The sequence below is a fragment of the Oryza glaberrima genome, chromosome 1 (assembly GCF_000147395.1).
Source record: "Oryza glaberrima chromosome 1, OglaRS2, whole genome shotgun sequence".
NCBI lineage: Eukaryota > Viridiplantae > Streptophyta > Magnoliopsida > Poales > Poaceae > Oryza > Oryza glaberrima.
The window spans coordinates 13,233,955-13,294,902 of record NC_068326.1 but is presented as its reverse complement, the minus strand read 5'-3'; the positions used below and the strand labels follow the sequence as shown (position 1 = coordinate 13,294,902).

The window sequence follows — 60,948 nt, the reverse complement described above, 5'->3', positions numbered from 1 at the left end:
GTTCGGTCTTTCTTTTCAACCTAATAGGGAAGACCTATACTTCCTCCGTCCCAAAATGTATGTATTTTTGAGGTTGGCACGGGTATTAAAAAAGTAGGTGAGAATAATTGAAGAATGTGTGTGATTGGTTGAAAAGAGAAAGTAGGTGAAAAAGAATGGTTGTGATTGGTTGAGAGGAGAAGGTAGGTAGAAAAATAGCTTCATTTTGGGACAAAGTACTGTGCTAGAAATAGCTACATTTTAGGATGGAGGTAGTAGTTTCGATTTTTTTGGGTTGAACCGTATGTCTAGTCCGGTTTTTTCCACTGTGCCCCCACCCCAGATCGCTCCCACTCTCCCGCACCCGTCAACGCCACCGCCCCCCTCCCCAAAAACCCAAAATCGCGCGCCCCTCCCTGCTCTTTCAATCTTTTGCATCAGTCTGCGCCGCCCCCTCTCCTTCGCAGCCACCGCCGCCCGCATAGCCGCCTCCGCTCCGAGCAAAGCAGGGGAGGGGCGTCGTCGATCTGCTGCATCCCGGTGAGCATCCACATCCTCTTTCTCATTCATCTCTCTAGATCCTACCCATTTTTTTTCTTGCAGTAACTATAGCTTCTGTTCTAGATCTGGATGATGCTCTTCTCATAGTTAGTTAGTTTATTTGTTTGCGTTAACCAATTTGGATCCGCCCCTGCTGCTAAGATTCAATTCGACACGGAAAATTAATCTGAAGCACACGCCCCTTCAATCCCGTCTCGTTTGTAATCCTAAGCAAATTAATAAGCTACGTAGATTTGGAGTAATCAGTTTTAATTTCAGTCGGTAACTGCCTCTGCAGAGTCCTCAAAATTATTCTCACAGTATACAAAACTTCCAATGCAGTCAAGTTATGCTATGCACGACTTGATCCTTTCTCTGCATGTAGCAAGTACTGAATCCAGAAAAATGGGCCCATGTATTCCCCGTCTATGATCTGATGGATTTCCCTTGCCTCAACCTTGCATTTCAACATGTGTAGTTTCAAGCTCCATACTGTTTGACTGAAATGTAGACATCATTGTGATTAGTTCACTGCCAACTGCCTTTTGTGATCATGGAGTTTGGTAGCTTTTGTAGAGAGTTTTATTAAGCTCGTCTCTGAACCATGTATATCAGTTTCATCACATTTAAAGGCTACATGTATTTTTCTTTTTTACGGAACGATCAATCATAATCAGGGGATACACTGCAAATTATGGAGTGATCCATCAAGGAGACAGAACCTGATTGAGAAGTGTACAAGCAGTTCTTGGTGGCACAATTTTATGGTAAGGGCATGTGCAATTGTGCATCCCTTTTGTGTTGTAAGAATTTTCGACGCTCTGTCCCCATCAGATTTTTCGTTGCTATGTACATCAAAATAATTATCGTTGTATCAGTCTGATTTGCATAATGTGTTTACCACTTTGGCCGTTTTCAGTATAAATAATTTTCGAAGCGTATTTTGGTTTACTCTAGCCATAGATATGCCCGTAAAGAGATCATTTAATTACTTGTAAGATATTTTTGAACATATTCAGTAGAAACGATACAGATAATGTTGCTATATATTTCATTTTAAGATTTCCATATCCCTATGAATGTATTTATGATTGGGCATGCCTTTTAAAACATTTTAATCTGAACACATGTACAAAATGGATGAGTCTCAGGTCATGTTCATTTCCTAAGTGTTAATCCACATGTTCACTTGAACAGAAACATCAACAGGGCATCAGGTGGGCCAACCTCACCGCGGACGACAACCTCATTGCCCCCCTCACCAATCTCTTGGCAATAGGTGAGCCATTCTAGATTATGTTGGCTTACTCATAGATTTATAGAAACCTATGTGAATGCTTCAGATTTATACAATCCTGTATGAATGCTGCTTTAATCTGCAGTAATTCGAGCATACATTTCTCTGTGCCTCACTATAATCTCTTTGTAACGATGCTACCTTCCTGTTCATGGGCTAAACCTGCAATTATTACATTTGTTTTGTAGTGATAGTGTGATACTCTGGTCATTGTTTTATTCACCAATCACCATGTCATAGTATCCAAATTTCTTCTATCCTTGAGGCACATAATATCTTTGGCAGGAAAGTATGCATGTTTGGGGAGAATAATTATTTATATCTGAAAAATGGTCAGATTTAAGTTTGCTTACTATCTATGGTTAGGAATTATGTACACGTATTATTCTAAGAAAAAAAATGCTTCTTATTAATAAGGTATGGTCTTACGATGGTAGCTTTGTGTTTTAAAATGGTCAGGTGTACACTTATTATTCTAAGAAAAAAATGCTTCTATTTATGTATTATAATATTAATCTGTTGTTTTCTGTTTGGTGATATATTACATTCTAAGAAAATAAAAGCAGATTGGTTGTTCAGCTCATCCAATTTGCAGATCTTAAGGATTTATTGTCGCAGCGTAGAAGCAATGTATGTTTTTGAGATAAGCTCGATGAGATTTAGTGAAATTTTATCTGGGGGCGATATGTTAGGATTATGAGTCCTCCGTCTCAGATTCTCTTGCTGCAGTTGTCTGATTTCAATTCTTTTATGAATGGTGAAAAACTATTAGCTAAATTCTTCCTCTAGACATGAATTTCCTTTTTCTCCTCTTTCGCAGATGCTAATAGTCATTTTATTTTTACCCACAAAACGTTCATTGCGGGCTACTAGAAAAAACTAAGATGTTCTGCCCTGAAGCTGTTGTTTTCCTGCAATCCTTTTTTGGTAATATCTCTTAGAGAGGAAACCTGGGAGCTCACCTACGAAAACTGGTAAATTTCAAGGATTAGCTAGCACAGGCATGCCTGAAGTGCTGATGCATTTTTTTCTTAAATGATTATATCTAGAAAATTTATGTAACTTTTATTTGGACATAATTTTCTTCAATGATTTGATATGGCTAAAGTAGAAATTTTGTAAGGCCCCTATTTGGTTTGTCTGGAATGTAGGAGTGGAACCATCCCAAAGATGCCTTAAGAAATTTCAGTTTCTCTGGTTGGTCCGTTATTCCCAATGATTTAGATTGTGTCGTCTATGCCTTTTTTATGCTTATTAGACATTTTATTTTCCTCAATATTTAATGTACATTAAGTTGTTCAAGCTGAACTGATTGAAATCTTGATTCCTCGTACAAATGTCTTCCTTAGCTTTCAGATTTTAATGCCCTTGCTGTACTGATCAACACAATTTTCTATAGCTTACATGCATATTTAGCAAAATTATCCCATTCAGGCTAGTATCAGATAGCAGCTTTCCATATTAGACACCTACAATTGCTGATAAGAGAACAACAAAGTTTTTGGACTGTATGTTTTTACTAATTCTATATAGGCAAGGAAACAATTTTGGACATGCTCACTAAATCTGCACCATCATTAGTATGTTACTGGTGTTTCCAGAATGTTCACACTAGCTATCTCCTTTTTTAAGTTCAATTAAGGCAACCATGTTGAACACTGTTCTAATGAAAATTCTCTGGGATACTGGTGTGACATCCACTTTTCTGGAAGTGAAAGAGATATAAACTTCAGTGTTTTGCAGACCATATAAATTTCTGCTGGTTGCATGGCAGGAGATATAAACTCATTGGAGGCCATTGAACGTTATTTTAATTGTAGATCAAGAGGGGTACATTTGAATTAAGGCAAAATTTGCTACAGGGCATCAAAAAAATGTGTAATTAGCGGGTGATCACCGTAAGATCGCGAATTTGCTGTAGGACACCACCAAAAAGTGGTAATTAGCTGGTAGACACTTTGGCCATTATTTTATTATTTCCGGAGGAAAAGAGGTGAGAGAATTTTTGAATTGCCAAGAATGCCCCCGGTGGCGCACCACGTTATCCCGACCGGGTCTGGTCGAGCCGACCCGGCCGCACCACTGCTGCGTCCTCGCCCTCCTTGCCGCCGCGCTGTTCCGCAAAGCGGCACAGTACATGGCGGCGCTGCCATCGCTTGAGAACGCCGACGCCACCTCCGTGCTGTAGTCCGCGTCGAGGACCAACGGCGGCTTCTCCCTGCAGTTGGGGCCTGACTTCTCCCTATGTGATGGATGTGTATTCCTCGGTGCGCGCCTCGCATGGACCAACCGGGATGAGGTGCTAGTGCTGCGAGTGCGCCGCCATGACCGGACGCACGTGTTGCAGCCCTACCTGCAGCACGTCGAGTCCGTCGCCGATGAGATGGAGCTTCAGCGACGCGAGCTGCACCTGTTCGCCAACACCGGCGTGGATGGGAGCACTAGGACGCCGAGGTGGGCGTCGGCGCGGTTCTTGGGCCACGACATTGATCTCTCCCGCGCCGGCATCGACGACCTCCGCGCGCTGCTCCTGCACACCACCCCGCGGTCTCTCATCCTTGTGGAGGATCTCGACCGGTTCCTGCAGGGCGGTGGGGACGCGGACCGCGGTCTCTCATCCTCGTGGAGGATCTCGATCTCGGTTCCTGCAGGGCGACGGGGACGCGGAGGCGAGGGTGCTGAGCTTCATGGACGGCGTCGCGTCGTGCTGCGGCGAGGAGCGGGTGATGGTGTTCACGATGCGCGGCGGCAAGGAGGGCGTGGACGTGGCGGTGGTGCGGCCGGGTCGGCTCGACTGGAGCCAGTTGGGATAACGTGGTGCGCCACCGGGGGCATTCTCGGCAATTCGAACATTCTCTCACCTCTTTTCCTCCGGAAATAATAAAATAATGCCCCGAGTGTCTACCAGCTAATTACCACTTTTTGGTGGTGCCCTACAGCAAATTCGCGATCTTACGGTGCCCACCGGCTAATTACACGTTTTTTGGATGCCCCGTAGCAAATTTTGCCTTGAATTAATTATGGGTGAAGAGAAGCTGGTAATGTACACGATGTAGACAATGCATGTTTGTGTGATATATATGCGGGAAAATGCAATGAATTATGAGTGCCTTTATATAATTACTATGATATATAAGGTGTGAAACGTGCATTGCACGTCAGTTCAGTGGTTCTATGCTCAATTTCTAAAACATATATTGTACCAATATCTTTTAGGTGTTTTATTTGCAATATCAAATTTTACTGTAGCGTTAGCACGGGCACATTACTAGTAGAATAGAATAAATCCAAATCACGCTGTTAGGCCGGTGGGCCTTAAACTCTTTGGCTCTGCTCGCGCAGAGTGAACTAGGGAGCGCCATTGAGATCCCTTTGCCTTCGCCGCTGGAGATGGACGCCACCGCACTCGCCGCTTCACTGGTGCCCTCGTGGAGTGCGGTGCGTACTCCTTCCTCATCTGGCACCCGTACATCCATCGACAGCTCCTGGATTGGAATTTTTTGCTCCATTCTCTGCAGGTGGTGGTGCTATTCTCCTACCTAGGCTACCTCGCCACCGCTGGCGCTGTCCTCCCTGGCAAGCTTGTCCCCGGAGCCGTCCTCCCGGACTCGTCCCGCCTCCACTACCGCTGCAATGGTACCGCCGCCGCCGCACTAGCCCTGCTTCTACGCTTTTCCATGCCTTCCTTTCTGTGCTTTTTAGCCATCTCATGCGTGTGTTCGTGCGTGACCCGTGCAGGTTTGGTCTCGCTCCTCCTCTTGCTGGTGCTCTCTGCGCTCGGTGTCTACATGGGATGGATGTCCCCTACGGTGAGCTTGCTTACTCCCTCAGCCTCCTATACCATGCTTTGAGTTGCTTCCTTCAACTGCTATTTGTAGGTTGAAATAAGCATTTGGTGACGTGCATCGAGCCCCTTTATCAATTGATCAACATCTCGTTTGCTTATGATTGCAGGTCATAGCTGACCGTGGAATAGAGCTGTTGTCTGCAACCTTCATTTTTAGTGTTATCGTAGGTGGCATCACCCATCTGACCTCCCTACTTCTTTCATATGTACTATATTTGTTAATGAAGTTACAGACTTAAAATTTGGTGCAAATCAGAATAATCTAAATTTAACCACCAAATAAACATAACTAATTTAGAAGAAAAATAAATTGACCTTAAACGGCCATCCACATGTTTGATGTTTCAGCCCTAATTACTACCTCTATGATTTGGTACAGCTAAAATTTAGCAAAGGAATTAGTCACACTGGACATGTCTAGAATTTGTAAGAAATAACAAAAAAGGATGATATACACAATGAAATCTTCCTACTAGTTTTGCTGTCAACCAAAATTTGTCAGCGCCATTACACTGTTGGCGTTTAGTGTTCACTAACATATGGTCAAAAATCATTTTAGTTCTTTTCATTAACTCATTTCATGCTTTTGTCTTTCAGGTTACTTTCTTACTGTATTATTCAGGATTAAGGTCCCATCATAAAAGTTCTTCCTTGAAACCGCATGTCAGTGGGAATTTCATACAAGATTGGTACTTCTAAGAAACTCTATATTTTATTGTTAAAACATCATAATGAGTGAAAATTAACGTCTAGCATCTCTTTTGCACTCGAGATATTTCATTAGTTCTTGCCGTTCCAACTTCGAAAATTTACCAATTCGAAGCTTATGTGTCTCATTTTCAATTAGTCATCTTCAGAAGACCAGGAAACTATCCTCCGCATTAATCATATTAGTTAATACTGTTGTTATGTTGATCACTTTGTCTACTAGGTGGTTGGGAGTGCAGCTGAATCCTCATTTCATGGGAGTTGACCTCAAGTATGTCAGCAATGTCTCTGTCTTGTTGCTCCATTTTGGATATGACGTTCAATATTTAAATAGCAGCATGATTATTGTGAGAATTGTGCTATTGGCTTATCGCTTCCAGTGCAAGTATTTATTCATTTCCTATTATTTGTATGCCATAGCAAATTGATTAGTTCTATAATATTCCCATTGAATTATTTCATGCATATAATCTATGCACAATGCCAAGTTGGTTTGAATGCAACACTTGTTTATTGTGCAGTTGACTGGTTCTAAAAGAGGAAGTAGTGTTGTTGAGCATAAGCTCTTCAAGAATGTTAGGCTCGGCTGAAATTTGAGTTTACCCTGTCACAGCTATTTGTTTCGTCCCACCTGATTGAGAATAGTAAGACATGTAGGCCTTTATTTCTGGGTGGGCAAAAGCACATTAGAATTGCACATGATTTTAGATGTGCTACATAACATTTTCTTTTCTTTTTTTTATTCATCATCCACTAAAGTTCACCTTGTTTGCAGGTTCTTTTTTGTGAGAGCTGGGATGATGGCATGGTTATTTATCAACCTATCTTTGTTTGCAAAGAGCTACCTAGCTGGTTCAGCCAATCTTTCAGTCATTCTCTACCAATTCTTTTGTGCGGTATTGGACATGGCCATTTCTTCTTTTGATCATCATATCCATTGTTCATGATACTAGTTATGCTTCTTTATGCAGTGGTATATTGTAGATTACTTTGTTCATGAAGAACTCATGACTTCAACGTAAGTATATCATTTAGTCCTCTAATATAAAGATATGCGAATATCAGTCCAGTGTGCCTGAATGATCATCTTAAATGCACGCGACGATCAGCAAGGACGAAGTTCATACCTCATTGTTTTTCTGTACAGTTGATTTTTTTTCGTAATTTCCAGATGGGACATTATTGCGGAAAGGCTGGGCTTCATGCTGGTTTTTGGTGATCTAGTGTTCATTCCGTTTACCTTCACCATTCAGGTGTGCATCCATACATTTTTAGTTCTGCAATTGCTAAGTTTGACCCATGTCGCTGTTTTAGTCGGATTACCATTCATGGATCAGAATTATGTTCATATATTTAATTAATTCCAAGCTTTATCACGTTTACAAGTCAACTAAAAGCATGCATGCCTCTTTTGTTAGTAAGTCAGGTGGTTGACATTCAAGATATTAATTAATTTTTTTAACGGTGATGACCAGGGATGGTGGCTTTTGAGAAACAATGTGGAGCTGTCCCTTTTGGCTGCTACAGTTAACTGCTTCATTTTTGTTATTGGGTACTCTTCCTATGTTACCAGAACCTGTTGTTTGATTATATGATATATGGCCTGTTTATTGCATTCTAATTTCTTTAAAAAATGTTTTTTTTCCCATCCACAGCTATCTTGTGTTCAGAGGAGCCAATAAACAAAAACATGTCTTCAAGAAGAGCCCTAAAGCTCTTATTTGGGGTAAAACTCCCAAACTTGTCGGGGGAAAGCTACTTGTATCTGGCTACTGGTAAGATGGATGCATCTTATGGAGCTCATGCATGTTTTCTCCTTTATTAACTGCTTGGTCCATAAATACTGAGTTCTGAAGTGTGTGCTGTTGAATGTTCCAATAGCCTAACATACTAATCTTCTGCTCTAGTCTGTATACTCGTTGCCTAAAGATTTAGCTGGTGCTGGTGAGTTGCGAAAGAAAAGGAAAAAAAAATATACTAGTAGAGAAAATGTAGGTGAGTAGGTAGGCAGCTAACGCACAAGTCAGGATTTAGTGTAAAATGATGTTTATCACAGCTGCGACAAGTTTGGGTAGTGTACGGTGTACCTATATCGGTATTAATCAACAATTTTGTAGTTCTAAAAAAAGCTTGAATAGTTATGTTTGGCTATTTGAGCTTTGCATGTCCCTTTCTTCCTTTATAATAGTCATGCTTCTTAAATACTCTTTACAATGTGAAATAATGAAATCCCCTTTTCACGCAATACAGGGGAATTGCAAGGCACTGTAATTATCTTGGGGATATACTGCTAGCTCTTTCATTTAGCTTACCCTGTGGAACCAGGTGATGATGATCTTTGGAAACAACTCTCTTATTCAATTTGATTCTCATAAACCCTAAATCTTAAACCCTTTTGGTGCAGTTCGGTGATCCCATACTTCTACCCAACATACCTGTTCATTTTGCTGATATGGAGGGAACGAAGGGACGAAGCAAGGTGCTCAGAGAAGTACAAGGAGATCTGGGTAGAATATTGCAAGCATGTGCCTTGGAGGATCTTTCCTTACGTGTATTAGATCAAAAGATTTTGCCCAGCAGTTGTATCGTTGTAGAACCTCAGCATGACAGTAGCCGAGCTATTCAAATGAAAATGCCATAAAATAAACTAAATATTTAGAGACTACAATATCAACTTTAGTGTATCTCTGAGGTCGGCATGATAGTTGGAATCTGCACGACAATCCCTATTGTGTGGAGGGAGGCGACTGTTGTTGCTGGCTGGCGAGTGAACCGACTGGTCTTGTCGTCTCCTGTCCCCGTGAGGTGCACGGGAGTTTGTCCTGCTGCGCCCGGGCTGTCGATATTCTCTTGGTTGGAGATGTGGTAGGCGGTTGCCGGCAGGCGTTTGAGCTGTAGATTCAGTAGCCCGTCGACTGCCTCCTTCACCGTCGGGGATGTTGGCCGCGCCCATGGTTTTCACCTTGTTAAGGATAGGCGTCACATGGGCCGGGGCTCCTGCAGTCCTGCGTTGAGTAAAGTGTGCGTTGAGTAGAGTGTTGACGGGGGTTACCGCCCTGACAGCATTCTGCTGATGCGTAAGAAAAAAATTGGTGTTGTCTACATCAGTTTCACCTATGAGATCTCGAACCATGCGTCCAGCATCGGCCAACTCGATTTTTGTCCTCCTTTCGTTTGCGTTCTTCTTCTTCTCGGTGTAAGAGCTCCTTTTGTTCTCTCCGGGTTCGTTGTTCTTGCTCCACTTTGACTGTTTCTTCATCCACGAGACATGCTGCTATCTGGGTGTCAGTTTCGGCATTAGCTATGAAGACCCCAATGAGAAGTGGAGTATAGTCGTCGTCGAAGTCAGATCCATCTCCGATCTCAGTGTCGTCGTAGAAGCTGTCTTATGAGGAGCTAAGGTAGTTGGCAAGCATAACCCGAGTGGCTGAAGTAGGACACTAACCTCTCTAGAGCTGGATCCAATCTTAGTCGAGGCTAGATTAGATCGGGACCTACGGGGGAAGGCGATCTTGATCCAAATATTGCGGCGAGGGAGGGCGAAAGTCACATGGTTACCGGAGGATATTCAGGCATTTTTTGATAAAAACTTGATGGAGAAAAAGATGCTGTGGATGCGATCCCTCCCGAGTGGTTTGAAGCCACCTCGAGGGAGAAAGCCTTGGAGTAGATCTCAGCGGCGTTCGGGAGGACAAACGGAGCCGAGAGATTGTCTCATCCCGACTGGTTTGAATCCGAGTCGAGAAGAGAGATCTTGCCAAATTCATTTTTGATGAAGTTGATACTGCGGAAGCGATACGCCTACCCTGGATGGAAGGCGAAGTCGTTGATGCATGACATAGATCCCATTACACTAGTTAGCGAAAAACTTTACACTCCCTCTACCTGGCGCGCCAACTGTCGAAACTAGAATTCGGCAATATGAAAAGGGGTAGCGCACAACAAAGAAAGTGGATGGGTTATGAGATAAGGATTTAGACAGGTTCAGACCTCCGCGATGAGAAGTAATAGCCTAATTGTGGTATCTACTTTAGTGAAAAGTTAATATTGAGATGTCACCTAAGATGAGCCACGTCATACATTAATTCATCACCATTGGATTGAGAAGTACAACAAATTCTAACCGTCCCATCCAATCAAACCATAGGCGTTCCAGATGATTGCATAGCCTTCCCTTGGGTAAGGGGAGAGCAGACAAAAACAAAACTAAAAACTGCTACATCATCGCTCACAAACAGAGTTAGGATGTGATTATTTTTTTATTTTAGTCCTAAAGTAAATTGTAGTTTACAAACTAATCTTGCAAGTACTCAAATTTTGTATTGGTACAAAATATATGTCTATAAGATTAATTTATCTTTTAACAAATAATACTTCCTCCGTCCCAGAAAAGGTGTCGTTTTAAGGAATCACACACAAATTAGTGTTCAGCACAAATGACTAAATTACCCTCAATTATTAGATTCAGCTCCCATTTGAATACAGCCCAGAATGTTCCACACAATTACAACTATTGCAGTAAAAAAATGAATCAACCACATACTGAATGCCACGTGGGATTTACAGAGGTAAAATGGCGCCAAGGCCACAATGACAATACAGGAGAAAGCAATCATTAGCCTAATTCAAACATTTGAATCAACCAATTAAGGATGCTTTCGCGCCTAGTTCTGCCCTTCCATATTCCATAAGCCCTGAAGAGACCATCCATTCTTCATCTCAATCCATTCCATCTCCCTACACTCCAACCCACAGTCCTGAAGACCATCTTTTACTTCATCTCAATTCACTCATCTCCCTGTAATCCAATCCAACACCACACATATGAAAATGGTTACAGATCTCAATTTACCACCAGAAGAGGAAGGAGATAGAGGAGCTTTACCTAACCTCAATGGAGGAGAAGCTGATATGGAAGAAGATGGAAGACTTGCTGCTGGCCAAGGAGATAACCTTGATCAAGTTGAGTGGCAGGCACATGTACATGCTCTACATGTTTTTGATCTCAACCTACATCCTTTTGATCTCAACTTTGAGGTTACAGAAGAAGAAGAACAAATACATCTAGGTAAGTTGATTTACAACCTTTGATTCAAGGCTTTAGTTTCCAAGGCAAGCATAATATTGTGTAGACTGCTTCATTTCAGTTTTGCATTCAATAAAGAGTTCTTACCTAAAATGAAGACTAAGGGGCTGTTTGGTTGGTTGCCACACTTAGCCACGCCACACTTTAGCCATGCCACAGTTTTTTAGGCATGTGTTTGGTTCGCTGCCGCAATTGTGTTACGCTACACTTTCTTAACTTTGGGACCCACATGTCATGCTTTCAAATTTAGAGCTAAGCATACCACACTTGTGGCCAACTATTTCTAAGCCACATTTATGCCACCATGCCACAACTAGCCTAAACTTAGTTATGGCAAGGTTAGGCATCAACCAAACATCCCCTAAAATGATAGGATTAGGTTATACTCATCATTTAATTTCTGGTAAACACAAAAGTGTAAATATACATGTGAATAGATAATGTTTTTCTTAGTGGAACAACTGCTGATGCCATGAAAACTTTTCCTCACACTTTCCTCCATCTGAAGATATCCCATGAACTGATCAGTCAACATAGCTAATAAAAAGATGCATGGGCCTGGGTTCCAATGTTATACAGACACATTAAACTAAACTACTGAAACTAGATTGTGACTTGGTGAGCTATTTCCTACAGCATCAAATACAAATTTATACTTGCATAGGTGAATGAACAGTACAGATTTGAAAGCGTGAACATTACCTTAGGAAGCAATTGTGGAGAAGTCTTGCAAATAAATTTCCTGCAAAAAAAAAAGAAAAGTAGCAACTTAATGCCCATATGAAAAGAGTTAGGGTTGAACCATATCACTGTTATATGAAAATTATGTGGAGAAAACATAACTTTAGACCCAAAATTGTTTTTTTTATAAAAACAATTACTGCCCATACAAACTGGTGAGCCTATCAACCACCCCAAATATCATTTTTGCAGAGTTTCTGCCTCACAACAGAGAGAAACAATAGTACAATAGACAAGTATGTTTGCAATAACTATTGTTAAATATTGGAAAGGAATTGAATGGCAAAGCACGTGCGTAGCTATATCAAAATACTTTTTTTGGGAGATACATCACAATATTCAGACTAAAACCAGCAACGAAAATTATTTATGGGAAATAAATATAAGACTGCAATGGTAATAAATATAACATTTGATATCTTCTATCATTCAGCATAGGAAAGATTTCAGATTTTTCAGTAACTAGCATGTAATTTTGACACATATAACATATAACTTTCTTTTTTTTTTTGTAAACATAGAGTTACACAATTACAAAAGCAGAAAGCACATTGCCATGAAAACTGACTCAAGTAGGCAAGATCAAGAGCACTAACCAGCATGTGATTTTGACAGCTTATGATCACCAACACATGGAGCACGACCTACATGTCAATGCACATGTATATGAGGAACAACAACAAGTTGAAGGTAAAGTTCATGACTTATTTAGCAGTTAAAGGTTGTATAAAGTCTTGATTTCATAAAATTAAATAAATGTGCACAATCTGATTAGCGCACATGAACTTACCATTTGAAATAATTTGTAGATGGTGATGATGCTTTGCAACTTGAGCTGGAAGCCTTGGAGAACTACCTTCAAGACTATGGAGTGTACGCTGATGCTGTAAATGTTGTCTTTGATGTAGAGGAGTTACCCAACTCACATGAGGTTCAACATGCAAATGGAAATGAGCGAAGTCAGTCAAGAGATTTGACAAACATAGAAAGGCGAGCTATTTATGCAAGGTTGCTTGAGAAGAGTATGAATGGAAAATTAGAAAAAGACACCACAAGTATAGTTCCTACAGCGCCTACATCCACCTCGCCTTCCTCCACTTGCATAAATAGCTCGCCTACATCGACTTCGCCTTCCTCCACTTGCCTGTTGTGCTTCGACGTCCAGTTCCGCCACCCTCCGCTTGGGTGCGGCCCTTCTGACCAGGCGAGCTGTGACCTCCAAAGCTGCAAGGGGCAGTGAATCGTCGTGCGCCGGCCGCACCATTGTCATGCGCCCACGCCGACTGTGGAGGGGAGAGGCGAGGTGAGGAGGCTAGGGATTGGGGATTGAAGTTCAGTGCAACATAGGAACCGAATCGAGGTGGGAAAGAGTGGGGATTAGGGTTGGGGATGACGGAGAAACCGAATCAGGACGGGAAAGATTGGGGATCGTGTGGGCGGCGATGGAGAGCGATGGAGATTGGGGATCGGCGTGGAAGCGTGGTGGGGAGGGGGGGCGAGCGGCGAACGAGTCGAGATTGGGGGTGGATGGGGGCAAGAGCGAGAGGATAAGATCGATTACTGTATTAGCGCAAAAAATAAAAAAAAACTCCTTTTTTCCTGTTCCACTTCCACGTATACGGAGGGGCCCACCACTTCTCTCTACAGCAGTACAACGACATGTTTTCTGGGACAATCCGGGGGCGGTGAAATGGCAACTTTTCTGGGACGGAGGAAGTAAGGCATATGCTCTGCGAGTTAGGATGTGATTGTCTTTTTTTATTTTAGTCCTAAAATAAATTGTAACTTACAAACTAATCCTGCAACAAAAGAGGATAGTTATGGTAGCACAGATAGAGAAAGCAAAACCGTAGTCAAGATGAATAGAAAATGACATTTCACATTACAAGCGTATTAAAATACTATAAATGACACATTTAGAAATGTTTAGTAAAATATATATTTTTATAATAATAATTAATCACAAATTAAGATAAATATATTATGATATAGCTACAGTTACTGTAAAAATGCATGTTTCACAAATACTTATTTAAGCTAATTAAACGACACATAAACACATCTAAATCTAACAGAGAGGAAGGTTATAGTCGCGCGAATGGGTGACTTAATAAGCTAGTTGATATGACAATCTCAAGTGTGGTTATGCCCCTCAAGAGACACCCTACTCTCCTTATATAGTCGGAGGAGACATGTTTACTGGAGATTGTACTCCTTATGGTTTTAAATCTCTGTAACTACTTTACAATAGTAATAAACTAGGATTATGGGATATTTCCTTGTTACACAAGTAAACATAATATCCTATAGTCTCATCCTATACAATTTCCACTCATATGAACTATCACCTGTAATCAGTCGGATAACCTTGCCATGTAGGTATATGGTACCTATAATCTCCACTCAATATTTTTTTTTGCCATTTTGTTTCTATTGTTTGAGCCCGGGACTTACTATTTCGTTTTGACTTAGTTCTTAGGGATTTTTGCCATCCCCTTGCACTGTATAATAAAAAATGGACAAGTAATGTACACTCTTCTATCTGCTGATGGACCGTTTTGATCACTGAAAGTAAGAGAATAAGCTACATCCTTATGCAGGGATGTTGAATCCAATCAGAGCATCAGAGTTATTTCTTGTAACTAAAAGGAAGGTTTTCTCCAGTCCCCAGAGCCCTTGACAATAATATATCTTAATTAGGGTTGTAGGAAACCTCTAAAATACTTTATATATGGCCTATTATACAAGATTTAATTTGTAACATGTATAACTTGAGCATCGGGAGGCTAATCATAAACTCAGCAAACTACCCGACCTGCTAGTTTATAATTGCCTGAGCTACCGTATCTATTACAATTTACAAATAGCTTGTCTTTGTATGGACACCAAGTAAACAAAACTGACACACTAGCTTTTTTTTTCTTTTTTCTGATATCAGCTAGCTAGCTACCATCAGTTGAGCACATAGCTTCATTAAGTTGACTTAATTATATTTGTTGAGAAGGAGCCCATAGAATCGAACACGAGCAGTATACCATTTCTTTGGTTCCGTGTGTATACCATACATTCAGACGACAGAAAATGCATGCTTTCACATATACGACCTGCGAGACTTACAACAGAACAGTTCAAGACTTTAAGCGAGAAAATTAAGGAGGTTTCAGATGTCAACCATTCATGTCCAATTAATCCAGTGCAGTTTAATATGATGGTTCAGTTATAGTTGTCTATTATAGCCAATTGATATGATGATTGGTGTATCAGATTTAAAATTAATGGGAGCTATGCTTTCACACAAATATGGTAAATAATTGTAGCAGAAAAATGTAAAAATAATTGCAGCACTCTTTCTGTGGACGGCAAACGTTTACTTAGCGAAGACTTCAATACCATTTGAGTAATTAACCTTTCTTTTGGCAATATTTTACGAGTTCGAGTTTTGAAAAAGAAAAGATTATTGAAGGCGGAGTCTCGAAGAAAACTAATGTTTTAGTTTTTTTTTTCCCTTCGTCGTGAGCTCAAGTGCCGTCTGGTTGAAGTTCATGCATCAAACTGAAACATTTTCCCCACTTGAGAGGTGAAAAAAAAATCGACATGCCACTAGCCCACTAGCTAGGACCTGCAAGAATTCAAATTGACAAACAGTCCAATTCAATTTTTATTTTTTGAATGGATATGCTTGATCATATAGTTGAAAATGTCATGCACTAGTGTTGCCCTATATATACGCGTGCAGGAATGCTCATGAACCGCACTTTTGCAGTTCATTTATACTAATACGCATACCAAATACAGTCAACGGTACTTTTCTTTCCAAATTGAAATGGTATGTTAATTGTAAACTTTCAGTCTTGTACTTTCAGTTATTTCTTTCTGCTGAATTGGAAACATCTTATTGGTGTTCCTCTGATCTAATTTTCATATGAACTTCAAATGTTGTAATCCTACTTGATGCCTTGACAGTTTATTTGATTGTTTGGGAGTAGTTTTTAAGAAAACTCCAGAGTTTAATAACAACAGTTAGTTGGTGACCGTTCATTGTATATGCAATGATTTTTATGTAAAAGCATAAGTAGTGCGAAGCACCAGTCAATTTTATATTCCATAGAAATAGCCTTTTTGTCATATTAAATAAGACATATAATTCGTAAATGTTGTCAGTTAATTTCAATGTTCTTTTCTGTATTTATTTGCATCTCAAAAAAAATTAACAGCACTTCATATTTATAAAAGAAACATGTCTATTGTTTCTTCATGAAGATGTTAAATTCCACCCCTCTATCAGTACAAGATCTTTTGGTCCCTTAATCAAATCTACTTATGATGTTGGCTTGGAAGGTTCAAGTGCTCGCGGGGATATGGAGAGTGGCTCTACTTAGCTACACCTTATATCTCTGCTTCAAATGCATTGGTGGAGTCGTGACTGTGAGTTTACTACTAAATATGGTTCAGTTATTACTTTTTTTTTCTTCTATTGATTACAAGTGTAAGCAGTGTAATAGCATATCGGTTATGGACTGCATACTACACTACATCTAATTGATAATTTATTACATAACTAGCAAGGTAGCCCGAGCATATGCGCGGGCATGCTTTTTTTTTTCATTTCGAATTTTTTCATTTCGAAAACATGTCTAACAAAATAAGTATAAATTAAAATAATTGAATGTTCATTGTTTATTTGTTTTTCTTTAAAAATCTTGAGAATCTTTAATTGCTCATAAATATATAGTTTTTTTTACCATCATGCTATTTTTTTAATTGATCAAATATGCATATCTTAGATAGTGCTTCTTGTACGTAAATTACGTAGTCAATACGAGTCTTAAAATAAAAATTTAGTAGGAAATTTCTAATCATACTGTTATAAGAAATGCTATTGATTTTTCATCGACGCCTTAGAAGCATTTACATGCAAGTCGTGTGTTTGCCAACAATCAATAGAACTTGATAGTTACTTTTGGTGTTCCTTTTGGTATAAAGCAAATTGGCTATATATTTTACAACTTATTATATCCTTTGCTGAGATACGCCTGCTTTTATTTCTCTATATGCTGGATAGTCTCATTGTTTATTAATGGATGTCTTGGGTGCATGTGACACTATATGTATTTCAAATGAAAAAAACCTTCTCAGGTCTAAATTGATTTCGCAATGCGGGAGATAGCTTATTGTTTCGTGCAGAGTATGTGAGACTCCGCGTAGCTTAGCAGGAATATAACTTCATGGCCAAAAATAACTCCGCATGTGTGATTATTATGTAGTGTGGTATGATTGTTGTCATGATTTAAATATTAGGATTTTACATTATGCAAACGATACTTTGTGATTTTATTTTAGCTAACATGCATTGGGCTTTTATTGATTATATTTATATTGCATAATCCTATATATGAAGCCTACAATGCTTACCTATTTTATCTTTTTTGTTTGAAAGAATTAGCCATTTATACAATCATGGTACTTTAAATACTAAATAGTTTTTAACTTTTAAGTTTCTAAAATAATTGGTAGATAAAGTTTTTAAGCTCGTCCATCTGTCATATGCACTGTACTCCCAAGCTAATTTGCCCTATCACGTTGATGTTCTCCCGATTAATGTCGATGGGGGCAAAATTGTGACTGATCAGGAGTTTTAATTTTTTTCAGTTCTAGAAAGAAAAATGAATCTCGATTTTTCAGATTACGATCCATTGTCTTCTACTCTATGTCTTCTACTCTATGTGTACGAAGGAAGCAATAACTGATCTCATTTCCTTTATGTTGTATGGCCTACACCATTAATTTATATATATTTAATGGATAAAATTAATAGGTCCACCGATTTGAATAGAACTGATGATAAGAAATTTTTTAGATATATAGGGTTTTTTCTATTTTTTTAGATATCACGTGACGATTTAGAAGCGTTTGTAAAATGTCAACGTGACAACTTGATACCGTTTCCATGAAATTTAATTGAATTATAGTATTTCTTTTTTAGTTTCAGAAAGAAAAAAGAATCTTAATTTTTTTAGACTACTATCCAATGTTTTCTTCCATACGTGTATGAACGTAGCTATAAAACCGATCTCTTTTCGATTCGATGTACATGGCCCACACCATTACTTCTATAGATCTAATGGTTAAAATTAATTTATCCACCGATTTAAATAAAAATTAGTAATAAAATATTTTTCTTAGAATCTCTAGGATTTTCTCTAAGTTATTAGAGCGCCACGTGACGATTTATGAGCGTTTGTACGATGTTCACGTGACGGCTTGAGAATATGCTCATCTCTTGTGCTTTCTAACTAATATTGCATAAAAATATGAATAAGAAATAAGAGAGAGAACAGAGAAAAGAGAAAGAGAAAGAGAGGAGGCGTAGGGGCTGTCCACACAGAGAAGTACGTACGTACCAACGATTCGACGTACAGTCCTGATGGAGGATTGTTTTTTTATATATATTGATCTAGGCCGTGTTTAGTTCGTGTGTCAAAATTTTTTCTTAAGTATACGGACTATTAAACATAGACTAACAACATAATAAATTACAGAATCTGCCTGTAAACTACGAGACGAATTTATTAAGCCTAATTAATCCGTCATTAGCAAATGTTTACTATAGCATCACATTGTCAAATCATGGCATAATTAGGCTCAAAAGATTCGTCTCGCAATTTACATACAAATTGCGCAATTGGTTTTTTTTCCACATTTAATACTCCATGCATGTATTCAAACATTCGATGTGATAGAATTTTTAAAAGTTTAAAGGGAACTAAACACTGCCCTAATGGATAAAAATATTGGGTCCACCAGATTGAATGAAAATCAATGGTTAGATGTTTTTTTCTCAGAATTTTTAATAATTTCTTTAATTTATCATAGTGCCACGTGGCATCTTCGGAGCGTTTACAAGGTACACGTGGCATTATCATGGTGGTATGTTTGTTTAGCTATATTTTTTTAAAATAATATTGAATGATTAACCTCACTCATTTTCAAAAGAGAGTATTATATCTATATCATAAAAATTTAAGTAGTAATGATCAACACCATAAACAAACTATGTCTAAAAAACTATTTTGATCACTTCTATTTTCTCTTTATCCTTCCCTAAAAGGCATCAAACATGGAGCATATGGGTAAGTTAAGTTGACCCCAGTGGAGGCCATCATCGCTAATAGTTATATCATCATATGAATTAAGATGTAGGATCTGATCTATTCTATTCGGACCATACGGGGATTATTTAGACCAAATAGGGCTAACATAATTAAAGTATCACTCCTATTTACCACCGTATATAAGTTCTACGTTAAGAATAGTGGAAGTACGCTTATTGTTCTTCCTCTTTGAGATTATAAATATTTTAAAATACCGCTTCTACCAATTAATATGATAAAACAATTAAACTTGTATATGAATGCTCCTCTGACGATCGGATAAAGCCGACTATAGCCGCTAAGGAGTTTTCTCTAATGTCTTATTTATAGGTCCCGTGATATAGTCGTGCTCCTTAAGATGAGCGTGGACCATAGTTTTATCGGTAAGTAGGCCAGTTAAACTTTATTGTCAAGGGCGTATTAAAAATTTGTGGTACTTTTCTAACTAATAAAGTATGATAATAGGAGAATAAGTGTGTGCAAACATATGAAAAAATTGAGGGAAGAAGGGGTGGAAGTACGTACTTACTATCCTCAAAAGAAAACGTACAGGCCCATGCGGACCCGGTTTGGGGTTTAGACAATTCTTTTATATAAATCTAATGGTGGTAAATGATGGGTCCACCTAATTTAATGAAAATCAATGGCTAAAGATTTTTTCTAAATTTCTCTAAATTGTAGTGCCACTTGGCGACTTAGGAGCGTTTGTAGGATGCCACGTGGCGGCTTAGATACATTTGTAGGAAGTTTAATGGACTTTTAGTATATAATAGATAGATTCTTCTACTGTGACATAGGAGTAATATCATTGAGAAAGATCGTAAACTATTCTTAAAAAAGTACATACCAGTTTTAAATGTGATGATTCTTGAAAAAAAAAGGAACTTGTGTGCTGTATTATGTTGAGAACCATCACATATGGGCATCATATATGTGTCAATTTTTAAAAAACCGGCACATATGAATGCAACATCATATATATCAGTTTTAAATAAGAACTAGTACATATGTATCCTTATATGTGCTGGTTCTGAACGAAAATCGGCACTAATGATGCTGCTAATCCTATGTGTCCCTTTTTATGTGCACTTTCTTTTGATAATGTACTAAACCGGCCTCTACATCTAAACGGATGTAGACAACCAATTTTTATATGCACTTGGGTGAAAACAAAATTTATACTAAAATTGCAGGCCTCTACAAGCTCTATAACTTTGTAATTGGCAGGATTTAGATCATTTATATGTCTAACATATTTTAGAGGTTATCAGATTAACTTGAATAAATAGATTTTTTTTCACTTTTTTATGACTTTAGATGGAGACGAACTCTATATGAAAGTTGCAACTTTGCAGTTGATAACATTTTCATCTGAACTCATATAATGTGCCGACATATGCATTATATGTTTAGAAAGGAGTATGGAGGTTATGCCATTAGGGAGAGGCTATGGGTTTGGATCGTATATACTGTACGTGCGTGGAAACCATGCGACTTGTGACGCGTGACCACTATAATAACCATCCCTCAGTGATATTGATAATGGTTTTTTTCCTACTATGCATAGGGGAGAAAAACAGGTAGTTATTAAACTTTTGTGTTAAATTATTAGAGTGTCCGTTCTTTTTAGCTTCACCCATGAATGGATTATATAGAGTGAGATGTGGGTCAAAGGGAAAAGCCACATTCCGCTTTTGATTATACAACACTATTCATGGTTATTTTATATGCTAGGACATACTCTATGGGTATATTCTATAGCATATTGCTTATGAATTATAACTTACATCGGACACTCTATGCCCATCCTCTAATTAATCATATTGTGTCCATATATCAAATTAGGGGTGGGCAAAATAACTCGAGACCAAACAGGAAGAAACCGACTTTTTGGGCATTCGTCACCTGTTCGGTCGTTGCTCGGAGAAGGCCGAATTTTATTGTCTGTCTGGTAACCCGAACTAAAAGTCCAACGGCCTGTAAGGCTATGGATTTGTATGGATTTATTAAATCAGGCATTACCCACGCATCAAATCTTCGACCAACGTCAATAAACATATAGTTATATTTAACCTGTAGTCCTAATGACAGTTCTGGATGATCTAATTCCAAAGGAAAATATGTAGTGTAAATCATATATGTTATGAAACCTAGAATCTACCGTTGGATCCAAAACTGGACGCTTGAGATTTATCCACATCCCTGTAAATTACATATATATCTAATATCGCGTAGTAGGAGCCTCTCCTGCTGTTTTAATCATTAAAAAAAGATTTGTCCACAACACAAAAATTTTACTCTTGGTGATGTGGACAAATCGTAGGTGGCCATTTTTATATCCAATGGAAGTACGTGTCCAGGTTTCCACCATATATATATATATATATATATATATATATATATATATATATATTGCACGGCATATTTTCCCAATTCCAAAGTCCCAATTAATAAATACCAAGTTGCACAAAGTATGGAGTCAGAAATATATTTTAATAATTTAATATTTGTATATTCGAAATTAATGAACATCAAGTTGTACATGTTCAAGGATATTAATTACTCAAATAAATAATCAAACAACAAATATGGAGTAGTAGTTTGCATGGACTATAAAGCTGTGTTCTTCCCCCTCTTTTCCCAAATCACCTCTCTCTTTTTCACGCGTGAGCTTCCCAAACTATATATTAAACGCTGTATTTTTTACAAATAATATTCTATAGAAAAGCTGCTTTAGAAAAATACTCTTCCATCTTCTGTGCAGGGAGGTGAAGTTCCACCTCCCGAACAAAACATAGATGACTGACCGCTAATTGGTGTTCAACCGATATAGATAGCTACCTTCCCACATCAGTAGCCAATGTATTGATCTGTAGCGCAGTTGATATAACTGAAAGAGCAAATTTTGCTTGGAGCCAGTAGTTTTATTAACTATATTTCGGACTGCACTATAGTTAACTTTGAATTTTGTAGTTGATATAACTGAAAGAGCAAACTATCACTTTGGACTATGTTTTTTTTTTCTTACTAGATTATTGCAGTTTGGAATTTGGACCCATGGCCTTGACATTAACATACTCTTCCATCTTCCACTCTGGATCCTATTCCAGCAATTTTTTGCATTAACGGGAACATGATGACAAGAATGTAAACATGGTGTGATATAATTATATTTGAATAGTGCATTAGGGTTTGCACTCTTCGTTGTCGTTAGTTAACGCGAGGGACGAACATATCTTCTCTCTCAGCCTCACCTCCTCGACCACTCTATGTGAGAATGATTGGGAACTCGTGTACGGTTATCTGTATAGAGTCGGTGTTCGGCGGGGAATTTGCAACCCCCTTATAGGTTTAGCAGCAATTGGTCACTTAGCGGAGACTGGTTTGGTCCTATTCACCTGGGTCGTGTGAGGAGCTATGCTAGCACACTGCGGTGGTGGATTGTTTTGATTGTTTTTTCCTGTTTATAATCTTTCAGTGTAGTAATCTTGTAAATTTCTTCTGCTATATCAAATAAAACTTCGTTGTTATCTAGTGCGTGTCCTAAAAATAGTGGACGATGGAACTAGTTTGGTAATAACACTATGTACTATCTTGATTATGTGGAGAATTAAGGACGGGGTTGTTAAGATCGGGATGTTTGGTGCAACAACCAATGGAACCATGCGTGATATTGATGTGGCACCTGTGTCCCTCAAGTCCGTGACGGTTGGGAGCATAGACACCGTCGACTGCATCAGTTTCAACTTTGAGGACAAGGATGGGAATGAGCTTGCTGTCGGCCCATGGGGTGGCACACTTGGAAGGGATCACACGGTATATATGTACTACATATTACATATACATATTTAGTTATAAGCTTGTCTTGCATTATATATTTACTTAGCAGCTTGTCTTGCATTATTTTGATTGTCCATCACTACTTATGTACCTTGGGATGATCTGTGCATGGCATATGCAGTTTGTGTTGAAGTCCAACGAGTACGTGAGGGAGGTTTCGGGGACGTTTGGGCCGTTCGCCACACAACACCTTGATCGCACCGTGAATTCGCTCACCTTTGTTACCAGCCAAGGTACGATATACGGGCCATTCGGAACTCCTAATGGCACTTCTTTCAGGATCCCGGTGGAGAAAGCCAGCATTGTTGGCTTTTACGCTCTTGCAGATGGATTTGTCTCTGCTATTGGTTTCTATGTTCGCCAGTAACCGGAGACATGCTTAATTGAAAGGCATCCATGGATATTTATAAACCAACGATCGATTACCTGTATTGACATTTCTGGTGTGAGCACTGATCGAGTATGTATATATATTATGGATTTCTTTTATTTGTATCTACTTATGTACGCTGCAAATAACAAAAATGATAGGGGATGGTATCCTGTCCCCTCATCCATCGCGCGGTATCCCCCTCCATACCTCAGCCTCCACCACAGGTGCATCGAGAGGGAGGAGGACGAGTTGGATCATATTCCTCGATCGGCCGCTAGATCTCCTCCCCGATCCAGCCTTTGCACTGCCCTATCACTACTGTGCAATCTGTTGACTGCTAGGATCTCCTCCAGCAGCTTTGTCGGCACTCCCCATCCATCCCCCTATTGATGGCAGCCTGAGACTTGGAGCCCACGTTACTCGGTGTCCTCCCTAATGTCCTCTCTCCTTGCCTAGTTGCTCCCACTACCACAGGAACTAGATCCGGTCGCCACTGCCATGCCACCGGCCAGAGACCAAATAGGCAAATTTCGGGTGAATAATATTATGTTACTATTCACCTTAAATTTATCTTTTTTATATTCCTAAACGAAGTTGAGTTTAAATTTAAGATTTGGTGAGAATGTATTTGATATCGACACCTATTTCTAGTATTTTTTTTCATGAATTTATAAAACTTTTAGGTATAATTTTCACGAGTTTCTAACACTTAGCTCATTTTCACCGAATATGTCCCCCAGGACTTTACCCATTCAGATATTTAAAGTGTGGTACCCATATTTACATTGATGTATAACACACTGCAACCATGCACTCTCATGGGCTTTCTATATCACATTAATATGTAGGAAATTTTGTTGTCTTTCTATCCATTCCCAAAGTATTGTGGGTGCATGTCGAAAGCCCCTCCAATTAGTAAAAATCAAATATATGCCCATCTCCATGTCTGTGTGATATCTGAGGATGCATGTTCCATGTAATAGAAATAGTCACTACTACAAAAGGGTCATTGGTGCCGGTTGGGAACCGGCTATAAGTGCCGGTTTTCCAACCAGCACTTATTGGTCGGCACCAATAAGAGTAACCGGCACCTATGACAGTTATAGAACCAGCTCCTTTAGCTTTGCTTGAGCCAAAAAAAAAGAGAGCCGGCTCGAATCGAGCCGAACTCACTGAGCACCGTAGCCATGCGCCCAAATCAAATGGAAATCCCCAAATCCCCAAATCATCCACAAATCGTCACCAAAATCGATTGACATCTGTTAACAACCAAATTTGGTAATCTGAGTATCGGAGATGAAGGTCAGATCGAAGTGGAATTCAAGATGGAAATTGTTTCGAAAACAGAGCAAGGATCGGCTAAAGTCCGAATCGGCTGCAACCAGGAACGGCAGAGTTCGAGTTGGACAAGGCTAGCCGATTAAGCCGAATCCGAGAATGTGACACGACATACGTTCTCGGGTTGAGTTAATGTGCTTCATGAGGATTGCCACGCATGGATAGAGTCCTGAGAAGGCAATTATATCTATTAATTAGGATATTTCATGTAATTTCCTTAGAGATATGTTTAGGCAAAAGTCTGCCGCAAAGACTTATGATATCTTAGAGTTTGTTAGAGATAAGAGTCGTGTCCGACATGGACATATTTTGTAATCTCGGGTATAAATAGACCCCGAGCCCCATGTAATCAATTTAACACACGTTCAATACAATCTCGGCGCATCGTCACCGTTTTACTTTCGTTTTGTTTTGGCGAGTTCTTACTTTCGGGTTGAGCTGCATCGGCTTCGATCTTCAATTAGAGGTAAAACTTGTTATGGCGGCTTGCATTCTCGGGATTAGTGCTTCCATCTTTATGATACTCTAATCTTGTTTATGTAATTCATCGAGTTATCATATATCTTATATAATCTTTGGCAATATCGCTATCTAATCTCTAATCGGCTAACGTTTGTTATCAGAAGGCAGCCGATTAGGTTAAATACCGACGTTGACTTAGACTATATAGGATATCCACCACTCTATGAAACATCCAACAACTTGATTGTGTATATATTGTCTTTATTTTCATACTTATAGATGCATCAGATGAGTTTGACCTTATAAGTCGTGGTTAGAATCTCAATCTCTAGCCTGCTTTTGGTTGCCGATCAGGGTAGCATCGGGGTTTCAGCCGATCTTACCTGATTTAACTACTTCTATCTTATATGCTTGATTGACATGTTAAATCAGCCTTTATACCAAGATCTTGTTGCATTTAAGTATATTAGGCTTTTGTTTAGTATATTTTACTTGCTTTGATATCTTAATATATAGATTGGTATATCGGAGTATTAGCCGATACATGTTAGATCTATGTGATCGGCTATGTTATGAATATATATAGTCTCGTTGTTAATATATATTTCGATCTAAGTGATTTATACTGTCTCGGCATGGCGACCGATCTATCCCAATTACTTGATTTAAGTATAAATCGACATAAGGATTATATATTGTTAATATCTACAGCCGATCGAGTAGATTTAGTTCTTTCTTACTTATTCAGGACTGCCGATCGATCTACATATGATATCGGCTCAAAGATAAATGATACGTCATCGGCAACTAGCCGATCGGCTATCGTTTATGGATTTAACCGCGGTTTCTTTGTCTTTATTTCTTGTTGATTGTAGGATCAAATCAACTGGCACGCTCATACACCTAAAGGCAAGCTTTTGGACCTGCACTGGAGTTAAGCAGATATCCCAGACCTCGTGTTTTTACATCAACAACATCACAGATAATCATTCACAAATCGTCATCAAAATCGATCAAAACATCTAATAAAAAAATTACAAACAGATGAGGGAGGAAGAGGGGCTGGCCGCCGGCGGGCCCCTCTTGTGCCGCCGCCCGCCGCCTCCCCTCTGGCCAGATCCGATGGAGGGGAGTGCACCGCTGCCGCCCGCTGCCTCCCATGATGCCGCCGCCGAAGCCCGTCGCCCGCCGGATCCGGTGGAGGGGAGGGCGCCACCGCCACCGCCGCCGCCCGCCGCCTCCCATCGCGCCGCCGCCAACCGCCTCCCCTCCCGCCAGATACGGTGGAGGGGAGTCCACAGCCGCCGTCCATCTCGCCGCCACTGACGACGCCTCTGCCGGGGCGTCACCCTACCGCCGCCGCGCAAGAGAGAAGACGAGAGAGAGACGAGAAGCAAGAGAGGAGGCGAGAGAAAGCAAGATAGAGAGAGAGAGATAGAGAGATAACACGCGCGAGAGAGATAGAGTTGACTCATATAGGGCATATAGGGCGTCGGCCTGCTCAGCTCGGTTCGGTTTAGAAAGGTGCCGTTTTTTTAAAAAAACTAATACCTATAATTTATTATAGGTGTCGGTTCTAAAGAAGAACCGATACCTATAGTATAGGTGTCGGTTTTTCTTTAGAAAACCGGCACCTATATTATATTAAAGGTGTCGTTTTTTTTAAAATACCAGCACCTATGTTATAGGTGCCGGTTCTTCTTTAGAACCGACACCTATAATTGTTTAAAGGTGTCGGTTTTATGTGTTTTCAGTCTATACTCTATAGAGGAGGAAAAAACATTATAGGTACCGGTTTTAGCTGTTCCGTCACCTATAGTGCTGATCTCTATGAGTTTTTCTGTAGTAGTGAGTACAAGGATTATAGTCTATAGGTTCGGAGCTCCCACAAATACATGGGCCTCAAAGTTGCACAAGTGTTGATCTGCTGCACTGACGACATCAATCAATGGGAAAAAAGCCACAAAGAGAAGCAGAGAACACGTATTTTTTTTAGATCTTAACATCCCAGCCTTTGCTCAAAAAGAGCTACAACCAATTATTACACAGTAGCACTCTAGAAAAGAGTGTAGTTTAGATAAATAAAACACATTAAACAAAAACAGAGGAAACCAAGCCAAAATAAGGAGAACACATTTATTGAAGTCTATTTGTGAACCTCCATCTATTATTGGTAAATAGTTGCATAACCATCGACTCCAACTTACGGCATGCAACCTTTAGGAACTCTCCATCATCCTCACACCTTTGTAGCTGTGCCCAAAACCGGAGCCAGTGTGTTGCCCTACAAATTACCTGCATATATGAAATAGATGGTGATTTGTTAAAAACCAAATCATTTCTACTCAACCATAGAGCCCAACAAATGGCAGCAGAGAACACATATATAAAAGTTTTATTCACTAACTATTTTTCAACTTTTGCTTCTATATCGCTAAGAACACGTATATAAATTTTTTTCAGAATTTTTTTTGTTTTTAAATATGTAACGATGAGGCCCACGCCCTAGTCAGGACCGATTGCTGACTTGCGGTGACTGAGTTCACTCTTTACCTTTTTTCTGTTCTTTTACTTTTCTGGAAAACAATGGGCTATAACAAACGAAACCGAATGTTTGCAAGTTCTGCTTCTTCTATCGATGAAATGAAAGAGCTCATGGCCGTTCCCTTGAAAGAAAAAACAAATGAAGCCCTAGTAAATTGGTAAGCTGAGGACGAACCATGCAACAAGCTAGCTTGGTTGAATATTAAAAAATGAAGAAAATGTGCTTAATAAAATATGAAATATAATTTTTTGGTTTTTCCGTACTCGTAAAAATAAAAAACAGATGCACATCTATAGAGATGCCGGTTCTAAATTTAAAACCAGCACATATGAGGATGTTATTGGTACCGATTTTAATTTAGAACCGACAACAATTACTATATTCTTATTGGTTCTACTAAATTGATGTCAGTTTAAAAAACTGGAACCTATAAAACTTATGGAGGTTTCTCTATCAGTGAAAGGTGCTCCGTTTGCATATATCGACTGGAAGAAATTTGGTGGTGATAATCAGGATGGAGCTGCAAAGAGAAACGAGAGTACGCCTTGTAGTTGCACTGCCCTGCAAAAGTATTATTGCGATTTATTACCTGCTTCTTAATTATATCTTCCCTTTGTGGTCTCCATATAAAGTTGTCACGGTACAGATTTATTTGCCCATCATTTCACCATGAATAAGAAATATACGTCCTCCTACTTAATTACATGCATTTGGAATGAGCGACATCAGAAAAGGGAATTTCCGCAACAGCAGAACAACATGGTGATCTTCACTGATGCATTCTATCGACCCAAGTTGTTGTCCTAGGCAGCCTGACTGCTTCAGTTGGTGGATCATCTGGTGCTTGCTTTACATATGCCATCCTCAAATAGTCTAGATATGGGTAATAGAAAGGGTAACGAATACCCTATGGGCTGGCATCCCTGTATATAAGTCATATTTCAAAAAATATTGAGGAATAACCTACATTAGAAAATAATATTAAAACATTACTTGACAATTAGCATGCTGTTTTAAATCTCGATGTTTAAAACAATCTCAGAACCTTCTGACCAATGAAAAATACTCTATCTTTTCTAACGAGTAGTTTCTAGCGAGTGCATGGTGTGAGATGAAATCTTTAGCGAGTATAGTGCGAAAATAATGAGAGAAATATTTTTAGCTAGTACAGTGCAACATTTTTAGTAAACTATAGGATCAAATTACGAAAATAAGTTAACAGTCAAGCGCACCAGTGAAATAATCCTCTTGGGGAATATTGCGCAGGGAGCGGGGCTTATGTTAGAAGTGGACTCGCAATGGTTACAGGTAGATCTACTGTTTCTTTATAGTTAGACCCAATTACTCAAAATGCATGGAGCCATATCATCTACTCCCTCCGTTTAACAATGTAAATCATTATAGCACTTCCCACATTCATATTGATGTTAATAAATTTAGACATATATATCTATTTAGATTCATTAACATCGATATGAATGTGGAAAATGCTAGAATGACTTACGTTGTGAAATGGAGGAAGTAGAAATAAAATGAAGAGCCGTTGATCACTACCATTCACTACTACAAAACATCAAATAGATGCCGGCACTATAGATGCCGGAAGTGCTAAAACCGGCACCTATAGTGCTTTTCCCGCCCATGCGCCCGTCAGCCCACCAAAATACCAAGAGATAGATGCCTGTTTTAATTTAAATCCGGTATCTTTTAGTTGGCGCCGGGCTCACCCAAGAACCGGCATCCTTGTGGTAAAAAGGAATAGGTGCCTTTTTTTAAAAAAAAAAAACGACACCCCGTAAAACCGAGACAAGCCGCATGGGGAGCCGCGTCCGTTCTTATTCCCCCACCGCGCTCTCTCTCTCTATCCTTATCTCTTTCTTTCTTCTCTTATTCTTCTCCTCTTCTCTTCCCCTTGGCTCTCTCGCGCCCTCCCCTCGGCTCTCTCGCGCGTCGGTGGCAGCCCGGCGGTGGAGGCAGAGGCGGCGGCGCCCTCCGCTAGATTCGACTAGGAGCGATGGCCCGGTATGAGGGGAGGAGGGGACGCGGCGGTGGGCGGTGGTGGTAGGGAAGGCGGCAACGGCTCCCTCCACCAGATCCGGCCATGAGCGGCGGCCCGACAGGAGGGGAGGCGGGGCCGGCGCCGGCGGGCGGTGGCAGGTGGGAAGGTGGCGGCGGCACCCTCTGCCAGATCTGGCCGGGAGTGGCGGCCCAGCAGGAGGATAGGCAGGGGCGGCGGCGATGGCGGGCAGTGGTGGGAGGGAAGGCGGTGGCCCGACATCGGAGGCGGCGGCGCGCCTCTCCACCAGATCTAGCCGGGAGGGGAATCAGCGACGGCCTGGCGGTAGTGAATGGGAGCGGAAGCGACAACGGTGGCCTGGTAGCGTCATCTTGTGTTCATGTTGTGTTCTTGATGTTCATGTTTTGTTCATGTGTTCTTGAAGTGAAATTGCTCGATGCATCGAGCCGGTTTTTTTTTTCGTTCCTGAGGCGTCCCACCTCTGTGGTGCCGGTTGGGAAAACCGACACCTAAGGGAGGTTCCCAACCGGCACCGATTAGGGTTTCTGTAGTAGTGATTCTTAATCATACTATTTGGGTCATTTTTATGACCATAAATATATTGTGTATGTTAACCGTGTAGACTAACATGCATTGAGAACTTTATTGTCTTACCTTTAGTTCATTTATTGTTTATAAGTGTTTTGGGATGTTAGGGTTGGCATCGTATATTCTAGGTGGTACGACAGAACGAAAGAAGGCGCCGCGGGAGCGCGCGACATGGATGGTTGAGCGTGCTGGATCAGGAACAGTGTTCCGAGTTGCTTGCATTTAGATAAAGTTAGTTAGCAATTGTTATCCTTTTTAATTTTTTTAGATAATGGAATAACATTCCGTCCTTTGCTCAAAGAGCTACAGCCAATTATTACAATCTAACACTCTAGAAGAGTGTAGTTCAACAAAACATCAAAGACATCAAAAACAACCACCAAAGTTTAAAGAGAGACCAAACTAAGATAAGGAGAACACATTTATTGCAAAGAGTTGATAACTGTGGTCTGAAGCTTCCGACATACAACTTTTATGAACTCACCATCTTCGTTAGACCTTTGTAGTTGAGCCCAGAGCCGGAGCCAATATGTTGCCCTAAAAATTATCTGGATATATGTAATAGATGGTGATTTGTCAAAAACCACATTATTCATGCACAAGCACAGAGCCTAACATATAGCAGAAGCTCCTTCAAGAATAAGCTTGCACTCTTTCTTGTCCACTCCCAAAAGCCAACCATCAAAAATATGTGATATGCTACTAAGGAGATATAAACCAAAAGAGAACTGAAGAGCTCTCCATATGAATTTTGCATTGTGACAATCTATAAAAAGATGTTGAATAGTCTCATCTTTCATACAGAAGCAACATCTTAAACTACTATTCCAATTCCGTCTTGTCAGATTATCTTTGGTTAACACAACTCCTTTGAGTAAGTACCACATAAAGATTTTAATCTTAACAGGCATCCTAAGCTTCCAAATTATCTTGTTCCTTTCAATATAACCATTATTGATTAACGCAAGATACATTGACCTAACCGAAAATCTACCATTCTGATTAAAGTTCCATCGAAAACTATCAGAAGAGTGATTTAACTGGATATGGACGATAGAAGCACACAACTCATGCCATAAAACAAGATTCTAACCAACTAAAGCTCTTCTAGAAGAAACATTAAGTGGAACAGATCTAATTACAGTAGCAATTGAAGAACTTTTCCTTCGGACAATAGCATACAAAGACGGATAATTATCCTTAAAGGCTAAATTTCCTAACCATTTGTCTTCCCAAAATCTTGTTTGTTCCTCATTATTCACAATGCAAGAATCCATATTTAAGAAATTACTCTTAACTTTCATGACACCAGACCAAAAATGGGAATCACCTTGTTTCCTATCCACTTGAGTAATAGACTTAGTATGAAGATATTTTCTCTTCAATAAGTCCTGCCAAACCCCTTGTTCATTAATTAACTTAAACAACCATTTACTCAAGAGACATATATTCTGTACGTCCAAATTATGGACCCCCAGACCACCCTGATCTTTGGGTTGACAAATTATATTCTATCTGGTGAGTCTATACTTTTTCTTGTGATCATCCCCTTGCCAAAAGAAACGTAATCTGTAGTAATCAATCTTTTGAAGAACCCCTTTCGGTATATCAAAGAAAGAAATCATAAATATAGCTAAACTTGAAAGTACAGAATTAATCAAAACCAATCTTCCTCCAACAGACAAATGTTTACCTTTCTAACTACTAAGTTTTTTTCTCAATTCTTTGTTCAATAACTTTTCAATCTTTGTTACTAAGTTTTCTAAAATACATTGGAATACCAAGGTACTTGACAGGAAAAGACCCTAGCTTACAACCAAAGATATTAGAGTAATGATCAACAAAATCCTTTGCTTGACCAAAACAAAATAATTCACTTTTGTGAAAATTTATTTTCAAACCAGATAACTTTTCAAACACAGCTAAGATCAATTTCAGATTCTTTGCTTGTTATAAATCATGTTCCAAAAAAATGATAGTATCATTTGCATACTGTAAAATAGAAAACCATCATCCACTAAATGAGGAATAACCCCATTTATAAGACTAACCTCCTTAGCCCTGCTTTTTAATAGTTGATTCAGTTAAGATGTACCGCTACTTAAAGCCACGAAGTTCATGAATAAAGGAAGCAAGATTCAATCTATAATTTCTAAAAATTTGACATATGTAATTATAGTACCATCGTAGTGTAATTACATTGTAACTTGTTTGTAATTACATTGTAACTTGCATGTAACTATAGTGTAACTTGTATGTTAGTTTCACGTAATTTTGAATCGTTAGATCTATTACAAGATTTGTTCTGGTGAGGAAGAAAAAAATCATAGCACACACATATGTGAATGGATTTGTTCCCACGACCTCCATTTTACTAAAATAACATGTTACGGAGAGATTTTCCAAAGTTACATACAAGTTATATTATAGTTACAGTGTAATTATATGCAAGTTACAGTGTTACATCTGTCAAATTTTTAGGAGAAAATTTATCGACAAATATATAGCAAAATTGATAATTCTCACCCCTTTCTCTTTATCTCATCCCTTGTAATCTTGTTCGCTGCCACGGGTAGGACTTCGAAGAGGCTGCCCAAGCCTCGTCCTCCTGTGTTCCACTCGTATCCGATTCGCTCTCTCGCTGGAGCTCATAACATGGGATGATCTGTAAAATCCTATAGTAAACTGTGGGGTATCCACTATAGTTTCAATAGTGAGCAACTTAAAATAGCTTGTCGATGTATCGAAGAGGTAGTATAGGAGTATTATTTTTTCCTAGGAGAGAAAACAGTGAGTTGATGAGCACACAACTTTCGTGAAGTTGACTTACGAGTAATGGGATGAGATGTAATTAACCATGGAGTCGGAAACTCGGAGTATCGGTCCAAGTCCAACAGACCACGCGGCCCTTTGTTAAAGAATCAGTGTCGTATGTTTTTAAAATATAATGGAAATATATAGTGATTTCACCGCTAGCTGTCACATATAACTCAACAGCAATATATCCTTGTGCCACCCTAGCTAATCGAAGGAAGAAAGTCAAAGGTCATTCCTGCAGCTACAGGTAGCACAATTTTCTAATTAATCTGGCCTGTACTGGAATCTCTTCAGTGTCTAACAGTTGAGTAGGTATGTCCATATGCATGATCAGGTTCAAGTACTGCATGTTTACGGCAAACAAATGAAAAACAAGTTTGGGATGATTAATTGAGATGCTAGTGGAGAAACCATCTTTGATCGGTCTGGCAAAATCCACAATAGTCCCGGATTTAAAAAGAACCAGGACTAAAGATTGTTTTTAGTCCCGGTTATAAAAATTTTGATCTTTAGTCCCGGTTGGTAACACGACTCGGGACTAAAGATGCCAGATGTATGTCAGGGGCCCGAGGAAGATCACCACTTTAGTCCTGGTTGGTACTAATGATCTTTAGTCCCGGTTAAACACATAGTACATAATCCCTATCACTTATCCTCTCCTCCACAGTTACAACTTAGACAGATCGAATCTCACCCCCTCTCAGATCTATCCTCTCTAACTCTCTTCTTCATCCCCTATTCTCCAACTCGTCCCCCTTCTCCCCTTCCTCCTCCCCCCTCCTCCCCTTCCCATCCGGCGGGCCGGCCGGCGGCGGGGCCGCGTGCGGCGGCGAGCGGCGGCGGCCGTGGCGGGCGGCGGGGCGGCGCCCGGCGGAGGGCGGCAGGCGGCGGGGCGAAGGCCGGTGGGGCCGCGCGCGGCGCCGTGCACGGCGGCGGGCGGCGATGGCCGTGGTAGGCGGCGCGGCCAGCGGGCGGCGGGGCCGTGCCCGGCGGTAGTGGCGACCGGCGGCAGCAGCGGCATTCTTTTTTTTTTTAATTTGTTATGATTCACTTAGATGTATTTGACTGAGAAGTTACAAATTTGTGATTCATTGTTTGGATCTGTGATGCATTTGAGTAATTTCTTAAGATATTGTGATGTATTTGATTTGTGTGTATAAGTAACTTTATGATTTGTGATGTGGATTTGGTGATGTGAATTTGGGATGTTAGTTTGATTTGGGGATTGATTTGGGGATTTGCCTACTTGATTCGGGAGAAAATAAAAAGGAAAAAAGAAAAAGAAAAAGAAAAAGGGACCATCTGGTACTGCCGCTACTGTCTCTTTAGTCCCGGTTGGTAACATCAGCCGGGACTAAAGATGATGGACATCTTTAGTCCCAGATCTTTACTCTCGGTTGGAAAACCGGGACTAAAGAGGGGTTCCCAACCGGGAGTAAAGATGGTTTCTCCTCCAGTGCTCACTGCCCTCACAGGCCGTCTTCAGGTCCAATTTGTAGTATCATAAAGGGCATTTCCCACTTCAAAAGCTAGCCAATGAGGTGATCTTTAGTCCCGGTTGGTGGTTGGAAAACCGGGACTAAAGGGGGGGTTCCCAACCGGGAGTAAAGATGGTTTCTCCACCAGTGCTCACTGCCCTCACAGGCCGTCTTCAGGTCCAATTTGTAGGATCATAAAGGGCATTTCCCACTCCAAAAGCTAGCCGGTGATCTTTAGTCCCGGTTGGTACCACCAACCCAATCGGGACTAAAGATGTTTAGTCTCGGAGCCTTACTCCCGGTTGGAAAACTGGGACTAAAGGGGGGTTCTCAACCAGGAGTAAAGATGGTTTCTCCACTAGTGCTCACTGCCCTCACAGGCCGTCTTCAGGTCCAATTTGTAGGATCATAAAGGGCATTTCCCACTCCAAAAGCTAGCCATTGAGGTGAGGGGTTCCCCCACTTATATCTTAGGTCCTTTGCCTTTCCACAACCAATATGGGACTATTCAACAATCTCCCCCGTCATACATTGGTGTCCCCCAGCCCCTTCACCTTATCCGGGCCCCATCGGCCCACGGTCCATCAGGTATACGGGCCCCGTAGGCACCCACGGTCCATCAGGCCTTCACACACTGTGTCCATTGGGCCAAAGATGTTAACCTAGCCAGGCTCTGATACCAATTGTAGGATCGTAAAGTGCCTTTCCCACTCCAAAAGCTAGCCATTGAGGTGAGGGGTTCCCCCACTTATATCTTAGGTCCTTTGCCCTTCCACAACCAATGTGGGACTATTCAACACAATTAAGCATAAATCCTTATTTCTCCTCCAATAAAAGATATATATCACTTTTATTTTTCTTATGGTTTTCAAGGTGGGACTATATATGACTAATACTCCCTCCGTATTTTAATGTATGATGCCGTTGACTTTTTGACCAACGTTTGACCATTCGTTTTATTCAAATTTTTTGTGCAAATATGAAAATACTTATGTCATGCTTAAAGAACATTTGATGATGAATCAAGTCACAATAAAATAAATGATAATTACATAAATTTTTTGAATCAGACGAATGATCAAATGTTGGATAAAAAGCCAATGGAGTCCTACATTAAAATATGGATGTAGTAATTTTTTATTGAATCCATAATACTCCCTTCAGTAAAAAAATATAGAGTTGTATTGTGGTTTTCAAGGTGGAACTATAAGCCTATGAGAATATAAAAGTACAAACTTTCATTTTCACTACTGCATAATGCAAAATCCTTAACTGGTGATGCCATATATGTGTCGGTTCCATAAAACCAGCGCATGTAAGGCATTTCTCTTCCGCCCAAGCTTCTAAATGGGACTCAAATTTTAAACCAAAACTTATAACACCTTATGTCTGCTGGTTTTTAATAAACCAACAATAATAGAATAAGTATCAATTTTTAAAAATAGACACAAATAAATAAACCATAGGTGCTAGTTTTTAAATTTAGCAGATAAAAAATTGGAGTAGCGATGTGGGCGAAGAAAAAATCGGGGGCCACCAGACCTGGCCACCCACTGCCCCTCAGCATGTAGAGCCGCATCGTTCTAGTTACTGTAACGTTGCATTACCAGGCAGGTCTCGTCCTCAGCTGCCCCCCCCCCCCCCCCCCCCAACCCACAACAACAACATCCCTCATCCTCCCCATCCTGCCCCCCGCCCCCTCACCCTCTGATCGTGTCACCGGCGATTGTGTACAGGGCAGCGGGTGGGCGGACTGTTGATTATGTGATTTTATTTTTTGAAATTTGAATCATTTTTTCGGGATTCCAATCATCGACTCGATTCATCGAGCCTAGATCGATGATTTTTTTTCTCCTGGAGGGTCATTGGTTCTGGCTCACATCCGAAACTGATGATCCCCCTCGTCAATGCTATGATCAAATCTGGCATTTTTAGGGATTTTGGAGCCAGCACTTATCATGGTTTTGTGGTAGTGTTTCCAAGACAACAGCACACATATTAATCTCATCCAAACTATGTGTTATAGAACTTTGTTAAAGTTTTCAAAAGTTTGATATGATTAAGATCTTATCGAAGACGTCATTTATTTAAACCAAATGAGGGAGTATGAAACTATGAATGTAGAGATACATGGTAATTACATATATTTTTCTCTGTTCATATTATATCCAACACAATCTAAAAATATTCACCGTATTATTTTCATGAAGTAGCATATTAATTTGACTTCGCAAAGACATTAAGTTTTAAGTATACTTAAGTTAACTTTCTTATGTACTACTCCCCCATCCTAAAATATAAAAGATTTTAAATAGATCAGACACTTCATATGACTATAATTCTGGAAAATAGTCCTATATATATATGAAGTGTTCCATTCGTTCAAAATCCTTTATATTTTAGGACGAAGGGAGTACCGACGTAACATTTCAGATTGAGGAAGCATTATTGTATACGAACGATAGAATGTTCCAGAAGGTGTAGACTCCAAGAAAACTAATGAATTGTTGGTATATAGTTTCTCTCGTCCATAGTTGGCTTGGGCCTCTAGCTATGAACTAATTCCTGCATCGTCAAACCATAAAAAAATTGGGTTCCTGACATGGGATAAATTAGATCGGCACGCCACAAAAGCTAGCCAGCTAAGCCCAGTTCTCAATATTCGAAATGACAAATTTAATCCAATTCAGTTTTATTTTGTGAGATCATTTGATTGAGCTTATAGTGTTGCCCTATATATAGACGTGATGAATTGCTCCTGAAGGGCACCTTTACCAAGACACTTGACACAGGAGACACACAATCGATTAACAGTATACTACTTTACTTTGTGTTACCCTAGCTTCAAAATGGTATGTTTTTAACATCCACTCTTCTACTTCAATTATCTTTCAGTTAAATGTATGTAACATTTCCATGATCTATGCCAAGTATGTCTCCTGTACTAAAGGGGTAAGAAATTTTGGTGAACAGTGATGAACTTTCAAAAAACCTCTAAAGAGGGTCAATTTTAAGTATACTCTGCAAAAGTATCTTTGTATGAGGTTTTTGTTGTAATGATGGAGGAATAACTCGACTTTGTTTTAGTGACTCTAAAACCGTTGGCATGAACTGAAATAGATGCTGCTGTAATATAGAGAATTCATACTGAGTTTGAATCATAGACTCCTGACTTTGGCTTTCGTTGTTTTTCTATTATTTAGTACTCGTAGAAGGTAGTAGACACACATTTTCTCTAAGATGAGCATAAGAAATAATTATTATAGTAACATTCTAAAATTGCTAACTACTATATCTAAATATCCAATGATATAAATTAGCTTATAATGACCAAGCTTTAGAGAAGGATGACAGTGTTTTAGATAGGATTATTTGTAGTGCATGGGACAGTACCATATTTTTTTTAATAAAGTATCTATTGATTTGTGGGTATATATATATGGTTCTCATTATCTAAAAAAATCTTGACTGGGTGTTCATATATGCCTCGTGCTTTATCTGAAGGATGGGATTATTAAGACCGAGTTGTGGGGTGGCAATGGAACTAGCCATGACATCACTGAGACTCCGAAGGACCTTATCTCCGTCCAGATTAAGAGCAAGGACACAATCGACCACCTCACGTTCACCTACAAGGACACGAAAGGGAACCAGCAGACAGTGTCTTGGGGCGGCACCATGGGAGACGATCACCTGGCGGTACGTATATAAGTATTCGGTTATCAACTAGAATATTGTACTCCCTCCATTATTTTTATATAGTTGAATAACGTCATATAGTTAAAAATGGAGAGAGTATGAATATATAACTAATTAGTTTCATGTCTAGTTATGATCCGTTGATTTAATTTTAACGAAGTACACATGCGTTCATGAAACTTTTATGGATGTGTGTCATCTAGATCCATGACCTCTCAAAATATATTTTCGAATAGTTAAATAAGTTGTTTTGGGTGCCATACAGATCTAAACGGACTTTAACTCGATCCGTGCACTGATGTGGCTTGCCATAGAGGTGCCTATGTATCAATGGGATGGACCCATCTCAATCATGTAGAAAAAAATAAATTAAGAAAGAGATGAGAAAAGAAATCTCTATGTGGCTAACCTGTGGAACCATGGCATATCACGTCAGTGCATAGAACGGAATGGAGCCCATTTAGATAAGTATGATACAAAAGACGAATTCAAAGACATATTAATATACTAGCAAAATATCTGTGTATTATAATAGGTGAAAGATAAAAACTCTTACAATTTAAACGATAACCGAAACAACGCAAACAAAACAGTGGCAAAACAAAGTTAGAAATCACATAACATTAAACCCGGTTGTGCTCGCTTCATGTATCATCACACAAAGAAACTCTTGTATACATAGTCTTATAGATCGATTGGTTGCTATTACATGAGTTAGCGCATGAGTTTTTTTGCTATATATTTCTAAAGAAATACTCTTATCAACCAAAGATTGAAATTTTGATTATTCAATTAGTGGAATTTTTTTTACTATAGATGAAAAAGATTTATAAAGTGATAAGCTTACCTCATACATACCTTAAACAATAATAACTTTCAAATTAAGAAAAATATTTATGAGGAAAGTAATTGGAAAGGAAAAAAAAAGAGAACAAAAGGAAAAAGAAGGACGAAAGAGAGGTGATCAGAAAGAGAGGGAGACGACCAGGAAGATCGGGAGAAAAGAAATGAGGAAAAAGAAAAACAGAAAAAAAGTAAGAGAAAAAAGATGTCGATCGGGGGAGGGACGTGCGTGGGACGGGGTAGCGGGATGGTGTCAGTCGGTTGGATTGGGCCGGGAGAGGATGTATAATAGTTATTTTACACTTATGTCGAATTGCATACGAATGACGTACAAATCAATTAGCAAAAAAATATTTAATTTTTATAATAGCAAATATAAAGATTATAAGAGTCTAAAAAACTAGATAACGTCCTCACGTAAGTTTAGAGGCCTCTATAGTACACTCATTTAATTTACTCGGTGCCTACCTGCCAGTCATTGTGTATTATATATGACTGTGTTGTACATACTTTTTGGATGGCCTATGTGTATTATGATCTTGTTTAGTTACCAAAAACTTTTTCCCAGAAACATCACATCGAATCTTTGAACATATGCATGAAGTATTAAATATAGATAAATTAAAAAACAAATGGCACAATTAGGGGGAAAATCGCGAGACGAATCTTTTGAGCCTAATTAGTCCATGATTAGCCATAAGTGCTACAGTAACCCACATGTGTTAATGACTGATTAATTAGGCTCAAAAGATTCGTCTCGCGGTTTTCATGGAGTTACGAAATTAGTTTTTTCATTCGTATCCAAAAACCTCTTTTGATATCCGGTCAAATGTTCCGATGTGACACTCAAAAATTTTCTTTTTGTGAACTAAACCGGCTCTATATATGACTGTGTTGTACGTATTTTTTGGATGGTCTATGCAGTTCGTATTCCACCCCAACGAGTACGTGAAGGAAGTCTCTGGGTCAGTGGGGCCATTCCCATCGCAAAAACAGGCTTGCACCGTAAATTCACTCACCTTCGTCACCAGCGAAGGTAGAAGAGGCGGGCCATGGGGAAAACGTGGAAAGGATGACAAAGATTTCAAAGTCCCTGTGGGGAAAGGCCGCATTGTCGGTTTCTACGCGCGCGCGGACGTATTTATTTCTGCTATTGGGTTCTACATTCGCCCCTGAAGGTTTGAAACCAGTGATCGCGCGCGCGCGTTGTTTGGATGTGCTACTTGGATCGATCATACCAGTACAAGTTAATTTGCTTGGAATAAGAAGGCATGGATGCCCCTCGACTGTGTGTGTATTCTTCTTATATGTGTGCTGCATATTACTTGTGTGTACTGGTTAAGTATATTTATAAATTATTATTTCTGTGTACCTATCTGTCTTGTTAAACAAACAAATGAACCTATATAATGTTCTTTGTTATATCTGATCACAGAAGATCGTTTTTGACAGGAAAAAAATACCAGAAATTAAATGGTAAGAAAACAATAAGAAAAAAAATTAATGCTGGTGGATGTCGGAAATGAGACACACAAAAATAAGCACAGAAATATCAAATTATTCCGATGATATAGCAACAGAAATAAGGTTCATCTCTTGTCGGTCGCTCATAGATAAATATGTACACCATGTTCGGTTTTTAACGCAGTTTTTCCTGTTGCGGAACCGTCAAAATAATATTTCCTTTTGTCGGCTTAAGAAATACGAGTATGTGAAGAGACTAAAACTGAAAAATGGAATGGTTTGCCCACTTAACAGTTTTGGAATACGAGTATGTAAAGAGACTATAATCAGACCGTTTTGGAATCGATAGACAAACAGTGGCGATACTCTCCAACTATCACACTACTGAAAAAGATTTTTCATGGCGTGACCCTTTTATTTTTCTGGCAAACTAATAAAATAAACGCTTATAAAAATATATTGGAGGATTCTGGGTCACGAGCCACTAGAGAAAACCGATTTTCACTGACGGACGTTTAGAAGATCCGCCATAAAAAACAACTCTATTTTTTAGGCGGACCTCTTAAGTGTCTGCTAGCGAAAATCGGGTTTTTACTAGAGGTAGGTAAAGAGCACTGCTGGTGAAACAAATTTTCATGCTATTAAAATCCCACCGCCCACCATATGGCATATCCCGACAGCTGCTATTGAGGAGGGGTGGGATGGCACGGAATGCCTAGAGAAGATGGAGAGTGACCTGGACAGAGACGGGGATGAGTATGAGAACAAGAACAACGACTGTGGCACGGCGACATCGAGTCTATCCGATCTTTATTCTTTGCTCAGAGAATGAATAAACCCTTTGGCGAAGCCCTTTATGATAATAATTTGAAAACAAAGTAATGGTTTAGTTTTCAAAGAAATTCACCACAAAATGAAAATATATGATGGAGCTTTCATTGAGTAAACTTAAATTCTGAAACTCGAACAATATTTTGTAGCCTATAATATACACGATTATGCTGACATAAACTACAATTAGTCCTTATGGAGCTGAACTTAGCTCAGTCAACTATATGGTCTTAGGAAGCCTTATCAAGCTAAGGCACAAACCTTGTAAGCATGGTCGAGCTTGATTTGAGCTTGAAGTAAGCTTGACTAGCTAGGATTATCTTGCACCTCCTCAAGTAAATGCTTCCACAGCAGGTAGATCAAAATGAGAACTCCAAATGGCGTGAGCAATAGGTCTTATGTGTAAAGCATCAGCAATATCATGAAATATGTCTCTCTAGCTTTACTATACTGTACTGTGGGGCTCATTGACAATACTACCTGACACATCCCAAGCCTAACGCTATGCCTGCACATCTTGAAGGATTTTATGCTCAAAATGAGCAATTGTGTCTGGGTTGGAGGTAAAGCACACAAACAAAAGCTACAAAATTTTCTTACGTTCCAAATTTCCTCCGAATATATTATCAAGTTCTAAATGTGTTTTCTACAGCTACATACGATTGGTTACATTCCTGATAAAACTTGAATCATGTAGTCCTGGTAATTCATGAGAACAAACCTGCTCAGAGCATGCATTCACACCCAATGTCTAAAACTTAACACAATAAGGCACACATTGCAGTTCGTCTGAACTTGACATAATCCAGGATGATCTATATGCTAAATCCGCTGTCCCCATGGATATGACTTCAGGAAAATCGAATTGCGGCTGTACTAGCTGTCAGTGACCCAATACCAAACGCAGGATCAACGCAATTCCCAACGATGGTTTCAATCTAGAGTGACGCCTTACAGCAAATCCTGCGGTATACGAGGGGAAAGGGGGAGCGTATGATTGGAGCTTACGTTGTTCTTGACCTTACGGATGATGCATTTATACAGTTTTATTTTTTTCCCTGCAAAAAAAATAAAACTGTATAAATGCATCAGACATCGAATTCAGAAGACAACACAACGGCCTTTGCAAAACAAGCTTTTCTTGTCTAGGAGACACGATGCCTCATCTTGCAATCGGTAAGCAAGCCAGATAGTACAGAAGAATTCACGTTTCAGGTCACATCTTACAATTTCATGCGTGATACACAGAGACATTCACAATGGCTACAAGCTCTCATGTCCATGTCAAATGGTAGATGCTCGAGACTTGAGAGAATTGCAACGCGACTGGAGAAAAATGCAATCTGATTTCTTCTGCTCAAGCCTTCAAAGTTTCTGTCCATGACACGGCTCATCGGCTGAAACGCTCTGAAATCGACTTCGGTATGAGGCTGGTTGTGTTTGACTGTTTCTCCAGCCTGTGTCAAGAAACGAATACTGTTAGGATTACATGTAAACATGCTCGCAACATGTGCAAGGGGAAGGCAGCAGGAAGTAAGAACCTTGCAATCTCTTCTACAGATCTCATTATTTGCTCTGAACTTGTTTCAATCACTTGTCCCCCAAGTATCATTTCATCCAAAATTGTATGCAGCTGCATTTGATATTGCAATTAGCCTAATAAGAATAGTGATTAACTTTAAGCAGTAACAATCATCACCATGACACGAGCAAAGACAGTTGGGATGAATTGTTGTAACGTTTGTCTCAACAAAAAAGAATCTGCCTGCGACAGATGGCAGCAACACCATAGCCAACATTTTTGGTATTGACGATTGAGGGCAGCATTACCAAAGGAGGGCTTAGGCCCTAGCTCTCTCTCTCCGTAAAAATTTCCAGTGTTACTTTTTTTCACCATTCGTGTACTAACAAAACAAACTAATCTACTAGCAAAACAATATTGGTCCTCTCTTGTAAAGGACTAAGCATGCTTTATTAACTTGACCCTTTTATATTCTTCAAGCCAAGCCTCAATGGAGCATATTCAAAGTAAAAGGATCAAAACATGAAAATCGCTTTACCTTGTTGAAGTTAAATACAATGTCAAGCTCACACACATTCTTGAAGCATCTGTCCAATGTTTCAACAAAAACTGTGCACAAGATAAAGTTTCTACAGATTAATCGATCTGCCGCAATCATGGCTCATAAAACGGAGAGTTAAGAGCATTTTTACTGTCCTTGAGGCTGTGCAGTACCAAATCGTAACAGTTGATCAGGCCTCATTGGACGGTCAAAAATCATCTGTACCTCATGGTACCGCACCTCTGCCTTGAAGCGGTACCGTGGGTGGGAGGGTAGTTATGTACTTTCGCGTCTATTCTGCATCACGCACGCAGCATCCCTTCCTTCTCTGTTTCCTTCTCTGTTTGGCGAGAGAACAGAAGCCACGTATTCGACGGGCTAGAGCAGCGAGAGAAAGAAACCCTAGAATGCATGGCGGTGATAGATGGCGGCGGGAGCAGGTTGGACTGGCGACCCGATGGTGGCCTAGATCGGGTAGCCCCGGCGAATCGTCAACGGCGGCGGGCGCGGCAGTCTGGATGCGACGGCTGCGCTGCATTGGCGGCGGCGGCGATTCGTCGGCGACGGCGGGCATGGCTGTCTGGATGCGACGGCTGTGCTGCATCGGTGGCGGTGGCGATTCGTCAGGGTCGGAGGGCAACGGCCTCGATGCGACGGCGGCGCTGCATCGGCGGGAGGCCGGCGATGGTTGGATGCCGATGAAACTGATGAAATTCAAGGATAAGCGAGCAACCCTCACAACTGGATGGAATGCTTTGGTTGGAGCCAATCTTTTCGAGCAAGCTGATGTTTGTGTGTTTCTGTTCACTGAAGTTCCGATGTAATATGTCTATCAGTCAATTCTAGTGGTATGGTTTGCATAGTTGATGCCCCTGTTTGTGTGCATTTTGTATGGATGCTTCTTGCGAGATTTATTACTGGTGCATGCTTGCTGATTATTTGTTACTGGTGGATGCTGTCTGCGGAACTGAAGTTGGTGTTGCTGAGATGAAATACACATATATGCTGCTGAATTGACTGTGTCACAATTGCAGTTTGCCTGAACTTATTGCTCCTCTTGCTGGAATTACTGCTACAAATTTAAATTTGCTGCTTGGTACTGCTTTTTGATGCTGAAAACTGAAAATTGCTGGCACTGCTGCTTCTTGAACAGAGATCAAACTTAGACCAACAAGGTTCAAGTACTTACTTTATGAAAGTTGTACAAGATACAAACAACAATGGTTGAAACAACTTATGCACACGGCATACAACGTAAATTCAGCTCAAACTTAGACAAACAACAACATCATACAGCATATTTGTTCTGCTACCAACACCTTCCACTGTACACGGCACAGTGAACCTGCCAAATAATTTACCACCTTCATCACTTCTTCAACCATAAAATGTACCAACAAATAACAAATCCAGATGAAGCACATTTCAAATTTAGTTCTTATTACGACAGAGTCCACACCAGATGGTGGAAAAGATGCCGGAGTCTTCGGGGTGGCTACGACGGCGGATGGGACGGGGTGGAGGCGGCGATGTTGATGCGCCTGCGACGGCGGATGTGGCGGGTGGAGGCGGCGACGTCTATGCGGCGGCGTTGAAGCCACGGCAGCCGTGGCGGGGTCGATGCGACGGCTGCTCGGCGGCCTCGATGCGACGGCGGCCGCGGCGGCCTCGATACGATGGCGGCAGACGCGTGTGCGACGCACAGCCGCGGCGGCCTCGATGCGACGGAGGCTGAAGCTTGTGTGACGCGTGGCCGCGGCGGCCATGATGCGACGGCGGCCGGAGATGAGGTAGAAGGTAGGAGACGGGAACAAGGTATTGCTATTGGTTGAGTGGGCGGTGATTTGCGGCACCTTAACTTTATTTAGTCCGATCATACCCCTTCTAAATCAACGGTTAGATTAGATTGGTACCTCATGGTACCTCATACTTCATGGTACCTCATGGTACTCCCTCAAGGATAGGAAAGATGCTCGAGAGTTAAAGTGGACTTAACAGAAGTGAAAAGAGCTGAGTAGTTCAGCAGCTACCCAGCATTGGACGAACAAACAGTGCATGTTTGGGGTTGGGATTTGAGGAGTGGCAAACCATCAATTATTGGGAGAATGGTAAATACTAGTAAATAGTAATGTATGAACACTGAAACTGAAAGAAGTGCCACAGTCATCACCTATGGGTTTGAATCTAAAAGAGGAATTGATATAAAGAAGCATAAGAGACATTACAATGAACATGTAAAATAAGGCAGGTCAAACAACTAAACAAGCATGTAGCATGACCGAACATGAACATAACAATTATTTTTGGTATGCGAGTGTAAACCATGTCTGTATGGCTGTTGCCTTGTTCGCATGTCACATGAGTCCAACAATTTCAGTAACTAATAAGCAGTTTCATTAATAATAATGTGCTAGATTACCTTGCACAAGATCAAGCACCGCAAGTTCATTTTCAGAGCCATCAAAGACAAAACCTAAGTACAATGTGGCCAAATGTTTGTAGATCAATTTCGCTCCCTGCAAAAAAAAAAAAAAGAAGAAGTTGACCATCATGCTATCATATACAAATTGCTAAATAAAGTTGTTTGTTTCCTCACTACAGTTTGACTGACATAGAAGAAAAACAAATTTCATGAGGAAACATGAACTTGTATAGACGTCAGCTTTTTTTTCTTTACTTTTTTTTTTTTGCAGAAAGTGTTTGCAATTGCATACATATTGACAAAAAGTCTAAGGCAGTAGCAGGTTATCTCTTCTTTATACAAAGTTAATGCCCACTAAACACCTAAAACTCAACATGCAAACATATTATTTATTAGCACTACTAAAACCTACATGCGAGCATGCGACATCAATCCATTAAACACACAAAGCTCAACATGCAAGCATATAGTAATTATATGTACAATTTATTTCATTCTAAAACTAAACATACACATGCTAAATCATCATTCTCAAATCATTTTCATAATATTTCAATCCAAATCTTTCATCATTTCACCATTATCTAACATATATCTCGCAGCAAAGCGCGGGGCATCATCTAGTATATAACAAAGAGAGAGATCAACTGACATTAGAGCAAGGAGATTTCACAAAATTTCCATGTCAGTTCCAGCATGTGCATATATTTTAGCAAGATTTTTACTATATCAGTCTTGGAGGTTCATTACCGGTCCAAAGATTGCATCAACCTTGACGAAATTGCTTACACTGTCCGGCCTTGCAGACAACACTGCAAAACGAGCTTTTCACAGATACATACACTGGAAGGTGCAGAGCAGGAAAGCGGACCGCGTGCGATACATACACTGGAAGACGGCGCGGACGAGGTCCTGATGCTTCTCGGGGGCCTGCATCAATAACCAATCCGTGAAACAGAGAACAGATAGAAGAGGAGAGCAAAGTGGTCAAAAGCATTTCATCCATCAATCACGTAACTAAGCTGCTATTGGTCTTGGGTGGGGAAATTGAGCCAGCACTTGTCGGGTGGGCGAAGATTGGAGGGGATGGTGAATGGGGGTAGAATCGAAACATGGTAGCTGTAGAACTTGAGGAGGCGCGGCTTGCCCTGCGTGCTCATGATCATCACGGCCTGGATCATGGCTGATAGTGATGGGGATGAGGAAGAGGATCCAACTTGGGACAAACTGTTACTACTTGTATTAAGAGAGAGAGAGAGAGAGAGAGGTTTAAGGCTCTCTCTCCTCAAATTAAGGAGGAGAAGAGCTTCTTCCAGGTCCCGGTGGGGTGGGAGAGAGAGATGAATCAGAAACCAGGATCCCCTCCCCTGCTCTGCTCTCCTCACCTCAGATGGAGATCGTCGCCCCTGTTCAGCCGCCACTCGTCTTGGCGGCGGCGCAAGGCAACGGGAGAAACGGGAGATTTCTCATTCTTTTACGCGATTCTCTTTCTTTTATCTCAACTAGAAAAATGCAACGAAAAAACTAATGTTATTATGATAACGATTATAGTTATTTATACAATGCCCTTTCTCTCCTGCCATCAGCAATGGCGGCGGTGTATTTCCCCACCACGGGCGGTGAAATAATATGATATGGTTGGATTTAATTTTTTATTATTAAATTAACCACGATTAATAACACTCTTTGATTTTTTTTTTAATTTTCGGAGCTTAATTACTAATTTTCATAATACAAACATTATTTTAAATAAAAATCTCAATTTCTCTATGGGCTATTTTTCAGTCCATTTACTATCTAAGCCCACAAAATAAAGTCTAATTTATGTCCTCCAACTACTCTTATTGTGTTGTGTTAGACCCGCCGGCCTTGCCCTCGGCCCGTCAAGCGTGCGCGGCCTACCAGTGATGCGGCCTGACGCGGAGGCGGTCTGAGCCGTCTTATCTGTTGGACGGCTTGGATCGCCTCCGCGCCGCTGAAGATGTGGACCAGGGAAAATCCTAACCCTAACCCTATCTCTCCCGATCCTCTCTCCTGGTGACGACCGAGCGGCGGCAGCACGTGAGCGACGGCGGCGGCGGCGCCCTCCCATACCACGTGTGACGGCGGCAACGCCTTTCCCGTTTCCCCCTTGTCTCTCCCGATCCTCTCTTCCGGCGACGAACTCAAATCGATGGATGTTAGTTTGGCTACTCGATGACCTCTAGTCTGACTGGTGTAGTCACTCCGGTCTAACATCCCGATGTGTCAAAGTTGCCTACCGTCGTGTAGCCGAGGGTTTGACCGGTGCGATGCCATCGGTCTAACAGCCAGTGTCCCACCGGTTGGACCACCACATTCGAGCAAACACAAATTTAATATCTCTTAAAGTATATTGAAACTTTATTGCTTCTATTCGTGTTTACAAAGTGCCACAACAATACTCTTCACAAAAATCCTGAATAAACTTGAAACCCTAACTTTTCTCTAAACTCAACATTTTCCAAAAATCGATACCGAGAGGCCACACCTCCCACTTTGTATATACCCAAGGTAGCAAGCATAAAGCCACGAACCAACTTTGTACAAGAAGTCGTAATCCCCTAGGAAATATTTCCCGTACAAAAAACAAACTTTACAAAATCCAATTGTAACAAATTTGGCCTTCTTCCAAATTCGACTCTGCATCCTAGACACACAAAATATATCCATTGTATGCTATATGGAATCTTCACCAACCACGTGCATGTACCACCCGCATGATATCCTGATCGTCTGGACGTCATGTTCTCCCAAGTTGACTCCAGATCAATCATCGGCAACACTCTCTCGAGGCATCAAGACTCACCTACACATGCATCAACCAAGAAACTATATCCGAGCATAAGATCTCTCCAACTTGACTCATTGTTAGCACACAACAGTATTATATACGTATAGTATTCATCTAGAAGCCATAAACAGTATTACATACGCATAGTATATTCATCTAAAGAAACAACCAGAAACCGAAACCTATACAGAGCCAGCCGGTCAGACCACGGGCTGGCCGGTCGGACTACACACATACCGCGACAACCCGGTCTCACCAGTTCAAATCTGACAGTCCTTGTTCACCATCTAAAAACAATCTTCTCCAAAACCACTTCACTAATAATCTCCAAATAGCAAAACCGATAATCTCATATACCAATTATTCATCATAAAATAACAATCAAAAACATTTTACAGTTGCTGGAGATGTACTGAATGTAAAATATTGGGTCTAAACATTAAAGTTCTATACCTTCTTAATTATTTAGATTTGTTAGATGAAGTGATAGCTTGTTCGGGAAAACTACAACATCATTGGCTTCCACAAATATACTGTAACAACTGTCCAAATATATAAATACATTGTACTTTCTCCGTTTCACAATGTAAGACATTCTAGCATTTCTCACATTCATATTGATGTAGATATATGTCTAGATTCATTACCATTAATATGAATGTGGAAAATGTTAGAATGACTTACATTGTGAAACGGAGGGAGTAACAAAAATCAGTGGTCAGTGGCTCAATGCTGCATTATATTCCGGAGACCGTTGTAGCATCAACTAGAAAAATTTATAGGACTGGTTGGAGTATAACATCTGTAGTCGAACACTATTAGTTGTGACCGTAGTTTCATCTTTTGGAACATACAAAGGTTTTGGATGTTTAAAGATGATATAACCAAATAAACCAAAGCAACTATGATAGAAACATTACAATTCTTCCAATGACTCGATGGAGGTAGTAGAGTACATGCGTTTCTCACGGAGATATATACTCCATTTTATTGGAATTAAAGAATAAATAAAAATTACTTTTGCATAATTAAGCATGTAGCTAGTGTGGCAGACGATCAGGCCAACTAATGCACTATGGCAAGTTCCCACTTCCGAACCCGAAATCGGTGGGCATGCCGGCGATCACCTTCTTCACCGACGGCCGCGCCAGCAGCGCCTCCCACCACGCCTTCACGCGCGGGTACTCGCCCAGCACGCCGCCGTACTCCGTCGCCGTGAAGTAGTGCATCAGCGGGACGTGGCTGAGGTCGGCGAGGCTGACGCGGTCGCCGCTGCCGCCGCCGGCGAGGTAGCTGTACCTGCCGGCCGACGACGACGACAGCCTCGCCTCGTACACCTCCAGCACCGCCCTCAGCTTCTCCACGCTCTCGTCCACGACGCCCTGGTCGCGCTCCAGGCCGACGTGCTGGTGGACGAGGCAGTGCCACACGATGGGCTTCACGGCGGCCTCGTACTGGTGGGTCTCCACCTCCAGCCACATGTCCACCATTGCCGACTCCTCCACGCTGCCGCCTTCGCCGAGCCCCAGGAGCTCCGGCTTGTGCTTGCCGATAACGTACCTAGCGATCGCGTGTGATTCTGATGAAAAAAAAACGGAGATGATTTACTTCATTCGTTATCGCAAAATTTAGTCGTACAAATAAAGAAAAACACAATTGGTTGCTTACGGTAGAGTGTCAGGTCACCGTCCTCCAGCACTGGAATCTGACCGAATGGCTGCAGAATTGACATGTCAGTTAACCATTCAACTGCATTTTTCTTAATTTCTTCAGGGAGAAAACATCAAGAGGCAAGCAGTTATGATCAAGTTGGCAGGAACAGAGAATTAATGACGACAATGCGTACGTACGTTCCGGGCGAGGTGCTCCGGCCGGCGGTGGTCGCCGTTGGTCAAGCTCAACGGGACGACCTCGTACTCGACGCCGGCCTCCTCCAGGCACACCAGCACCTTCGCCATCCACGGCGACACCAGCCACCCGTAGACCTTCATGGGCGCCATAATTCAGTTCGCACTAGCTATGTATAATATATATCTCCTGTGCTGATCTTGAACAACTTGTGGTTTATTACTCGAGCACAGATCATTGGTTTATATAGTCCCTTGAGGCCTTTGACAATTGACACATGCATGATTCTTTGTAATAATTAATTATTGTTGTTCAGGTGCTGATGATGACCTAGTCATGACCGTGGATTAATTAGGTGGAGAAAGAGGCGGCTAACAGCAGAGGTTCGTTTGTGAATTGTTGGCTGCAGGCGACTTTGCTAATGGGAATCTTTGCAAGGGCTGCTTGCCTTTTGTCACTGCATGCGAAAATTGTTATACGCCGGGTACATGCAGGTTTTTTTTTTTTGGCTTTCTTTTCCTCATTAGAAATTTCCACGTTGGTTAACCAAGAAAAATAGAAGATCCCAACCCTCCAATTTTATATTTAGCTGTAATTTACCCGACGTGCAGGAGTGAGTAATTGGAAGAAGTCAATCAGAAGAGAGCTGGTCCAACACAGAGTTTGTTCCAAATACGCTTGGCACGTCTTCTCCATTGACACGATTCTACTTGTGCGATGTCGTTGCAGCGGCCGATGATGCAGCTACGCGTCAGCGGCTAGGGAGAACCGCCGGCAACTAGCGGCTGGTCAACTATTAATTGATCACAGCATGCAAGCATGACTTGATTTAGGAGAACTAGTTATTCTGTTCGGTTGCCATCGATGCCGCCGCTGTCACCGAGGTCAGTATACGTGCGTGATCATGAGTTTTCATTGGTACGTATCTTGGTTCCTATTGGAATCATTTCTTCTGATCGTGTTTGCTCAACATGGGTGGAAGAATATATATAATTTATCTAGGGTTTGGATCACAGTTTCCTGTATTTTATCGATCTGCTATCTCAATCTGATCAACTACAATATATAAATTGGTTCTAGGTTGTTGAATTGATTTTTAGTGCACTACCACAGAAATGCTAATATAAGTCGGCACTATAGACGGCGGAAGTGGTAAAACAGCCATCTATAGTCGCTTTCCCACCCACACGCCCGCTCTCAACCCCCCCCCCCCCCCCCCAACCAGCCTGCCAAAACCAAAAGAACCGTCACCTTTATCACCTAAAAGGTGACGGTTTTTAAACAAAACTGGCACCTGTTACCCTTATCAGATATAGAACTAAAACCGGCATCTTTTTAGTTCCCATCCCAACTACGGGGCCCACCCTATAACCGGCATCTTTGTGGACAAAAGAAATAGATGCCGGTTCTCATTCGAAACAGGCACCTTTAAAATAACTAGCCGTTGGCAGGGCCCACATGGAAAAACGGCACCTGTCTTTAGCAGACATTGGTGCCGGTTTTTGCTCCCCAACCGGAACCTATTAGCCGAGTGCATATAACCACCCATCCCACTTGAGGTGATCGAGCAAGAAAAGAGCGGCGCCTCTCATTCTTGCCCGATCAGCTAGAGGAGAGCAGCGGCTTTGTTCTTTTTTTTTCTGGTTTTGGTTGAAGATTGAAGTTTTGAAGGTAAATATTCATTATTTGTCACCCGATTCAATCTTGCTTGTTGATTTGTATTACCATGTGCTACGAAACAATTAAGTGTATTTTAGGGATAATTCTTTTTATGTTTAGATTTATCAGATGCCATGCTAAATTTGAATTAATGTTTTCTTCCATCTATGCCATATTAATTTTACCACTATGGAAATTAAATGTGTAGTCATGGCATGATATATTCGATATTTTTTCGCATTGATAAAAAGTAGAAATATTTAATGTGGCATAGGTTTGTGCCAAAAATTCTCAATTTTATCTTAGGGGTAAAATGGTCATTCCTTATTGTATTTATTCCAATGTGCATGTACATTATGAAATCATCTTTTTTTTTCTGCGCGGTTTGTAATAAATGATAAATTATTATTCTCTTTGTTTTATATTAGAGTAAAATGCACCAACGGTCCTTAAACTTGTCATGAGGTTTCACTTAGGTACACGAACTTATAAAGCGCACATCGAGATCCCTAAACTTAGTTTATTGTATCATCCCGGTCTAAAGACTCGTTTAACCGTGGTCTTGCCTACACGGCACGCCACGTGTACAATGACATGGAATTTTTTTTTCCTTTTCTTCCTTTTCTTTTTCCTCCTCTTCTTTTACCATCTTACTAAGCTAGAGACACCTTGAGCTCCCCCGCGGTCACCAAGTGTCGCTGCTGTCGGAGCCACCTTGACCCATCTCAAGCTGTATCTTTGGTGCCGTAGATGTTGCTTATCTTTTCTTTGTATGATCCAGACTAATTGACATTAAGTAATATTCGTAGGTACCCATCTGCATTTGTAATGGATCTAGGATGGATAAGTACAGTGGATCATGACTCTATCGAGTATATCAGGGGAGTAACGACCCTCGTTGCCACGGCGACGAGCACAAACTCAGTTGATGTGTCGGATTATCTATGGTGTCCATGCTTTGGTTGCAACTTCCGGTGCAACGAGGTCATGCACATCTTCTCACAAGAGGTTTTATGGACAACTTCCATGGCATAGAGGAGCAAGGCGAGGGAAGTGCAGGCTACTTTGACGCGCCAAATGAGGATGTCGGCTGTGAGCAGGAGGACCAAACATTTGTCGATCACGGTGAAGCTGAGCTAGATCAGATGTTGCGCGGCGGGGAGAGGGCTGACACTGATGACAGGGAATATCGCAAGTTCAAAACCATGGTGGAGGACTCAAAAACTCCACTTTACAATGGATGTAAGGCGGAGCACACCAAGCTCCAGGTGGTCCTATCTCTACTTCACATGAAGACAAGCAATGGATGGTCCGATAAGAGCTTCACTGAGTTGCTAGAGCTGCTGAAAAAAATTCTTCCTACGGACAATGTCTTGCCTGAAACAACATACCAAGCGAAAAAAGTTATATGTCCCCTTGGTCTTGAGATAAAAAAATTCACGCTTGTCGAAATGATTGCATTCTTTACCAGGGTGATTTTGCAGATCTTGATCAATGCCCGGTATGCAAGGCTTCTCGATATAAAGTATGGATACGGGGATGATGATTGTAGAAGCAATGGTACAACGAAGAAGAAAAGAGTGCCGATGAAGGTTGTATGGTATTTTCCAGTCATCCCTCGTTTGGAATGTATGTACGCCAATAGGAAACATGGCAAGCTGATGCGTTGGCACCACGAAGACTGTAAAACAGATGGAATAATACGACACCCAGCGGATGGGTCTCAATGGAGAAAGATAGACAGGAAGTACAGAGGTAAATTTTCATATGACATCAGGAATGTGAGGATTGTGCTCAGCACAGACGGCACGAACCCTTTTGGTAACATGAGCAGTCGTCGTTGCGCATGGCCAATGGTTGTTATTATTTACAACTTCCCTTCCTGGCTCTGTTTGAAGCGTAAGTACATCATGATGCCACTTCTTATTTAAGGTCCTAAACAACCTAGCAAAGATATCAATGTGTACTTCAAGCCGCTGGTAGAGGATTTGTGACACTATGGACGACAATACTTCACATGTCGGGCGATTCTGTTGGGGACAATACAAGACTACCCAACACTTGGAAACACGTCGGGCCAGACGGTTAAGGGCATGAAAGCATGTGTTAGGTGCATGGCTAAAATAGGAGGCAAGTGGTTGAATCACTGCCAGAAGACCGTGTACCTGCACCATAGAAGGTTCCTCAAGCAGGATTACCCATACTGAGCTTTCGTTGGCACGGGGGAAGAGGAAGCACATCTAAAGTTCACAATTGGCAGTGACGTCTTGGCAGAGGTGAAGGATCTCAAAGTTGTATCTGGTAAAGGGAGTGGAAGCACAAGTGGATCCACATCAAAGCGGTGAGACCCCTCTTTGGAAAAAGAAGTATGTTTTTTGGGACCTGCCATATTGGGAAAACTTAAATATTCATCATGCGATTGATGTGATGCACGTGGAGAAGAATGTGTGCGAAAGCATGCTCGGGATATTGTTGAACACACCGGGCAAGATGAAGGACACCTTGCAAGCACAGGGAGATCTTCAAGATATGAATATCATGAAAGAGCTGCATCCTCAGGATAAAGGAAATGGCCGCTACTACCTTCCTCCAGCATGCTACACTCTTAGTGGTGCAGAAAAAACGAGTATGTTGGAATGTCTATAGGGTGTCAAAGTCCCATCTGATTACTGTGCGAACATTAAGAAATTGGTTAACATAAAAAATAAGAGGTTGGTTAGCATGAAGTCAAATGACTGCCATGTGCTTACGACGCAACTGCTACCGGTAGTAATCAGAGGTATCCTTCCAAATAAGGTCCGAGACCCAATCATCAAGTTGTGCCAGTTCTTCAAAGCGATTAACCAAAAGGTTATCGATCCAGCTTCATTGGACAAGGTTCAGGAGGACGTGATTCTCACTCTTTGCCATCTTGACATGTTGTTCCTTCTCTCATTTTTTGATATCATGGTGCATCTCATTGCTCATCTTGTGGAACAAGTAAAGATCCTAGAGCCAATGTAACTGCATAGCATGTGGGCTTTCGAGAGGTTTATGAGCATCACAAAGAAATATGTCCGGAACAGATCGAGACCAGAAGGCAACATCGTGAGGGTTATGGAACAGAGTAGGTCATTGAATTCTGTATAGATTACATGGATTTGCAACCCATCGGTGTAGCTATGCACCGTCACGAGGGCAAGACGTTTGGAAAAGGAACATTAGGCCACAAAATAATTGTTGCCCCCAAGTGAGAAAACATAAGACAAGCCCATTTTGCAGTGTTATGGCAATCGGCTTTGGTGGCTCCATACGTGGACATGCACTTGGATGAAATCCGCATAGACAATCCTAGGAAATCCGAGGCATGGTTCACGAAGAAGCATAAACTTCAAATTGGGAAAAGGTTGATGGAGTACCTGACAACTGCAGACAACGATAGTGACCAACTCCAACACAATCCACACGTACCAAGGCTATGACACGAATGGGTATACTTTTTACACCAAGGCCTAGGACAACAAGAGTACAAATCAGAACATTGGTGTACATATCGATGCCTACCATGACGGCGGCAACAAGCAGACATATTACAGTTTCATGGAGTCAATCTGGGAACTAGATTACGGAGCCCTCAAAGTCCCTCTATTCAAACGCAAGTGGGTAAGAATTCCTAGAGGGATGAAGGATGATAAGCATGGGATGATCATCGTTGACCTAAATGATGTTGGCTATGAAGATGAGCCATTCGTGCTAGCAAAATCTCTTAAGTAGATATTCTATGTCAAGGACCCATTGTTGACGGTCGTTAGAGATCAGTTTCGGCCGTCAATATTACCAAAATAGAGGAGAACTAGTTATGCTTGCAATGCATATACATGTTAGAATAATAATATTCCACTAGTCTTTGGTTCACTAACCTTTTGCAGAGAATGATCATTAAATAGAGGAGAATCGACATCGAATCAGACGATCGATCAATCAGACGATGTTGAGAATCAGACTTATGTATAAATGGGTCAAGAACTCAGAATTGACACGATGAATTGGGCCAAAATTCACAAGTCTACGATGTGAAGCAACGGAGGAGGCCACCAGCCGAAACTTGGGCTGGTTGGGCCGGCCCCTAGTTCGGCCAAACCTGGGGATTCGGCCGAACCTCCCGCAGCGCCGATGGATGCAAGGTTTTGATGGACGGCTGGGATTGATCCCCAATGAAGGTTGGAGGGTATTACCGACCATTTCAACCATCACAACCGTCATTGCCTACCTATAAAAGGAGTTCACTCTCTTCACTTCAACACACACCTCAAGCAAGAGCTCTCTCATATTCTCTCAAGTTAGTTTAGTAGTCTTAAGCTATTGGAATAGGAATAGAGTAGAAATCGGAGTCCGGAAACCTTCGGAAGAGTTAGAGTATGGCTCTAGTAGCTTTCCTTTCCTCTTTTGTAAGCTTTGTATTTTATTTAGAATATTCTTCTTTATACATTTATGGTATTGAAATACTTTCCGAGTATATAAGTACCAACTTTATATTATGTTCATGTTATACTGATTATACTACTAGCTTATCTGGGAGATGCTTTGGTGCGGGTATAATGTTTGCTTATGCAATTACTCTATATCATGACAATGATATTAGAGTAGTATCTGGTAGTTTAGGCATAGTGTCTAGATTACGGGATATTATTATTTGGGGTTATATGCTGCGGATGAGAGGTGGGCCGCTGATGGTGACAGCTTAGTACGGGTATTCCTCCGCGCGTGCATATAGTCCTAAGTTAATTTCCTGAGGAGGGTATTCCTCCGTATTTAGCCCCGGTTGTATGGTCATGACGGGCTGTCGTAAGGAACTCGGCAGCCAGGGGTGGCTTCTCGAAGTACCAAGAGGGCATCGGATAGAGGGTATTAGCTAGTATATCAGATTACTAGAATGTATGTACACTATGTATACTAGAAGTATAGGAATAATTCTCTTTCTCTTTTCTTTCCACTTAGCTTTGATATTTTATATGAGAATGAGTAGCTTCCTGCTTATGTGTCACTCTACCCTTGAATTATCTTAACCGCTGCTTAGACTATGATTATTACAAGTAACATATAAATTATTAGTCAAATTCTCTCTTCCATGATCTTCTCACGGGATTAAATAAATGCGATACCCTTGGAATACTCTCGGGTGAAATGCTACAATGGTATATTCGTGCGCTTGCGGATGAACTTTGTAACCATTATATACCAAGAGTGTTTCTGCGCCATTGCTTGGAATTATATTTCTAGTAATGTCGTTAAGAAATACCAGCATCCATCATTTGTGAAATCTACCAGGCCATGTCATGTTGTATTCTTAGGCAACGGAATATTATTGGAATGGATAATATTGTTGATGAAGAAGACTACGATCAACCCGACGAGCAACCGCCACGCACAACTGATGTCGAATCGGACAGCGAGGAAACAGATCAACAAGATAAAGAAGCCTTGTATGTACGGACCGATCATCAAGAAGGGCTACTAGTTATGGTTTCAATTAATTTGTAAATTAATGTACTGATTTGTGCAATTACTGTTTGATTTAAATCATCAAAATTTGGAACATATTATGTGCGCTCTATTATTTATTTATTTTTGCCCTTTATACTTTTGTTTAAAAATATAGGAGAAGGTATACATATTAAGCAATAGGCTTATTTTATAGACAAATGCAAATTTAAGAAATAAAATGTAAAAAATTTAAGAAAGAAATTTAATAAAGAGAGTACAAAATTACATGGGGGAGGGAGATAGATGACGGTTTTGAACCCTAAACCGGCATCTATTAGGGTTAGAATCGCCACCTATTAGGTTTATTTAAATATATCCTCTCTCTCCCTTATCCAGACTTCCTCCCTTCACTCTCCCTCTAGGCTCGGCTTCCTGGCGGTTCGTGGTGGCGGCGGCGGCGGTGTAGCGGCTTGGCGTGGAGGCAGAGGAGGACGCGGCGGAGGCGGAAGGGGTGACACTTCTTGTAGCGGCGGCAGTGTCGTCATCGTCAACAAAGTGCGCACACCACCCCCCCCTCCCCCGTCCATCCTCCCTTCCGCTTCCCCTCCTCCCCCTTCTTTTATTTCTCAATCCGGTGGTTCTTGCAGCTAGTTGGCAAACGATACCGGAAATATTGTATTATCATTGGCAGTGCCGCTGGTCTCTTATGAAAACCTATTTTGGCCTCCATGAAAAAATATTTTTTTAGTAGTGTGATATTAAGATACTATTGGTGACGCTCTTACACCCAATAATATATATGAATCGATCTTTTCTAATTTAAAACCATCCATTGCTTTCAGACCCACATGCATGATAAATCCTCTTCTTTTCCCAGTACGATATTTTACCGCCGCACCCCCACCTCCCCCCCCCCCCCCACCACCACCACACTAATGATCAGTGCAGTAACATCTTGAAACAAAAGAAAGGGTTAAAAGCACATCACTGCCAAGCTGCGACGGTACGCTTAGGTGAAAACAAGCAGAAAATTCTTGCAGTTCTCTAGGGACATGAGTGACACAAAGATGTATGTATGTATACGTATATGTATATATATGTAAGCCAGGATGAGCATTTCATGAGCTTATTCTTGTATAGTTTAGTTGATACCGTGAGAACATGAGCAGCAAGTATTCCATGGCGCCTGACTGGGCATGGGAGACACTGGGACACTAATGTTTTTTTTAGATAATACTGGGAGACCAATGTTGGTTGGGTACACGGCTACAAACTATGGCAATCATGTTGGCTGGGGCAGAATCGTTCGGAGTTCCTTGGATTTGGACCCCTGCTTTGTGCTCTGCCGCTCAGCTCCACAGTGCAGATTCACCTCTACTGGATGTAGTATTTGTTGGTGATGTAGTGTTCGATGCTTCGATGTTCCATCAACACATAGAAATAGAGGAGATTCTTATTTTCTCTACTGGATGTTGTTTTCATAGATCCTCAAAATTAAGGTAAAAAACATTTATATGATCCATGTTGCTTTATTAGCATTTGAATAACGCGTATTTAGAAAATAGGCAGGATATGTCCTTTTCCCTTTATCAAGAGTAGTTCATGCAAAAATGTGCAATCAAGATTAGGGATATGCCCCTGGTTTCCGTCTCTTTGAGCATATGTTATGGGCGCATTTGCGAGTGTGTGAGGGTGATGTTGTGGGGGTAGTGGTGTGCTGCGTGTGCGTCTGCCGTATAATTAAAAAAATTGCAATCTGAGTGTATACCAAAAGAGCAAACAGCTTTGAAGCAGCAAAAAATGTATCAAATTTATGTACAAGTATGATAAATGCGATTATTGATGGTCGCTAAGTGCAAACTTTAACTATCAACTCCTGCATAAAACATATCAAATGTACTATCAACTCCTGCATAAAACATATCAAATGTACTATCAAAACTTAGTGGTAGGAGTTTACTACTAACCACTTCCACTAACTTTGGTTAATATATGTATGCAGGTTATTTAAGGAAGAAATTCCCCCGACATGAGACGAAAATGAACCTCTAGCCAATCATGCGCAAGTACAAGGATTAGAAGGCTCACAAGTCAACCGAAACCGACTTAAAATGGGGCCAAACCATCCTTGTCATAAGGGCTCACATGTAAGCTACTGGAGAAAGCCAGTGGAGAAAGGTGGGGCCCAAGGGTCAGCCAAACCCCTGGTTCGGCGAACAACTCCTGGCCCACCTCATCTCCACCTTACACATGAAGGGTCATGATGGACTCCCAATGATGGTTGTGAGGGGTTAACCGCCATTCCAACCATCATTAGTAGCTACAAAAGGAGGTCTCCATCCACACTTCAACACACACAACTTTGAGCTCAAGTAGAGTACAAAGTCACTTATAGTTTCATATTTAGTTTGTTAGTTTGGTACAGAGTGAAGGAAAGCTCCGGAAGGAGTTCCCCGAAATATTGGAGTTCCTCCCAGAATTTTATGGTAGAGTGCCGGAGTGTCAGCATTCTTCCAATGGAGTTTTGGAGAAAGCTGGGACTGTCGGCCTTCTTCTCTCGCTTGTAACTCGGCAGATGCTTCCTTTATCAAAGTAAGTGTTCGAGTTTCTTTATGTTCTTTAATTAGTTTATTTAAGTGAGATATATTCTCATCGGTGCGGGTTTGTCGCTTAGTGTGCAACTGAGTGCTCTAGTACTAGGACTCTGGATAAAGAAGGAGTAAAGTAGTAATTAATAACTTAGGCGTGGTGTCTAGGTTAGAAATTAGCTTCGTTTGTTGTGTGCTCCACGGAAAGTGAGGTAGGCGGCAGGTGGTGAGAACTATGTCTGTCCTTCGTATTTCTCCACATTCGGGTACATCATAGAGCTCAAGACCAGACTTAGCCTGGCAAACCAGGGGCATGCTGGTGCCCGAAACATACGATAGAGTTTTACCTTTAACTTAATTAACTAACTAAAAGACATAGAAATCCTCTCTAGCCAATTTATCTTAGGTTAGTGTCCTTGCATGAAATCCTGGTCGTAGATAATATACAC

General features: G+C 40.8%; 7 protein-coding genes across 8 annotated transcripts; 4 read left to right on the top strand and 3 right to left on the bottom strand.

The window, feature by feature from the left end:
- Positions 1-325: 325 nt before the first annotated feature.
- On the top strand, positions 326-9,022 carry LOC127780161 (delta(14)-sterol reductase-like). 2 transcript variants are annotated; one of them, XM_052307117.1, is made up of 16 exons: positions 326-519; positions 1,197-1,286; positions 1,717-1,798; positions 5,159-5,254; positions 5,335-5,452; positions 5,555-5,625; positions 5,771-5,827; positions 6,261-6,352; positions 6,595-6,642; positions 7,147-7,267; positions 7,343-7,389; positions 7,543-7,624; positions 7,847-7,923; positions 8,027-8,146; positions 8,622-8,696; positions 8,776-9,022. In XM_052307117.1, exons 4-16 carry the CDS (start codon positions 5,207-5,209, stop codon positions 8,927-8,929), a joined length of 1,110 nt encoding a protein of 369 aa, XP_052163077.1. In that variant the 5' UTR covers positions 326-519; positions 1,197-1,286; positions 1,717-1,798; positions 5,159-5,206; the 3' UTR covers positions 8,930-9,022. The 2 variants fall into 2 exon arrangements, with proteins under 2 accessions (XP_052163077.1, XP_052163083.1); XM_052307123.1 differs by lacking the exon at positions 1,197-1,286.
- A 2,125-nt stretch (positions 9,023-11,147) lies between these two features.
- LOC127780195 (uncharacterized) lies at positions 11,148-13,468 on the bottom strand. The gene is made up of 6 exons (XM_052307140.1): positions 13,287-13,468; positions 12,989-13,119; positions 12,795-12,842; positions 12,160-12,199; positions 11,257-11,304; positions 11,148-11,169 (listed from the first exon to the last, which is right to left on the bottom strand). The coding sequence occupies exons 1-6, from the start codon at positions 13,466-13,468 to the stop codon at positions 11,148-11,150; spliced, it is 471 nt and encodes a 156-aa protein (XP_052163100.1).
- Positions 13,469-19,315: 5,847 nt separating this feature from the next.
- Positions 19,316-23,582, top strand: LOC127771661 (protein GOS9-like). The gene is made up of 3 exons (XM_052297619.1): positions 19,316-19,328; positions 22,885-23,165; positions 23,311-23,582. Exons 1-3 carry the CDS (start codon positions 19,316-19,318, stop codon positions 23,554-23,556), a joined length of 540 nt encoding a protein of 179 aa, XP_052153579.1. The 3' UTR covers positions 23,557-23,582.
- Positions 23,583-24,858: 1,276 nt separating this feature from the next.
- On the top strand, positions 24,859-40,525 carry LOC127771563 (horcolin-like). The gene is made up of 3 exons (XM_052297522.1): positions 24,859-24,864; positions 38,312-38,506; positions 40,274-40,525. Exons 1-3 carry the CDS (start codon positions 24,859-24,861, stop codon positions 40,523-40,525), a joined length of 453 nt encoding a protein of 150 aa, XP_052153482.1.
- A 2,368-nt stretch (positions 40,526-42,893) lies between these two features.
- Positions 42,894-47,556, bottom strand: LOC127780186 (AP-3 complex subunit sigma-like). The gene is made up of 7 exons (XM_052307133.1): positions 47,242-47,556; positions 47,017-47,059; positions 46,880-46,941; positions 46,127-46,223; positions 43,705-43,775; positions 43,186-43,277; positions 42,894-43,101 (listed from the first exon to the last, which is right to left on the bottom strand). Exons 1-7 carry the CDS (start codon positions 47,308-47,310, stop codon positions 43,035-43,037), a joined length of 501 nt encoding a protein of 166 aa, XP_052163093.1. The 5' UTR covers positions 47,311-47,556; the 3' UTR covers positions 42,894-43,034.
- A 2,194-nt stretch (positions 47,557-49,750) lies between these two features.
- Positions 49,751-50,987, bottom strand: LOC127780176 (glutathione S-transferase 4-like). The gene is made up of 3 exons (XM_052307127.1): positions 50,792-50,987; positions 50,610-50,658; positions 49,751-50,520 (listed from the first exon to the last, which is right to left on the bottom strand). Exons 1-3 carry the CDS (start codon positions 50,939-50,941, stop codon positions 50,015-50,017), a joined length of 705 nt encoding a protein of 234 aa, XP_052163087.1. The 5' UTR covers positions 50,942-50,987; the 3' UTR covers positions 49,751-50,014.
- A 2,474-nt stretch (positions 50,988-53,461) lies between these two features.
- LOC127771465 (uncharacterized) lies at positions 53,462-55,558 on the top strand. The gene is made up of 5 exons (XM_052297414.1): positions 53,462-54,269; positions 54,381-54,427; positions 54,756-55,074; positions 55,219-55,427; positions 55,514-55,558. The coding sequence occupies exons 1-5, from the start codon at positions 53,462-53,464 to the stop codon at positions 55,556-55,558; spliced, it is 1,428 nt and encodes a 475-aa protein (XP_052153374.1).
- Positions 55,559-60,948: the final 5,390 nt, after the last annotated feature.

What these genes read in the sequence shown, in the direction of transcription:
- LOC127771563 (XM_052297522.1), top strand. An exon ending in TGGGAGACGATCACCTGGCG is followed by an intron (nt 38,507 to 40,273) that starts GTACGTATATAA and finishes TGGTCTATGCAG; the next exon opens with TTCGTATTCCACCCCAACGA.
- LOC127780161 (XM_052307123.1), top strand. Translation starts at nt 5,207, where the DNA reads ATGGACGCCACCGCACTCGCCGCTTCACTGGTGCCCTCGTGGAGTGCG. An exon ending in TGGTGCCCTCGTGGAGTGCG is followed by an intron (nt 5,255 to 5,334) that starts GTGCGTACTCCT and finishes CATTCTCTGCAG; the next exon opens with GTGGTGGTGCTATTCTCCTA. An exon ending in CCTTCATTTTTAGTGTTATC is followed by an intron (nt 5,828 to 6,260) that starts GTAGGTGGCATC and finishes TTTGTCTTTCAG; the next exon opens with GTTACTTTCTTACTGTATTA.
- LOC127780176 (XM_052307127.1), bottom strand. Translation starts at nt 50,941, where the DNA reads ATGGCGCCCATGAAGGTCTACGGGTGGCTGGTGTCGCCGTGGATGGCG. An exon ending in CGGAGCACCTCGCCCGGAAC is followed by an intron (nt 50,659 to 50,791) that starts GTACGTACGCAT and finishes TCAATTCTGCAG; the next exon opens with CCATTCGGTCAGATTCCAGT. An exon ending in CGGTGACCTGACACTCTACC is followed by an intron (nt 50,521 to 50,609) that starts GTAAGCAACCAA and finishes TTTTTTCATCAG; the next exon opens with AATCACACGCGATCGCTAGG.
- LOC127771465 (XM_052297414.1), top strand. Translation starts at nt 53,462, where the DNA reads ATGGACAACTTCCATGGCATAGAGGAGCAAGGCGAGGGAAGTGCAGGC. An exon ending in TAGTGGTGCAGAAAAAACGA is followed by an intron (nt 55,075 to 55,218) that starts GTATGTTGGAAT and finishes TGCTACCGGTAG; the next exon opens with TAATCAGAGGTATCCTTCCA. An exon ending in TTGCTCATCTTGTGGAACAA is followed by an intron (nt 55,428 to 55,513) that starts GTAAAGATCCTA and finishes TGTCCGGAACAG; the next exon opens with ATCGAGACCAGAAGGCAACA.
- LOC127780195 (XM_052307140.1), bottom strand. Translation starts at nt 13,468, where the DNA reads ATGACAATGGTGCGGCCGGCGCACGACGATTCACTGCCCCTTGCAGCT. An exon ending in ATTTATGCAAGTGGAGGAAG is followed by an intron (nt 13,120 to 13,286) that starts GCGAGGTGGATG and finishes ACCTCATGTGAG; the next exon opens with TTGGGTAACTCCTCTACATC. An exon ending in CTCCACAATTGCTTCCTAAG is followed by an intron (nt 11,305 to 12,159) that starts GTAATGTTCACG and finishes CTTGGCCAGCAG; the next exon opens with CAAGTCTTCCATCTTCTTCC.
- LOC127771661 (XM_052297619.1), top strand. An exon ending in CACTTGGAAGGGATCACACG is followed by an intron (nt 23,166 to 23,310) that starts GTATATATGTAC and finishes TGGCATATGCAG; the next exon opens with TTTGTGTTGAAGTCCAACGA.
- LOC127780186 (XM_052307133.1), bottom strand. Translation starts at nt 47,310, where the DNA reads ATGATCCAGGCCGTGATGATCATGAGCACGCAGGGCAAGCCGCGCCTC. An exon ending in TCAAGTTCTACAGCTACCAT is followed by an intron (nt 47,060 to 47,241) that starts GTTTCGATTCTA and finishes TTATTGATGCAG; the next exon opens with GCCCCCGAGAAGCATCAGGA. An exon ending in TTGTATTTAACTTCAACAAG is followed by an intron (nt 43,278 to 43,704) that starts GTAAAGCGATTT and finishes TATCAAATGCAG; the next exon opens with CTGCATACAATTTTGGATGA.